This window comes from Sturnira hondurensis, unplaced genomic scaffold (assembly GCF_014824575.4).
Source record: "Sturnira hondurensis isolate 20B ecotype Veracruz unplaced genomic scaffold, ASM1482457v3 Scaffold0025395, whole genome shotgun sequence".
Taxonomy (NCBI): Eukaryota; Metazoa; Chordata; class Mammalia; order Chiroptera; family Phyllostomidae; genus Sturnira; species Sturnira hondurensis.
In genome coordinates, this window is record NW_028098026.1 from 872161 (window position 1) to 941247 (window position 69087).

The 69087-nt window shown below is 47.2% G+C and overlaps 3 protein-coding genes and 1 pseudogene across 10 annotated transcripts; 2 read left to right on the forward strand and 2 right to left on the reverse strand.

Moving 5' to 3' along the window:
- Positions 1–9863: 9863 nt before the first annotated feature.
- On the reverse strand, positions 9864–10465 carry LOC118982565 (translationally-controlled tumor protein-like; annotated as a pseudogene).
- A 5481-nt stretch (positions 10466–15946) lies between these two features.
- Positions 15947–37658, reverse strand: NPHS1 (NPHS1 adhesion molecule, nephrin). Of its 4 annotated transcripts, none has more exons than XM_037039687.1 (29): positions 37551–37658; positions 37226–37441; positions 37027–37149; positions 36732–36860; positions 36126–36207; positions 35638–35741; positions 35321–35448; positions 35061–35232; positions 34716–34873; positions 34338–34482; positions 34110–34234; positions 32502–32688; positions 32172–32301; positions 31829–32001; positions 31243–31383; positions 31023–31163; positions 30367–30488; positions 29361–29532; positions 29100–29256; positions 28861–29012; positions 27267–27378; positions 27002–27183; positions 25159–25215; positions 23347–23466; positions 23189–23213; positions 23017–23092; positions 22809–22902; positions 22657–22712; positions 15947–16522 (listed from the first exon to the last, which is right to left on the reverse strand). In XM_037039687.1, exons 1-29 carry the CDS (start codon positions 37567–37569, stop codon positions 16391–16393), a joined length of 3630 nt encoding a protein of 1209 aa, XP_036895582.1. In that variant the 5' UTR covers positions 37570–37658; the 3' UTR covers positions 15947–16390. The 4 variants fall into 4 exon arrangements, with proteins under 4 accessions (XP_036895582.1, XP_036895584.1, XP_036895583.1 ...); XM_037039686.1 differs by having other exon boundaries at positions 16442–16522; positions 22524–22712; XM_037039689.1 differs by lacking the exons at positions 37027–37149; positions 37226–37441 and having other exon boundaries at positions 22597–22712.
- Positions 37659–38238: 580 nt separating this feature from the next.
- KIRREL2 (kirre like nephrin family adhesion molecule 2) lies at positions 38239–48989 on the forward strand. 3 transcript variants are annotated; one of them, XM_037039690.1, is made up of 15 exons: positions 38239–38368; positions 41560–41709; positions 42248–42397; positions 42560–42720; positions 43336–43486; positions 43762–43867; positions 43971–44119; positions 44394–44521; positions 44614–44746; positions 44988–45088; positions 45246–45465; positions 45917–46024; positions 46375–46478; positions 46798–46863; positions 48030–48989. In XM_037039690.1, the coding sequence occupies exons 1-15, from the start codon at positions 38254–38256 to the stop codon at positions 48363–48365; spliced, it is 2178 nt and encodes a 725-aa protein (XP_036895585.1). In that variant the 5' UTR covers positions 38239–38253; the 3' UTR covers positions 48366–48989. The 3 variants fall into 3 exon arrangements, with proteins under 3 accessions (XP_036895585.1, XP_036895587.1, XP_036895586.1); XM_037039691.1 differs by lacking the exon at positions 38239–38368 and adding an exon at positions 39862–41317 and having other exon boundaries at positions 48030–48407; XM_037039692.1 differs by lacking the exon at positions 41560–41709 and having other exon boundaries at positions 48030–48407.
- Positions 48990–50377: 1388 nt separating this feature from the next.
- On the forward strand, positions 50378–59344 carry APLP1 (amyloid beta precursor like protein 1). Of its 3 annotated transcripts, none has more exons than XM_037039694.1 (17): positions 50378–50608; positions 51471–51614; positions 52442–52574; positions 52786–52898; positions 53134–53267; positions 53380–53564; positions 54006–54136; positions 54525–54599; positions 55483–55641; positions 55720–55848; positions 56683–56782; positions 57568–57675; positions 57883–57957; positions 58137–58207; positions 58444–58506; positions 58649–58792; positions 58908–59344. In XM_037039694.1, exons 1-17 carry the CDS (start codon positions 50462–50464, stop codon positions 59004–59006), a joined length of 2010 nt encoding a protein of 669 aa, XP_036895589.1. In that variant the 5' UTR covers positions 50378–50461; the 3' UTR covers positions 59007–59344. The 3 variants fall into 3 exon arrangements, with proteins under 3 accessions (XP_036895589.1, XP_036895590.1, XP_036895591.1); XM_037039695.1 differs by having other exon boundaries at positions 50379–50608; positions 57931–57957; XM_037039696.1 differs by having other exon boundaries at positions 50379–50608; positions 57934–57957.
- Positions 59345–69087: the final 9743 nt, after the last annotated feature.

Consider the following 69087-nt stretch of genomic DNA (forward strand, 5'->3'; position numbering starts at 1 on the left):
TGCCTTTTGCACGTGCCCCAACTGGGAACCAGGCCTGCAACCCAGGCATGTGCCCTGACTAGGAATCAAATTGGTAACAGTTGGCTTTGTGGGATGACACCCAACCCACTGAGCTACACCAATCAGGGCTGTCCTTGATTCTTAAGGTGGTGATGATTCACAATTGTATGCATAGTATTTTTAAAAGCCATACATCTATATTTTATACTCCTGACTATAAAATACATGTAACAATACAAAGTGAAAAATTAATTATAGGTAGGGAGTGGGAATAAAAATTGTTGGTTTCACAGCATTGTCATGAAGAATCAGTTGAGTTCATAGACACACAGTGGTACACGATATGAATTTAGTAAGTACTCGCTGTGATTATTACATATTGTGTATGCATAATCTCATTGGTGCCTGTGTCCTGGTGAGGTATATACCATTAATTACCCTTGTATCTGGAGATCCAAAAAAACACCTCAGGTTCAGTAATTCACTAGAGGGACTTGCAGAACTCAGAGAAGTTTTTTACTCACAGTTATGGTTTATTATACTGAATGGATACAGACTGAAGATATTAAAGGGAAGAGAAGCATAGGGTCCAAGAGATGCCAGGCGCAAGGGTCTAGTTGGCCTTTCCCAGTAGAATCAAGTGAATAACACCCAGTTCTCCCAGCAACAATGTGTGACAACATACAAAGAGTACTGCAGCCAGTGGTGTTAACATGAGCTTTGGTTTCCGGGCTTTTTATTAGAGGTCAATTACATAGGCAGGGATGACCTCCCACAGGACTGAACTTAGTCTGCAACCCCTCCAGAGTGCATGCTGATACCGTACGGATCAAGGCCACCAGGTAAACCAAAACGCTCTTACCGAGCAGGCCATTTCAAGGGCTTAGAGGTTACGTCCCAAGAGCTGGAAAAAATTAGCCTGACATTCACAGATGTTATAAGCAGAGGCCCAGAGAGGTAGAGATATTTTCCTGAAATCACACAACCAGTTGGTGGCCAAGTGTGGGTTCAACAATCTTGTCCCCTAGACCCCAGGCCTGATCATTTTAATCATCCTTTTCTACAGTTTTTTCTTTAGTACCCAGTTCACAGACCTGAATGACAAGACTCAGATTATAAATCCAGCAAAGCCTCAACTAAAAGTTCTTCAAACTTAAAAAAAACATCATCACAGTTCATATTTTAAAAATAAAGCAATACAAAAGGAAGCAAAGTAAAAAGTGTTTTTTCCTACTTCTAAATTTAAGTCCTTCGATTTCCTCCCTTTAAGATAATGAGGTATCCTTGCAAAGATAGTCTGTGCACAGAAATGAACCTATACATATCACTTAGTTATTATATACATAAGAAAATATGGGGAGGAGTGGTGGAGGGTAAATGCAAACAACTGTACTTGATCAACAATAAAATAATTAAAAAATACTACTCATCCTTTTGCACATTAATTTTTTTACTTAATAGTGCTTTTAAGGATAACTCCAATCTTACAATTTATATTTCTGTAACAAATTTGAAAAATTCTTTAGTATTTCTTCTTTTAATCATTGATAGAATTTACCAGTAAAGCCATTTGAAACTGGAGTTTTATTTGTGGGGAGGTATTTAACCATGAATTCAATATCTTTTTTAAAATTGTATTTTATTGATTATGCTGTTACAGTTGTCCTGATTGTCCCTCTGCTCTCCTACACCCAGTACCCCCGACTCCCTCAGGCAATCCCCAAAGCACTGTTCATGTCCATGGGTCATGTGTATAAGTTCTTTGGCTTCTCCACTTCTTACACTGCACTTTACATCCCCATGGCTATTCTGGGGGTGTTATCCCCATGGCTAACTAACTAACATGGGGATTTTATCCTATGGCTAACTAACTATAGGTAGTTATCTATCTGTACTTCTTAACCCCCTCCCCTCTTCACCCCTTCTCCCATACCTGCCCCCAATCTGGCAACCATCAAAATGCTCTCTGTATCCATGATTCTATCTCTGTTCTTGTTTGCTTAGTTTGCTTTTTAGATTCAAGTGTTGATACACATGTATTTTTTGCCATTTTATTGTTCATAGTTTTGATATTTTTCTTAAATAAGTCCTTTCACATTTAATATAATAATCATTTGGTGATGATGAACTCCTTTAGCTTTACCTTATCTAGGAAGCACTTTTATCTGTCCTTGGATGCTAAATGATAACTTTGCTAGATAGAGTAATCTAGGTTGTAGGTCCTTGCTTTTCATTACTTTGAATACTTCTTGCCTGCAAAGTATCTTTTGAGAAATCAGCTGGCAGCCTTAAGAGAATTCCTTTGTAAGTAACTGTCTGCTTTTCTCTTGCTGCTCTTAAGATTCTCTTTATCTTTAACCTTTGGAATTTTAATTATGATGTGACTTGATGTGTGTGGTCTTCTTTGGGTCCACCTTGTTTGGGACTTTCTGTGCTTCCTGGGTTTGCATGTCTATTTCCTTCACCAAATTAGGGAGTTTTTTCATTATTTTTTTAAAATATATTTTATTGATTATACCATTACAGTTGTTCTATTTCCCCCTTCATTCCCCTCCCCCCGCACACTCCCTCCCCCACCATTCTCCCCCCCTTAGTTTATAACCACATGTCTCAAGTTCTTTAGATTCTATATTTCCCCCACTATTCTCGCCCTCCCCCTATCTATTTTCTACCTACCATCTATGCTATTTTCTATACCTTCTCCCCCCTTCTCCTCCTCCCACTCCCCTGTTGCTAACCCTCCATGTGTTCTTCATTTCTATGGTTCCACTCCTGATCTAGCTGTCCTCTTGGTTTGCTTTTGTTTTAGGTGTGGTTGTTAATAACTGTGAGTTTGCTGTCCTTTCACTGTTCATATTTTTCATCTTCTTTTTCTTATATAAGTCCCTTTAGCATTTCATATAATAAGGGCTTGGTGATGATGAACTCCTTGAACTTGACCTTATCTGAGAAGCACTTTATCTGTCCTTCCATTCTAAATGAAAGTTTTGCTGGATAAAGCAATCTTGGCTGTAGGTCTTTGGATTTCATGACTTGGAATACTTCTTTCCAGCCCCTTCTTGCCTGTAAGGTCTCTTTTGAGAAATCCGCTGACAGTCTGATGGGTACTCCTTTGTAGGTGACTGTCCCCTTATCCCTTGCTGCTTCTAGGATTCTCTCCTTCATTTTAGTCTTGGCTAATGTAATTATGATGTGCCTTGGTGTGTTCCTTCTTGGGTCCAACTTCTTTGGCACTCTCTGAGCTTCCTGGATTTCCTGGAAGTCTATTTCCTTTGCCAGACTGGGGAAGTTCTCCTTTATTATTTGTTCAAATAAGTTTTCCACTCGTGGCTGTTTCTTTCCCCCTTCTGGTACCCCTATAATCCGGATGTTGGAACGTTTAAAGATGTCCTGGAGGTTCCTAAGCCTCTCCTCATTTTTTTGAATTCTCATTTCTTCATTCCTTTCTGGTGGGATGTTTTGTTCTTCCTTCTGGTCCATTCCATTGATTTGAGTCCCAGTTTCCTTTCCATCGCTATTGGTTTCCTGGACATCTCTCTTCATTTCAACTAGTTTAGCCTTCATATGTTCCTCTAATTTGTGATTATAATCTACCAGTTCTGTGAGCATCCTGATAAACAGTGTCTTGAACTGTGCTTCTGAGAGGCTGGCAATTTCTCAGTTGCTTAGAGTTATCGGCTCTGGGACTTCGAGTTTTTCTTGCGCCATCTTTTGGGCTGTTGGTGCCTGTTATGTAGCAGGATCGGAGCCCTAGGTGTTCACCAGAGCAGGCAACTCAGTCACTGGGTTGTGACGCTGTATGTGGGGGCGGGGTCAGAGAGGAGCAATGGTGTCCCGTCTGCTACCTCCTGCTGCAGCCCCCACAGGTGCGGCAGCTGCCACCGTCAACGGGGCCCGTGTGTTTCGTACCACTGCACGCAGGTGTGCCACCGCCGTCAGCCCTCGCGCCCTGGGGCCTGAGTGGTCCGTCTCACTGTGCGCGAATATTCGACCGCAGTCAGTCTACCCCACACCCCAACTGGGTCCAGGCCACTTGCGTGCCTAGGTCAGGGGATCTGTCCTGCCTGACCCTGCTCCACTGCTGGCTCCGCCCCTCTTACCGTCCCGGTTGAATGGTTAGTTGTTATCGGACTTCCATATAATTCAATTTTCTGTTCTTTGGCTGTATCTTTGTTCTCCAAACCTTTGTTGTATTCAAACTTGGTTGTGGGAGAAGGCACAGTGTTTCCACCTATGCCTCCATCTTGGCAGAAATCCGTTTTTTCATTAATTTTAAATAAGTTTTCAATTTCTTGCTCTTCCTTTTCTCCTTGTGGCATCCCTATGATTCGGATTTTGGCATGTTTGGAGATGTCCCAGAGGTGCCTTATACTATCCTCATTTTTTAAAATTCTTTTATTAAGTTTCAATGCATTTTATGTTTAGACAACCTAATGACACATTTTTTCTTTTTTACTTTTTTAAACATTTAAAAATTGTTATTCAAGTACAGTTTTCTGCCTTTCCCCCCACCCCTTCACACCACCCCAGCCCTCCTCACCTCCCTCCCTCCCCTTTCCACCCCCACCTTGTTATTGTCTGTGTGTCCTTTATAATTGTTCCTGTGAACCCTTCATCATTTTCCCCTATAATCCCCTCCCCTGTCCCCTCTAGTCACTGTCAGCCTATTCTTAATTTCAGTGTCTTTAGTTATATTTTGCCTGCTTGTTCATTTTGTTGATTAGGTTCCTGTTAAAGGCAAGATCATGGGGTATTTTTCTTTCACCACCTGGCCTATTTCACTTAGCATAATGCTCTCTAGTTCCATCCATGCTGTCATAAAGGGTAGGAGCACCTTCTTCCTTTCTGCTGCATAGAATTTCATTGTGGAAATGTACTATAGTTTTTTTTTGATCCATTCATTTACTGATGGGCATTTAGCTTGCTTCCAGCATTTTGCTATTGTAAATAGTGCTGCTATGAACATTGGGGTGCATAGGTTCTCTTCTATTGTATTTCAGGGTTCTTAGGATATAATCCTAGCAATGGAATTGCTGGGTCAAAAGGCAGTTTCATTTTTAGTTTTTTGAGGAAATTCCACACTGTTTTCCATAGTGGTTGCACCAGTCTGTGATCCCACCAACAGTGCACTATGGTTCCCTTTTCTCCACAACCTCTCCAACACTTGTTGTTTGTTGCTTTGTTTATGATGGTCATTCTGAATGGTGTGAGGTGGTATCTCATTGTGGTTTTAATTTGCATCTTTCTGATACTAGGAATATCAAGCATCTTTTCATGTGTCTATGGACCCTCTGTTTGTCCTCCTTGGAGAATTGTCTGTTCAAGTCCTTTGTCCCTGTTTTAATGGGTTCCTTGTCTTCTTAGAGTGGAGTTGTGTGAGTTCTTTATATATTTTGAAGATCAAACCCTTGTCTGGGGTATCATTGGCAAATATGTTTTCATGTATGGTTGGTCCCCTTATCATTTTAATGCTGTTTTCTCTAGCCATGCAGAAGCTTTTAATTTTGATGAGATCCCATTTGTTTATTCTTTTCTTTTTAAAGATTTTATTTATTTATCTTAGAGGAGAAGGGAAGGAGAGAGAGAGAGAAATATCGATGTATGGTTGCCTCTCGTGTGTCTCCTGCCGAGAACCGGGAACTGGCCTGCAACCCAGGCATGTGTCCTGACTGGGAATCGAACCGCAATAGTGCAGTTTGCAGGCCTGTGCTCAGTCCACTGAGCTACACCAGCCAGGGCCCCATTTGTTTATTCTTTCTTTTATGTCTCTTGCTCTAGGAGACATATCATTGAAAATATTGCTGCATGGAATGTCTAAGATTTTCCTGCAAATGTTCTCCTCTAGGACTTCAATGGTGTCACAACTTGTATTTAAATCTTCCATCCACCTTGAATTTATTTTTGTGTATGGTGTAAGTTGGTGCTCAAGTTTCATTTTTTTGCATATAGCTGTCCAAAGTTGGGTTTGTTTCTGGACTCTCTATTCTGTTCCATTGGCCTATGTGTCTCTTTTTATGCCAGTTCCAGGCTGTTTTGATTACAGCAGCCTTGTAATACAGTTTGTTATCTGGTATTGTGATCCCTCCTACTTTGTTCTTCTTTCTCAAAATTGCTGCAGCTATTCATGGTTGTTTATGGTTCCATACAATTTTTTGAACTGTTTGTCTCTACCTGTGAAATAAGCCATTGTACTTTAATAAATATTGCACTGAATCTATAAATTGCTTTGGGTAGTATGGACATTTTGATGATGTTAATTCTTCTGATCCATGAACATGGCATATGTTTCCATTTGTTTGTGTCTTCCTTAATTCTTTTCTTCAGTGTTGTGTAGTTTTCTGAGTACAGGTGTTTTACCTTCTTGTTTAGGTTTATTCCTAGGTATTTTATTTTTCTTGTGTCTATATTAAATGGAATTCTTTCCTGATTTTTGCTTCTAATGTTTCATTGTTGTTATACAAAAATACCTTTGATTTTTGAATATTGACTTTGTATCCTGCTGTTTTGCCCAATTCATCTGTTAGGTTGAGCAGTTTTTTTTGTGGAGTCTATAGAATTTTTTATATATACTAGCATGTCATCTGCAAACAATGACAGTTTTGTTTCCTCTTTTCCAATTTGGATGCCTTTTATTTCCTTTTCTTGTCTTATCACTGTGGCTAGGACTTCCGAGACTATGTTGAATAGCAGTGGTGAAAGTGGATATTCTTGTCTTGTTCCTGATCTTACTGGGAGTATGATATCGGCTGCAGGCCTTTCATATATGGCCTTTATTATGTTGAGGAATTCTCCCTCTATTCCCACTTTGCTGAGTGTTTTTATCATAAATGAGTGTTGTATCATATCAAATGCTTTTTCCACATCTATTGATATGATCATATAATTTTTGTCTTTGTTTTTGTTTATATGATGTATTGCGTTTATTGGTTTGTGAATATTGTACTATCCTTGCATCCCTGGGATGAATCCTGTTTGGTCATGGTGTATGATCTTTTTGCTGTATTGCTGGATGTGGTTTGCCAATATTTTGTTAAGGATTTTAGCATCTATGTTCACCAGCAATACTGGCCTGAAGTTTTTTTTCTTTGTTATGTCTGTATCTGGTTTTGGAGTTAGGATGACGCTGGCTTCATAAAAAGAGTTTGGGAGTCTTCCATCTTCTCGGATTTTTTTTTTTGGAATAGTCTGTGAAGGATAGAGATTAGCTTTTTCTTAAATGCTTTGTAGAATTCTCCTGTGAAACCAACCAGTCCAGGGCTTTTGTGTGTTGAGAGTTTTTTAATTACTGCTTCAATTTCATCTACTGTTATTGGTCTGTTCAGGCTTCCTGCTTCTTCTTCATTGAGTTTCAGAAGATTATATTTTTCTAGAAATTTGAGCATTTCACCTAGGTTTTCAAATTTCTTGGCATATAGTTCTTTGTTTTAATTTCTTACAATCCTTTGTATTTCTGTGGTATCAGTTGTCATCTCTCCTCTTTCAGTCCTATTGTGTTTATTCGGGTTCTCTCTCTTTTGTTCTTAATGAGCCTGCTTAAAGGCTTGTCAATTTTATCTTTTCAAAGAACCAGCTCCTGGATTTATTGATGCTTAGAATTGTGCTTTTAGTCTTTATCTCATTTAATTCTGCTCTAATCTTGATTATTTTCTTTCTTCTACTTGCTCTGGAATGTCTTTGTTGTTGTTCTTTGAGTTCTTGTTGGTGTAGGGTTAGGTTGTTTATTTCAAATGTTTCCAGGGTTTTTGTTTTTGTTTTTGTTTTTTTAGGCAGGCTTGTATTGCTATGAACTTCTCTGTCAGGACTGCCTTTGCTGTGTACCATAAGTTTTGGGTTGTTGTGAGTTCATTTTCATTTGTTTCCAGAAACTTTTAAATTTCTTCCTTGATCTCATTCTTAACCCATTCATTGTTTAATAGCATGCTATTCAATCTCCATGAGTTTGAGTGTTTGGGGTTTTTATTTCCTTGATGTTAGTTTCTGGTTTCAGTCCCTTGTGGTCAGAGAAAATGCTTGATATGGTTTCAATTTCCTTGAATTTGTTGAAGCTTGTTTTGTGTCCTATCATGTTGTCTGTCTTTGAAAATGTTCCATGTGCATTTGAAAATAATTTGTATTCTGCTTCTTTGGGATGAAAGGCTTTTTATATATCAGTTAAGTTCACTTGATCTAGGTGGATCTAGGCTTGGTGGAGGTGTATTTTTTAGACTACTCGTGTTTGGGAAGCTCTTTATTTGGTCTTCCATCTTGATTGAGAGCCTTGCTGGGTAAAGTAGCCTTGGTTGTAGGCCTCTGGTTCTTATTACTAGGAATATTTCTTGCCGTTCACTTCTGGCTTGGTGAGTTTCCATTGAGAAGTCAGCTGCTAGCTTTATCAAGGCTCCCTTGTATGTTACTTCCTGTTTCCCCCTTGCTGCCTTTAAGATTCTGTCTTTGTCTTGGAATTTTGCCATTTTAATTATGATGTGTCTTGAAGTGGGTCTCTTTGGGTTTCTCTTGACTGGGACTCTGTGTTTCCTGAATTTGTGCGACTTTTTCTCCCATCAAATTAGGGAAATTTTCCATCATTACTTTTTCAAACAGGTTTTCTATCCCTTGCTCCTCTTCTTCTCCTTCTGGTATCCCTATTATACAGATATTATTACATTTCATCTTGTCCTGCATTTCCCTTAATGCCTCTTTGTTCTCTCTGAGCCTCTTTTCTTTTTCTTGCTCTCTCTGAGTGTTTTTTCTACCTTGTCCTCCAGCTCACTGATCAATACTTTGCTTCATCTAACCCGCTCTTGATTCCTTCTACTGTGTTCTTCAGTTCAGAAATTGTATTCTTCATTTTCTCTTGGCCTTTGTTGATAGTTTCTATTTTCTTTTTTATGTTGATATAGTTTGCAGTGAGTTCATTGTAGTTTCCCCATAGTTTTTGGTAAATCTCTGTGAGTTCATTGAACTTCCTGATAACCACTGCTTTGAACTCAATATCTGATAGCTGACTTGCCTTTATTTCATTTAGCATTCTTTCTGAGGCTTCCTCCTTTTCTTCCATTTGGGGATTGTTTCTTTGTCTTCCCATTGTTTGTGAGACTCTTCTTTTTAGCCTCTGCTTCTTAAATTGATCTCTTCTGACTCCCTGGGTTCCTGGTGTGAACTTCTATGGTAGAAGACCTGTGGGATTCAGTAGTGCAGTCTCGACCTCCTGAGCTCACTGGTCTTGGGCTGTCGTTTATGTTGGCTCTCTGTATGTCTTTGGGTTTTGATTATTGTTGGGATTTCCTCTGGTGGGTCCTTCCCTCCAGCTGTTTAACTGAGGGTCACTCCACCCACCACATCTTGTATTATGTTGTGCAGGTATGGAAAGGTTGTGTAGAAGCTGATTCTTCTGTGTATACAAGGTTTTGAGGCTTCTCTCTCACGCTTGTTCAGTTGTTTGTTTTGGATAATTTCTCCACCATTTAGTTGTATTTCTAGATCAGTCCTAAATTGAGGAGAGTGTGGCTTCCATTCCCTCCTTCACCTCCTTCTGTTGTTATCTGTTGGTGGTTCTTTTATTGGTGAATTTCCTCTTCCAGGATGTATACTGGTGCTCACAGCTCCTACTGTCTGATTTTTCAATGTCCTCTACAATTATTGGTCCCCAATTTATATATATGCTGGGATACTGTTGGCTGTTCACTCTGTTCCTCAGAAGATCAGCTAGGTGTTTCACCCATGCACAAGGGAAAGTGGACTCTGCTCCCACATATCTCGCCGCCATCTTCCAATTATCCATTTTTCTTAAAGCAATGCCTCTATTAAATATAAATCAAGGTCAAAATAGATGAAAAGGTCAAGATAACACCAGTCTCATTTGTCCTAGTCCCGGTGTTTGGATGAAAAGCAGCAGCCAGTTATGATGACAGGTGATAGGTCCAAACTGCCAAGTTTGTTAACATTTTTCCATTTCTAAACCATCCTTAGAGAAAATCATATATGGGGTCACATCATCTTCATGGTAGTCCAGCAGAGCAACCATGCCATCTGGGTTCATGTTTTCACCAATAAAGAACTGGTAGTTTTTAATATTAGCAAAGATGTACTTGATTTGTTGGTTTGTTCTGCAGTCCCTGTCATAAATGGCTTTTTATTCTATCTGGTCTCTCTTCAAGTTTCCCTTTGATTGGTTTCATGTAATCTTTGATGTGCTTCTTATAGGCCTTTTTTGTGAAGCTGGTTTCCTGCAAATGATGGTTCATGACAATATCAACACCAGTGATTACCATGCTTTCAGTTTCTTCACCCTCCGGGCCTTCAGCAGAGGAATTTCCACCAATAAGCGAGTCATCAATGTTACCTTCTATCCTACTGACCATCTTTTCCTCCACCTCCAAACACAGACCATCTGCGACCTCTGGATCTTGTAGATATCAGAGAACATCTCATCAAGACTGATGAGGTCCTGGTAGATGATCATGATGGCTGCTGGAAGAAAACAACCACCTCATTGGCTGAATGACAGCCCCACTAGCAAGTGTAGGGCAGACTGAGTGGGCACTCTAGGGTAGAGAGTAGTGGGGGTGGGGAGTGAATTCTTTTTTTAAAAAATTTTTTATTTATTTTTACATAGGGGGGAAAAGAGGGAGGAAGAGAAGGGGATAAACATCAATGTGCAGTTGCCTCTTGCATGCCCCCTACTGGGGAACTGGCCCACCACCCAATGCCCTGACTGGGAATTGAACCAGAGACCTCTTGGTTTGCAGGCCAGTGCTCAGTCTACTGAGCCACACCAGCCAGGGATGAACTCTTTTTTCTTCTTGCTGTTTTGGCCGAATGCTTATTTCTTTCTTATGTTTCAAATAGTTGGTGTGAATTCAGGCTTGATCCCCTCCACTGTTGACTTCCTGTAAATTTTTCTTTATTTCACTTAGTGTAACTTTCCTTTCTTCCTGGGTCTTTTTTATTTTGTTGCCAAACTCAGTGAGTTCTTTGAGCACCCTGGCCACCAGTATTTTGAACTCTGCATATGATATGTGAGTTATCTCTGTTTTGTTTAGTTCTTTTTCCATTTTTTCCCTGTTCTTTCATTTGGACCGTATTTCTTTGACTCCTCAGTTTGCCACTGTAGGGTAAGTGGAAGCAGTCTTACTTCCTCACCCAGATGCCTGGGTAACTAAAGGAAACAGTGTTCCCATAGCCTTGGAATGGTCTGATAAATAGTGTTCTCATAGCCTTGAGACTGAGTCCGATAAACTGTTCCCATAACACGAAGTAGGCTCGCATGCACAGAATTATTCTGTTATAGACTTTTCTGGCTTTTTGCCAGCTTTGTTTGTTCTAGTGCTTAAAAGAAGCTAGGGAGTCCCTGCTGAGTGCCATGATAGGCGCCACACCGGGGAACAAGGGCCACAACATGTGCCATGCAGAGACATGCAAGGGGATACATGGCTTCCAGTGCGTGTGGCTCATCCACCCCAGATAAAAGCATGCCACACTCCCCAATGGCTCTGTGACTATTCTTCCACCTGTGCAAATACCATGAACCTCTCAGGCCTCGAACAGTAGCAACATAGGCAGCCTCCCTGTGTTTGTTTCTGTGTGTTAGGTAGAGTTGTTTTGACTCCCTGTCTTATTAGTGTGGCCTCTTATAGAAAAGATACCTGTAAATTGTGTGGAGTGGAGCCTTAGGTAGTCACCAGGGTGGGACAACCCACTTCACCACTTTATGGCTTTGTGTGTGTGGTGGGGGGAGGCTCAGAGGGAGGACAATGCCACTTCCTGGCTTCTGGAGGTTTGTCCTGTGCAACTGGCACCCTTCTAGCTGTTGCTCTGGTGCTGAATCCAAGAGTGGGTGGGCCTGCATGTATTTTAAGTTCTTGGGGACCCTTTAAGTGGAGTCTCCTGAAAATGTGGCAGTTTCTTCCACTGCCCCAACTCCCACTGGCTTTTATAATCAGAAGTTATGGGGATTTATCTCCCTGGCACTGGAACCCTGGGCCGTGTGTGGTCTGGCCTGGGGTTGACATCCCTTGCTTCCAAGATATCCCTTCCCATTTTTATCCACCGCACATGTATGTATGACTGCCCATTCAGCCTCTGCTTCTCCAGGCCACACTGCATCTCTGTGGCTCTCTGCCCCTTCTGCATCTCTGCCCCTCCTATCCAACTGGATGAAAGCGGCTTATTGAAATCCTTGGTTATCTGATTTCCATACAGCATGATTTTCTGATGGTTCTGGGTGTTATTTGTTCTGAGGTCTGATTGTAATTCTTTCTGTGGTTGCATGAGGAGGCAAAGCATGTTTACCTATGCCTCCATCTTGACCGGAAGTCTGAAAATATACTTTTTTAAGAAAAAAGGAAACTATGATACACATGGAATAAAAACTATTTGTTGTTCCACACAGTATCAAAGGCTGCTCATCATCACATTTGAAAATGATAATTAAATGCCATCTCAAGACACAATGTAAAGTTTTAATGATGGATAACACATAAAGAAATGTACCCATACCACAAGTGTTCAGTTAGACAAATTTTCAGAAAGTGACATCACCTTTTGAAACTAGCACCCAAGTCAAGAAACAACATTACTGGCCCTCTAGCAGCCTTGTATCCCATTGTAATCACTCTCCCTCTCTCCATGCCAAAGATGGCCACTCTCCACTTCTACTGCCACAGATTATTTTTGACTGTTTTTGACTTTAAGCCAATGAAATCATACAGAATGCTCCCTCTTGTGTCTGACTTCTTAGATTCAATATTATGTATGTGACCGAAACAAACTCATAGATACAGAGAACAAACTGATAGCTGCCAGGTGGGAAGAGGATTGGGGGGCTAGGTGAAGAGATTAAGAAATATAGAGTGGTAGTTACAGAATAGTCATGGAGATGTTAGGTACGGAGTATAGAATAGAGTCCATAATATCATAATAACTATTTGTGGTGTTAGGAGATATCAGATTTATCAGGGGATCAATTTATAAGTTATATAAATGTTTAATCACTATGTTGTACTAATATAATGTTTAAACTACTGTAATGTTGAATGTCATCTGTAGTTGAAAAATAATAATGGGCATCTGCCAAGGTAAATAAACATAATTCACAAGTCCATTTTAATTAATTAATTTACTAGATTATTACTGCATTGATGGATATTTGGGTTGTTTTAAGTTGTATGATATTACAAATATTTCAGGGGTTAGCGTACTTCCACATATGTCTGCACACCTGTCTTACCTTAGGTTTAGCCATGGAAATTTAGGGAAGTCTAGGACAGGGTTACTATTTTATACACCTGCAACAATGGCCTCTTTTGCTACCTTATTAAAAACACCTCGTCCTTTTTTCAAAAATAAAGATTTGCCCTGGCTGGTGTAGCTCAGTGGATTGAGCGCGGGCCTGCGAACCACACGATCGAGGTTCGATTCCCAGTCAGGGCACATGCCTGGGTTGCAGGCCAGTTCCCAGCAGGGGACTCACAAGAGGCAACCATACATTGATATTTCTCTCCTTCTCTCCTTCCCTTCCCCTCTAAAGATAAATAAATAAATAAAATCTTTTTAAAAAAGATTTTATTTATTTATTTATTTTAAGATTTTATTTTAAATAGGCAGGAAGGAGGGAGAAAGAAAGAGAGAGAAATATTGGTGGTAGGAGAGACACTGACTGGTTGCTTCTCGCACACCTCCAACCAGGGACCTGGCCCACAATCAGGCATGTTCCCTGACCAGGAATCAAACCAGTGACTCTTTGGTTCACAGGCTGGTGCTGAATCCACTGAGCCACACCAGCCAGGGCTTATTCAACAATATGTATGTAAATTAAGAGAAACTAGATTCTGGGCAGACAGAAACAATAGATATCTGCTACATCGATTTAGACAATGTCAAAGAGGAAGTAAGAAGTACAGAAAGAGATCCACTCACAGCCTAAAGTTCCCTTCGAGAACATTGCTCAAATGGTTTATGAGGTAGAGCAACCCAGGACCTAAGTTATGAGCATATTTGTTCCTTGGCCACAATGATTGGTCCTGGGATGGACATGAGACACTAGCTGGGAGGATGAAAGGCCCATAATTTTCCGGAACTATTGGCATAAGAGGCTCTCTGGCTACTGAGCTTGTGGAATACCAGCCTAGAATTGTAAATGGTCATTTTTGTCTACCAAATGAAGAGTCTACCTGAGAATGAAATCAACACAGAAAAACACAGGGCCAGGAAATATGGAGAAATTGACTCTTCATGGCTTTTTCAAACACTGGGTCCAGCACTGTTTGGAGATGAAAAACCCAGAGAATGTCAGCTAGAAAAGCCAATAAATTAATCTTTCCTGCAAAACCAATGTGAAAAGAAAATGTTGAAGATTTCTTCTTAGAAAAGGAAAAATGCACAATGAGAAAAATTCTACTCTTGGAAATGAAATAATTTTTAAAATATTTTATTTATTTATTAATTTTTAGAGGAGGAGGGGGAGAGAGAGAGAGAGGAAGAGGAACATCAGTGTGTGTTTGTGGTTGCTTCTCATGTCCTCTACTGGGGACTTGGCCTGCAACCGCAGCATGTGCCCTGACAGGGAACTGAACCAGCAACTCTTGATTTGTAGGCCCACGCTCAGTCCCCTGAGCTACACCAGCCAGGGAAGAAATGGAATAATTTTTTAAAAGATTCTATTTATTTATTTTTAGAGAGGGGAAGGGAGGGGAAAAGAGAGGGAGAGAAACATCAGTGTGTGGTTGACTCTCACAAACCTCCTACTGGGGACCTGGCCTGCAACCCAGGCATGTGCCCTGAGTGGGAATCAAACCAGCAACCCTTTGGTCTGCAGGCCAGCACTCATTCCACTGAGCCACACCAGCCAGAGCAGAATGGAATCACTTTTCTAAATTAAATGGAAATTATTTGATTCAAGTGCTATGGTGTAAATCTATTTTAAGTTTGTAGTGATGAAAATAATACATGGACAAGCATTTGAACAAAGAGTTTTGCTATTTATTATTTTTATTATTACTACTATTTTTATCATTATTATTCTTCACTTGACGACATTTTCTTATTGCTTTTTAGAGAGAGACGGGAAGGGAGATAGAGAAACATTAATGCAAGAGAGAAGCATCAATTGGTTGCCTTCGGTATGCACCTGGACAGGGGACCAAACCCACAACCTGATCCGGAATCAAATCCACAATTCTTCAGTTAAGGGATGACACTCCAACCGAGCCACACTGGCCAGGGCAGTTTTGATGATATTATTAATAAAGTAGGAGTGGAGACCCCCTAAAGAAAGATTTTATCTGTCCTCCATGGAAACAGATATCTCAGTTATCTTTTTCTGCTATTCAATATAAAGAGTAAAATTTATGTTCCTGTGCTGCTTTACTGTGGAGCCTGTTTATAAAGTCACCTTTATTGAAGTACTGAGGTATTGAGGTATGTACCACAAATGCGGTCATCTTAATTGTATAGTTTAATGAACTTTGACAAATCTATACACACTTGTAACTACCACCACACTTATGCTATGGAACGTCTTTTTTTTTTTTTAGATTTTATTTATTTATTTATTTTTAGAGGGGAAGGAAAGAGGGAGAGAAACATCAATGTATGGTTGCCTTTTGTGCGTCCCCTGCTGGTAGTTAGCCTGCAAGGAACCGTCCTGCAACCCAGGCATGTGCCCTGACTGGGAATCGAACCGCGATCGTCTGGTTCACAGGCCCGTGCTCAATCCACTGAGCTACGCCAGCCAGGGCTATGGAACGTCTTTATGACCCCATCAAAAAGCATTCCCCCATTGCCTTTTACAGTCAATTTCCTTTTCACCGCCCCAGACAACCACTGATCTGCTCACCATAGATTAACTTCTCCTATTTTAGAATTTCTGTAAGTGAAATCACACAATATGTATTCTTTTGTGTTTAACTTGTTGTGATAGTCTATTTTATTTTATAGTGTCTATGTTCACATGTGTGTCATAGTTTATACATAATATTTTAGATAACTGGAAAATAATAATAAAACAAGTAGGATACAACAACAGTCCACAAATTTCACTTATTACTAGCTATTTCAGATGTAGTTAAACTCTAAATGAGCTAAGTTCTTAATATATCTTTTCTTATTTCTGAAAAAGCATTAAAACCCTCAGAATAACTTTTTATTGTTAAAATGTCTTTTACAATTTGTTGTGTCCCTTTGGAGAAGTTTAGTTTCTAAAGCTGGCCCAAGGAGGAGGCTGGTTTATACTTTGACACCTGTTGAATCCTTTTTTGTCACTAACACACATATCCCCATGTCCTTTCCTGAAAAAGTCCAGTCCTTTTGTGTCTTTCAGAGCTCATTTAACAAGCTCATCCCAGACTGGAATGAAAAGGACCACCAAAACGTTATATCCTGCAGGTGTAGGAAAAGAGTGTTGAGAAGCCTGTTACACCAGATGTCCTCTCAGCTCAAAGGGTAGAGAATCCATTTCCATGGGGTCCAAGTCTCCTGCTACCTGATCATAGATTCCTTTTGTATTCTCATATTCATCCTCAGGCCAGCGGAGGTCACCGGGGTCCTGTCAGACAAAGGTGGAGTTAGAACCGTAAAGAGATGCCTTGTGAGTCATCTTCACAGCTATAGGGTATACATATTCATACTCATCTTTCCAAAGAAAAAAAGTTTCACCATCAGATTATGGGGATAAATTCCAATATATGAAAAGAATAGAGACTTCTGGCCAAGATGGAGGCATAGGTAGATACACTTTGCCTCCTCGAAAAACCAAAAGAAAGACAACACATTTAAAAACAAAAAAATGTTTTTGTTTTTGTTTCTAACACCTGCCAGAAAATCAAACTGTATAGAAGTCCAACAACCAAGGAGTTAAAGAAGAAATATTCACCCAGAGACTGGTAGGAGGGGTGGAGACAGGCAGCCAGGGCAGAGAGTACTCACAGCAAGTTAGTGACTGGAGAACTGGGCAGGTGAGGTGGTGGCTGGTGGATGGGGTGATTCCACATTTGTGTGCAAATAAACCAGGAAGAACAACTGGGGAGCAAGACAGACTGTGCAACCCAGGGTTCCAGTGCAGGAAAATAAAGCCTCAAAAATCTTTGACTGTTGACTGTAAAAACTATGGAGGTTGTGGCAGCAGGAGAAACTCCCAGTTTCACAGGAGGATTCATTGGAAAGACCCACAGGGTTCTAGAATATAAACAAACCCACCCACCCAGGAATCAGCACTTGATTCCCACGGAGAGCCCAACTTGCTTGTGGGTAGCAAGGGAAGTGACTAAAATCCAGCCAAGAGCCAAGCAAGTGGCATTGTTCCCTTTCAGAGCCCTTCCCCACATACTGCATCATAATGAAGCCAACATGGGTTGCCCCACCCTAGAAATTACCTAAGGCTTTGTCCCTTATAATGTAACAGGCACATCAAGACAAAAAATATAGCCCACATGAAAGAACAGATCAAAGTTCTAAAAATAGAACTAAGTGATGAAGAGATAGCTAACCTACCAGATGCATAGTTCAAAATACTGGTAATCAGGATGCTCATAGAAATGGTTGAGTATGGTCACAAAATAGAGGAAGAAGTGAAGGCTATGCAAAGTGGAATAAGGAAAATGTAAAGGGGACCAACAATGATGAGAAGGAAATTGGGACTCAAATCAATGATTTGGACCAGAAGGAAGAAATAAATAGTCAACCAGAACAGAATGAAGAATCGAGAATTCAAAAACAATGAGGAGAGGCTTAGGAACCCCCAGGACATCTTTAAACATTCCAACATCCTAATTATAGGGGTGCCAGAAGGGGAAGAGGAAGAGCAAGAAATGGAAAACTTATTTGAAAAAATAATGGAGGAGAACTTCCCCAATCTAGCAAAGGAAATAAACTTCCAGGAAGTCTAGGAAGCTTAGTGACTCCCAAAGAAGTTGGGCCCAAGGAAAAACACACCAAGGAACATCCCAATTTTTACCCAACACTACCCAAGATTAAAATAAGGAGAGAATCTTAAAAGCAGCAGGAGGAAAGGAGACAGTTACCTACAAAGGAGTTTCCATAAGACTGTCAGCTGATTTCTCAAAAGAAACCTTACAGTCAAGAAGGGGCTGGAAAGAAGTATTCCAAGCCATGAAAGGCAAGGACCTATATCCAAGATTACTCTATCCAGCAAAGCTGTCATTTAGAATGAAAGGGCAGGTAAAATGCTTCCAAGATAAGGTTAATTTAAAGGAGTTCATCATCACCAAGCCTTTATTATATGAAATGTTAAAGGGACTTATCTAAGAAAAAGAAGATAAAAATATGAACAGTAAAATTATAAACTCAAAACTATCAACATCTGAACTTAAAAAAAAAACATAAACAAAACCAAAAACAAACTAAGCAAACTACTAGAACAAGAACAGAATCAAAGAAATGGAGATCACATGAAGGGTTATCAGTGTGGAGGGGGAAGGAGGAGAATGGGAGAAAATGTACAGGGAATAAGAAGCATAAATGGTAGATACAAAATAGACAGGGGAAGGTTAAGAATGGTATGGGAAATGGAGAAGCCAAAGAAGTTGTATGTATGATCCATGGACATGAACTAATGTGGGGAGATGCTGGTGGAAGGGTGGGGTGCAAGGTGGAAGGAAATAAAGGAGAGGGAAAAGTGGGACAACTGTGATAAAACAATCAATAAAATATATTTTAAGAAAGAAGGGAGTGATTATAATGAACTCTTATCACAACCCCCATGTACCCATTACTTAGCTTCAATAATACCAACTCTCAGTCAGTCTTGATTTATCTAGCTTTATATTTCATCCTCTATCCCCACTAACAGGATTATTTTTAAGCAAGCTCAAGAAATCTCATGAATTTCTGTCAGAAAAAGTATTTAAATGTCAGATATATGAAACTTTTAAAAGTCCATGATGTCAGCTATGGAAATTGTGGAAGTGAGTCATGATTCTGTTAGTCCTATGAATAGCCAAAACATTTCCTTATCAAAAAAGATAATAGTCCTGGCTGGTGTAGCTCAATGGATTGAGCGCGGGCCTGTGAGCACCATGATCACGGTTCGATTCCCAGTCAGGGCACATGCCTGGGTTGCAGGCCAGTTCCCAGCAGGGGACTCACGAGAGGCAACCATACATTGATATTTCTCTCCTCTCCTTCTCTCCTTCCCTTCCCCTCTAAGGATAAATAAATAAAATCTTTTTAAAAAAGAAAGAGAAAAATCTGTGTAGGGTGGTCCTTACTGGGGACATGTCTTGCACTAAGTTTGGGAAAAAATAGTTGTTTCAGGTCAGGAAATTTTACAGCAGATTTACCATGGGCTAAATATGGCCTGCAGCTTGTTTTTGTACTGTCCAAAACATGATAATGTTTTCACATTTTTTTAATTGCAAGGAAAGTATCAAAAGAAGAATAATATTTGTAATATATGACATTCAAATTTCAGTGTTCAAAAAAAGTTTTATTAAAATTTAGCCACATTCATCTGCCTATGTATTGTCTATGGCTGCTTTTACATTACAGTGATAAAGTTTAGTAGTTTTGAAGACAGTATCTCCTGCAAAATATATACTAGAAAGCCCAAAATATCTACTACCTGGTTCTTTTTTTATTTTTAATATATTTTATTGATTACGCTATTACAGTTGTCCCATTCCCCCCTTCATTCCCCTCCACCGTGCACACCCTCTTCCACCCACATTCCCCCCTTTATGTCCACGTGTCTCAAGTTCCTTAGCTACTACATTTCCCATACTACTCTTGCCCTCCCCCTGTCTATTTTCTACCTACCATCTATGCTACTTATTCTCTGTACCTTTCCCCCCTCTCTCCTCCTCTCACTTCCCTGTTGCTAAGCCTCCATGTGATCTGCATTTCTGTGGTTCTGTTCCTGTTCTAGTTGTTCACTTAGTTTGTTTCTGTTTTTGTTTTAGGTGTAGCTGTTAGTAATTGTGAGATTGCTATCATTTTACTATACGTGTTTTTTATTTTCTTTTTCTTAGATAGTCCCTCTAACATTTCATAAAATAAGGGCTTGGTGATGATGAACTCCTTTAAATTAACCTTATCTGGGAAGCATTTTACCTGCCCTTCCATTCTAAATGACAGCTTTGCTGGATAGAGTAATCTTGGGTGTAGATCCTTGCCTTTCAAGACTTGGAATACTTCTTTCCAGCTCCTTCTTGCCTGCAAGCTCTCTTTTGAGAAATCAGCTGACAGTCTGATGGGAACTCCTTTGTAGGTGACTGTCCCCTTATCTCTTGCTGCTTCTAGGATTCTCTGCTTAATTTGTAATGTAATTACAAAATTACATTACATAATTACATTGGGTAATGTAATTATGATGTGCCTTGGTGTGTTTCTCCTTGGGTCCAACTTCTTTGGGACTCTCTGAGCTTCCTGGACTTCCTGGAAGTCTATTTCCTTTGCCAGATTGGGGAAGTTCTTCATTATTTGCTCAAATAACTTTTGCACTTGTTGCTCTTCCTCTTCCCCTTCTGGTACCCTTATAATTCAGACGATGGAATATTTAAAGATGTCCTGGAGGTTCCTAAGCCTCTCCTCGTGTTTTTGAATTATTGTTGTTTTGTTCCTTTCTGTTTGGTTGTTTCTCTTCCTTCTGGTCCAATCCATTGATTTGAGTTCCAGTTTTCTTTACATCACTATTGGTTCCCTGTGCATTTTCCTTTATTTCACTTAGTATAGCCTTCATTTTTCCATATAATTTGTGACCAAATTCAACCAATTCTGTGAGCATCCTGATCACTGATCACCAGTACTTTGAACTGTGCATCTGATAGGCTGACTATCTGTTCATCGCTTAGTTGTATTTACGTACTTGTAGAGCTTTGATGTGTTCTTTTGTTTGGGCCATTTTTTTGGTTTGGTCACACCTGATACATAGTAAGGGGCGGAGCCTTAGGTGCTCACCAGGGTGGGTCAACCCAGTCCCTGGGTATGGACACTGTGTGTGGGGGTGGGGTCCAAGAAGGAACAATGGCGCTTGCTCCACTCTCTGTAGGATCTCAGTCCCCTCTGCTGTTTCCCCCCAAGCAAACTGGGCCTTTCTGGTGCTGATTCCCGGGTAGGTGGGCTTGTGTACATTCTAGAACTCTGTGGGTCTCTCCAATGAACTCTCTTTGTGAGGCTGGGAGTTTCTTCTGCAGCCTCAACCCCCACAGGTGTTTTCAATAGGTGTTTTGAGGCTTTATTCCCATGTGCTAGGGTCCTGGGTTGCTCAGTTTGTCTGGATCCCCAATTTCATCTGGTTTATCATTCTGGATGAATGTGTGTATTTTATCTCCTTGGTTGTCTGACTTCCATACAGTTCAATTTTCTGTCAGTTCTGAGTGTTATTTTGTTTCTAAATAGTTTTGTCCTTATTTTGGTTGTGCGAGGTGGCACAGTGTGTCTACCTATGCCTCCATCTTGGCCGGAAGTCCAACCATTTGGTTCTTTACAGAAAAAATGTGCAGCATGTATCTCTGCTTTAAAGGGCACGTGTGGTTCAGCACCATGGACAACATTTTACACTCCTTATGTCCACCCTGATAGGGAGAACAGTGCCCCATCTGGCACAATGTTAGAGATGGAATTCTTTGGCCCAGGTGTGCCAGTGTTAGCCAAGGCTACACCAAAAGTCAGATAGTCTGCCTCCCTTTCCTTACTGTGGGGCAGTTGGTGGGGGTTAATTGATGATCAAAGTACTTGTCTATTGTTTTTACCTATCCTGCTACTATGTTCATTTCTCTCTGGGCTCTCTGACCCTCTCCCACTCTCAATCCAGTGGCTTGAGTGGGGCTGGTCCTTACTCCCTGATGCCATGAGTGGGCAGTAATCCAGACCTGTCTAATTAGCATATTCCATTCCCTGCCTCAGCAGTTTAGTGATGAGTATGTGACCTGAGCTAGATCAGTGTCAGCATTGGGACTTTGGAACTATTGGAAAAGAGGCATTCTCTTTCTTTGAAGCTTCCCAACTAATAGAATACAAACCTAGATTTTGGGGGGGCATCTTTAAGGAGGAAATTCTTCATCCAGTTGTGTGGATAAAGACAATTCTACACTTTGACTTTTCAATTGAACAAGACAAAAATATTTTCTCTGGGTAATGGAGATGGCTAACTATCTAATAAAATGCATATCTTTTTTCTTCCACAGTAATCTAACTGTAGTGAGGCATATAGCTCCCAACTAGACTACATTTCCCAGCCTCCTTTGCAGTTAGATGTGGCCATGTGACCATGTTTTTGCCAGGGAAATGAGTAGAGTGTGTCATTTCTGGGCCTGAACCACAAGGCAGGATTGTTCCTGCATTACTCTCTTTTTACCCCTTCCATTGGTTGAAACCCCAGTGAAATGGCCCATCCATGCAAACTTGGACAATGTGCTAGGGGATAGCAGAGAACTGCGATGGAAAAAATTGTATTCTGTAATAACCACCTATATTAGGGACACTCACCTCTGAATACTATGAGAGAAAAGTAAATAGACTGTGTTCTTTAGGTTACTGGTTTGTGGCCAGGTCTATAACAAATACCTGGTTTGTTATAGCAGCTAGCTCACCCTAATATACACAGTAGGATGTGGGTTTCTGGCACTGGCCAGGAAAGACTTCTGCAGATACAAATCTCCTCACCAACTGTACTTCATCGTAGAGGGGTCCCCAGGTTCCAGATGCGGTGTTCAGTCTTCCCACCTCATCATATAAGTGCCCAGGAAAGACCATATTCTCCTCTTCAAGACCTGTGAAACCTGAGGTTGGAGTGGAAAGGAGGGATGATCAGGGCACCCAGTCCAGATATCAGGGGTGTCTATGAGTTGGGGAGTTCTGATGTAGTCACAACTCACCTCTGGGACAGGATACCTCCTCCAGTGTTGACGGTAGCTGGGGGATGAAATCCTTCATGGAGTGATAATAGGGCTCCATATCTTTTGTGCTAACCTGTCAAAACCCCCACCCCCCCAGCGGAAAGGTCAATGATTAACCTGAAGCTAACAGAATTTTAATCATTGTCAGTTCCTTGTCAGTGAGACTGTCTGGAGTACCCTCACTCACCGTGGAGCTTCGGTTGTCCAGGTCTTCAGTCCACTGGCTTTCTTCATAGTCATTCCTGATTTGGTCCTCCTTTGAGCTTTGAGGATGGAGGTATTGAGGGCAGTTGGGTATTGATCCTCAGCCCCAAACCTCTTCCCTCAGAGCCTTTCTTATAGAAAATATACCCACTTACTCTGTCTTTGTCTTCTCTGAGATGCCTGGGGGAAGTGGGAAAAAAGGGGTCAGAGACTGCCCCAAGCCCACCTGGCCCTGGGAGACCTTCAACATACAGTGGCCACAGTGCTCCCCATCACCTCTGGACCTCAATCCCAGCAGAATAAGGCTCCTCACCCTCAGCAAGATGCTTCAGTCTCCGCTTCCAGAGGAATACCCCAACACAGGAGGCATTAGAAAGCAGCAGAAGACCCCCAACAGCGAATAGCATAGGCATCAGGGGCAGGTCCGAGAAGCCTGAGGATGAAAGGTAGCCCCCTCAGTAAGCTCAAAACAACTGGCTCTAGGCCCAGAGCAGGGTTCTCTCAGAAAGTCTATCCATGACCAGGGAAAACCCCTCTTCATAGGTCAGGGAAGAAAATTAACAGGGGATTTTATGTCCACCCCTTGCCACCTCAGGGCAGGTAGGCTCCTTTCTCAAGTCAAGCCACTGATAGAGGGTCCTACCTTTGCCTGAGACACATGTAGAAACTCAGGCATGAGTTTCAGCTCCTTAGCTGGGTATTCAGGACCTATGATCTGGCCTCTTCCAATGTCTCCAGCCTTGCCCATCAACCATAGACTTTGGTATTAGACCCTCCAGCCATACAAACTAACCACACTGTTTCCAGAATCACTGAGGCAAACCTACACCCTTAAGCCTTGAAATAGTCAAGTGTCTGTCCTTGAATGTCCTTTCTTCTTGAGTTGCATTCACCCTTCTAACTCCATCTCAAAAAATGACTTCTTTGCACAAACCTACATCCCAGACAACATCTTTGCTATATCCCTGAGACTAAGTGCCTCTAAGTATATGTCAGTTCAGTATTCATTCCCCATCTTTTGCTAACAGCACTCACTTTCCTTTGATAAAACAGCCACTTCCCCACTTTCAGTCTGTATGGCTCTGCAGGACTCATGGAGGACACATGGGCCCAGCCTAGCCAAAAACAGCATTTTCTCATAGTAATTGGTTTAGAGACCAGCGTTTGACCCAAGGTGGATTTTTGCTAGAACATTTTGGATATTCCTCTGCAGACTGCTAAGAAGTAGAATGAAAGCTAGAGGTATATGTGAGACTTCTTTGTACCCTTGATGAAAGAACCTGAGAAGGAAGCCATCACAGAAGAAAGCAAAGTTGAGAGAGGGTGAAAGATAGGTCCTTGGTGAAATTTTCAAGTACCTGAATCCAGCCATACTTAGAATTTTTAATTTCATGAGCCAGTCAATTCCCTTTCTTGCCGTGAACAGCCAAATTTCTGTCATTTGCAAACTTCTTAGGCTCTAAAAGGTGATTGTTTGCGAAATGGTCATAATTTTCTCTCTCTAGTCATACTCCTGAGTAGTCAGTCCCCTTCCACACTGACTTGGAGTTGAGATATGTCACTTGCCTTAGCCACAGAGACAATAGCAAATGTGACAGAATCATAAGCTTGAAAGATGCTTATAAATCATAGCTTGCCCTCTCTTGCTGCTCTTGGGACTCCTGTGACCACCTCCATATGAACAAGCCAAGGAGAGACATGTGGCCCAGCTATCTTCATTGTCCCAATCAAGAGCCATATTGTCAGACATGTGAAGAGGAGGTTATCTTGGACCAACCAGTCCTAGCTGAGATCCCAACTGACTGTAGCCCAGACTCAGAGTTATGAGAAATAATATTGCTATAAGTGCCAATGTTTAGGGTAGTTTGTTATGCAGCAAAAGCCAACTGATACAGGCTCTGCATGGAGCATGAAATCAGCTAATTCTTTCAGAATTAAACTATGTTAAAAAGAGAGGAAATGTGTCATATCCAGGCAATAGGAAGAATGAAGGAAATGGGTTAGGGCCTGCAGAACAGAGCTAAGTCTTCAGGGACTGGGTTCATGAGGCAGAGGAGACATGCTTAGAAACAAGAAAGTTCTAGTCTCAGGGGAGAAAGGGGTTTTCCGGGAATTGAGGACTTGCCTGCAGGCTGCTCTGTGGGCAGCTGGTAGTCAGGATCTTCAGGAGACTGGTCTAGATCTGGGGAGTGGATAAGAAATTGTGAATTAACATTAAAAATCTAGGACAAACCTTAAATACTTCTCAGTCTTTTATTAAGCTTTGCATCTCATTCTGAGACTCATGAAAACTAGTTTACGGCTTCTCAGACATAATTCAAGAAGAGCTGTAAATTGCTGATAAAAATGGAAATACTATTAATAGTCATTCTAATATCTATAATAATAATAATGACATGTTGATGAGTGCTTTATAGTATGCAAGTGTTTTTTAACCTGAATTGTCAATTTTTCAGGTTAACTTAAAAAGGTGCTTGCTCTCAGAATCCCTTCATGGAGGTATAAGTTCCAGAGCAAGGGAGGTGAGTGCAATATTTTATGCTTTAGTTCTTAAAGGGAAGGCTCAGATCCGGGGGGAGCAGGGAGAGAAGGGAATATTGTTGAGATGAGGAAGTGTCCTTACTTCCATGGGTAAAAGGCTGCTCTGCCAGAAAAGGAAAGACAAAAAGAGGGTGCTTTCATGGGACGAAGTTAATAAAAGTGAGCAGGGGGCATTTCTTAAAAATTAGTATTTACATAGCACTTACTTTGTACAGAGCTCTGTTCTGAGCACTTTAGATATATGAATTCATTTAATCCTCACAAATGCCTGAGCTAGACCTTACATTTACAAAAATAAGGCACACCTTATTTTTTAGAAACTGTGGCTCATGGAAGTTTAACTGAGGCTCAGAGAGGTAAAGTAATTGGCCTGAGGTCTCATGACTAGGATTCAGCAGAGCTGGAACTTCAACCCAGACTTGTCTGAAGGCTCTGTGTGATTATAGCCACTACACTATTGATTGGCCTGTCAGACGCAAAATGCTCTCAGTTGTATTTAAAGAACTTGTCCATTTCATCAAAGATGACAAATTTATTAGGCTAAATTTGTTCATAATACTTCCTTATTATCCCCTTAATGTAATGTCTCCTCCTTCACTCCTGATATTGTTTAACTTGTGTCTTCTCTCTTTTTTGCCTTAACTCTGTAAATGTTATTGATCCTTGAAAAGGAATGACTTTTTGTTTCCTTAATTTTTCCCTAGTTTTTCTGTTTCTGAATTCACCAATTTCTATTCTTACTTTTGTTATTTCCTTCCTCCTATTTCCTTTGTGTTTAACTTGCTCTTCTTTTTCCAGTTTCTTAAGCTGGAAACTCTCAGTGTCAATTTGAGGCCTTTTAAAGAAAAAAACCTAAGCTCTTACTGGTGTGGCCCAGTTGGCTGTTATTCTGCAAAGCAATGGTTGCTTGTTCCATTTTGGTCAGGGCACATGACTGGGTTGCAGGGTTGGTCTCTGGCTGGGGCACACACAAGACACAACCAATAGATGTTCCTCTCTTATGTTGCTGTTTATCTCTCTCTCTCTCTCTCTGTCTCTCTCTCTCTAAAATAAATAAAATCTCATTAAAAATCTAATGTGAGCATTTAATACTATAAATTTTCTGCTAAGCACTGCTTTAGCTGTCCCCATAATTTTTATGTTTTCATTTTTATTTAATTCAAACTCTTTTTTAAATTTCCTTGTATCGTTCATTGCATTCAGACGGTGTATTTTGGTGAATAAAACCTAGTCTCTGGAGATCATCTGCCTGGGTTTCGGTCTCATCTCTACCTCCTTCCAGCTGTGTGACCTTGGACAACATGTTCGGTCTCTGTGAGCCTCAGTTTCTTCATCTGTAAAAGGGGTATACTAGTACTGACTTCACTGTAGCACCTTTTAAGTCCTCTGAGGAACTCTGCAACCTGCCCAAGACTATCCCTTCCCACCTGGGGTGGTTACAGAGATATGGGATCCTTTGTCTGCTAGTCCACTGTCCCCCAGGGCATTACTGGCCAGCAGCCAGACCCTGTATCGTGTAGAAGGCTGCAGTCCAGTCAGTGTGAAGGTGGTGGCCTGGGGTGGTAGGACATCCATGTAGAGGAACCCCGGGGTCTCCAGAGCCTCATACCTGCATGAGAAGGAGCTCAGTCACTCAAGGGGGTGCCCCAGCCTTGTTGGCTGCCACCCTTTCCTGCCTTAATAGGGACCCACCTGATTCGGAATGTCTGTGGCAAACCCCCGTCAAAGCCAGGCTTCCACTCCAGCCCCACTGAGTATGGGGTCATGCTCACGACCTTTATCCCAGATGGAGGATCAGGGCGGCCTTTAAGGAAAAGGATGGGAAAAGTAGTCAGAGGATACAAAGGGGTTCTGGCAGATTCTTTCCAGATTGTTCCTGAGAATGATTTTAAATGTCAATTCTTTTTTTTAAAATGTCAATTCTTATTATTCATGGTGGTTATGTTCAATAAAGTTATTGTGAACACTGAATTAGCAAATACCAAACCATTGCTTCTAGGGGAAATGCAGAGTTAGGTTTCTAAGATTCTAGTCACAACATTTGTATGACATTACCACTACATGATCTTGTTTCATGTGCTTTTCTGTCGAAAAACTCCTTATTTAGTATATCTTGTTGATTTACTAACATTTAAGTCATAGTCAACAGCTCTAACTCATGTCTGGATGAAGCTTTTCCAACAGAGGCATTTTCTCCATATGGCACATCACAGCCTTCCTGCACTTAGGAACACCAGACAGCATTTCAGCACTATGCTTGGAGGCCATTTAAAATAACAAAACCACACGCCCTGGCTGGTGTAGCTCAGTGGATTGAGCACGGGCCTGCGAACCACACGATCGCGGTTCGATTCCCAGTCAGGGCACATGCCAGGGTTGCAGGCCAGTTCCCAGCAGGGGACTCACGAGAGAAGCAACCCTACATTGATATTTCTCTCCTTCTCTCCTTCCCTTCCCCTCTAAAGATAAAGAAATAAAATCTTTTAAAAAATAACAAAACCACAGACAAACAGCACAAAATATATGTACAAAATAGACCTCAAAAAGGACACTTATTTACACATAAGAGCTGAAACAAGAAGGAAGAATGTGGTTTTCTTCCTGGGCTGAGAATGTGCTCATCCGGTGACTCACACTTCTCACCCATTCTGTACATGTGCCTGAATGACTAGATCATCAACCATACTTCACATATGTATTCATTCTTGAAGTATATTTTTGTGCTTATCTCACATCCATTTCATTAATTTCTTCTGGTTACAGAACTCTGAGTAGCCACTGGAGAAACATTTGCCCACATCTTCAGTCCACATGCTTCTTACAGAAGAGGCTCTGCTCTTTCCCTGACCACATGTTTGGTTCAGGGCTGGGAGCCAATAGAGCCAATAAATCTTAATTCTAGCACTTTCATACCACTGCTAGGAGGAGATAAAATTCAATTTTCCCCAGGAAGTCCAACAGCCCACTATGAGAAGCCTTAGAATAAAGCCAACACACAAAAAGCTAACCTGATAGACAGAGTTCTGATGACAACGAAACCTAGATTCAGTGACTCCTGAAATCTATTTTTAAGTTACTTGAGCCAGTAAGTTCCCCTTCCTTTTTTCATTTGTTGTGAGTTCCCCTGCAGCCTCCATTAGAATTTCTAGGCCAGGCAAAAACTCCATCCTTACTCATAAACACTTCTAAGGTTTCAGGAACACTGCCAGTAGGTAGCCAACTAGAGACTTGGGGCTTAAACCAGGGAACGCCCTCCCCAAACCCTCCAAGCCCCCTCCCACCATACTGATGCTGACGAGTTGAATGTTGGTATGGTCTGAGCCAAGGAGGTTCGTGGCTATGCATGTGAAGAGGGCATAATCCTGGGCTGCAGAAACGTTGGCAATTGTCAGAAGACTGCTATGGACTCCACCCTGGTGGTATGTGTGCTCTGTGTACCTGGAAAAGAGGTGTGGCAATGATTCAGGGAGGGGGACTGGGACTCGGGGAACAGAGGTGGTGACTGGTGGCTGGGCCTGGGCTCACCTGGGATCCTGGAGATCCAGAGGGACCCCATTTTTAGTCCAAGTGAAGACAACGTTGGGTACCCCTCGAGCACGACAGTGGAGTGTGGCAGAAGTGGTGCTGTCTCCAGCAGCAGCCACCTTAGTTAGAGGAGTGGGGTGTTCTACCTGGGGAGCAACTGGGAGGGCACTAGGAGGTCAGCATGAGGTATTTGGAAGAACATGAGAATTGTAGATTTACTGGCAAGACTCCAACCCAGGGGTATGTATGTGTGTTACTCACATCTGACGACAAGACGGACCAGCCCTCGGGCTGGAGGTGCCACCCCATTGTCTACGATGCACTGGTAAGCACCTGCCTGAGCCAGCTGGGCATGGTGAATCCGAAGACGCCCTGTGGATCCCTTTGACAGCTGCTCCATGTCATCCAGGCTCCAGTCGTCCTTTTCTTCTCCCTGGGTGTCCAAGGCTCAGGGCGATGGCCCTCAGTCTTGCCCCAGTTCCATTATCCCCCGAAATGGGTCCCTTATGTAGCCTCATTCTCCTAGCCACAATCACCCCTTATAGAGCTAGCAAAACCAAAATTCTCCCTGTCATCCATCCATCCACTTATCCAACCATTCTTTCATGAAGCCATTTATTGACATATCTGTTCATCTATTTAACCATCCACCTATTAATCTACTTATCTACCCATCCATCTACCTCTCTCTCCATCCATCCATTCATTCATTCATTCATCCATTTATTCAACCAACCATTTTTCTTTCTTATACCCATTCATCTATTTGCCCTTTCATCCTTCTATCCTTCTGCCCTAACCATTCATACATGCACACATTCATGAGTACGTGCATCTGTTTATTGATTCATCCATCTTTTTATCTCTCCATCCATTCATCCATAATCCATCCGTTTACTTTCTAATCTAATTAATTTATCTACTCATTTCTCTCATTCAATCACCCATCTAGCCATTCATGGCTATTTATCTTCATTCACTTGTCCATTTGTTTATCTAATAATTATTCCATCTACTCATTCATTCATCTACCTATTCATCTACCCATTTACCTATCAATCTGCACATCTATCCACCGGCCCACCTACTCACCTGGTTATCTATCCATTCATCCATCCATTCATCTGCCATTCAACAGTTAGTTCTTGGGGAATGCCCTGACAAGTATATAGAGTCATATAGATGTGACCCTCTGTCTCAAAGAGTTGATAGGTAGGAAACCACATTGCCCAGCCCCACCTCCACTTATCCAATGTTGTATCCTCACCAGTCTCTCCCAGTTGAACATCCCTGGAAGGATGGGCTTGGCATCAACAGTACAGACTATGTCTACAGAACCCCCAATATTCACCTCAGTTGGGTCCTGGAGAGCTCGGATGGTGGGAGCATCTGGGGGAAGAGACAGGGGCTTGAGAAAGGCACTTGGACCAGACAGGCCATGGTGGGAGAGGATCCCAGGCGGGTGAGATATCTTAGAGGTGTCCAGGGAAGTTATGGGCATGACCGTCTGCCCTTTATGGGGAACATATGGAGCACTTGGAGTAGTTCTCAGGCTTAGTGAGGCTGTCCCTATCCTTTACTCTGCTTCTGTGGTGACAAGGCCAGGTGGACTTCCAGAATTGTTTGGAGGTGGGACTTGCACAATGAACTCGATGGGAGTAACTCCCATGTAGGTGGGTCCCCTGTCTGGGCAGATTCCACATAGGAGCATCCTAGCAGGCAGTAGAGACAAAGTGGGTCGGGTTTCATTATAGCTGGGGCTCCCAGAGTGAGAGGCTTCCAGGACAGGTGAATATCGCTGGGTGGGCAGAGCTACCACAGTAAGGAGACTCCACAGCTGGCAAGGTTCCTGGGTGGATATGGTTTCCATGGTGGGTGGGGCTCCCAGAGCTGCCTAGTTTCCTAGGGTGATGAGGGGCTCACAGTGTACATCCAGCCGCACTAGAGCTTCAGCAGTGCCCTCTGAGTTCTGGCAGTGCAGCTGATAGAGGCCATCATCAGCACGGGTCACATTCCACAGCTGCAGAGCTCCACTGGATAGGATGCGATGCCGGGGCCCGCCAGCTAGGGGAGGTCAAGGTGAGGAGCTTACCAGACCTCCCTTTCCAAAGATCTGCACCCCTCTCCATGCCCTTTCCCGCACCTGGGCTGAGGCGGTAGCCACGGAAGGTCCAGTTGAAGGCCTCTGGGGCTGGGTTGGCGGACACCGAGACGGGCAGCAGTGCTTCACCCTGCTCCACTGCAGTCACCACAAGAACCTGCTCCCCGAGGAACTCTGGAGGGTCTGGGAAGGGGCGTCATTGGGAGTCAAGATTGGTGTTAAGGTTGGGAATGGGGACGAATTGGAGATCAGGCACAGGTACATCTAGAGTGAAAATCCAGGTTGCAACTAGATTCAAGGTTATGGGCAAGGAACAACTAAGTAAAGAATTGAGTTTGGAGGTTAAGTTCAGGATGGTGGTTAGGACCCAGTTTAGGAAAGGGGTAGAGGCCTGAGTCAGGTTAAGGATGGAGAGAGTGTTCAGAATGAGTCATGATCAGGGGTTAGGATAGAGGACAAAGGCAAGATGGGGTTTGGGCAAGATAGGAGTTGGTGCAAGGCTGGGTCAGGATAAAGTTCAGGAAAGTTTTAAGGTTTAGGATGGAGGTCAAGGACAGGGTCAAGGTGAAGACCCGAATGATACAGGGTCAGGAGGGAATCAAGAGGGGTTCCCGGCCACGGCACATACACAGCACGTGGAGTCGGTAGAAGGCGCTGACAGTTTCCCGGAGCCCGGTGCTGTGGGCACGACATGTCACACGGTGGCCGTGGTCCCCAGATGATATTCTCAGAAGGACACTTCTGGTGGCAGCAGAACCTTTGAATGGAGCGCTCCGGGGTGGCAAGGTTATGCCTTCCAGCCTGCGGACAGGGCAGGGGGTGGTGGGATCATGTCACAGCTGGCACTGGGGCAGGAGCAGAGCCAGAAGTGGGTTGGAAACTGGGCGGGACAGCAGGCAGGGTGGGGCGGGACTCAGAGGGTAAGTGGGCAAGGCCAGAACAAGGGTCGGGGGTGGCTACTCCACTCTCACTTCTCTCCTTCCTTGTCCCAGGACAAATTGACGGGAGGGTTGCTGCTAACGCTGACACAGGTCAAGTTCAAGGCATCCCCAGGGCGCAGTACTGACACGTTGGCCAAGATGGTCAAGTTCGTTGGGGGAACTTCGAGAACATGTCAGAAGAGTAAGGTTCGGAGGTGAAGAAGAGATCCACGCCTTGACCCCAGGCCCGGCCCAACCCCGGGTCCCCTGACTGCGCGCCCCTCCTGGTTCTGCAGCACCCACTGTTCCCGCCACCGGCACTGGCTCAGGTACCAGCCTCCGCCAAGCCCGCCCGCTCCCCCGGGTCATTCCAGCCCTCACACTGCACCACAAGCTGCATGGACGCGCTGAGATGGCCCGCCTTGCACGTGAATTTGGCTTGGTTGTCCGACGGACTCGTGACCAGCACCAGCTCACGCGAGACGATGCTGCCCGACTTCTCCAGATTTCCTAGCTGCACGCGCCGCGGCTCCTGAGGCAGCCGCGGCTCAGTCACCGGGCGCGAGTCCTGAGGGTCGAGACTGACTTGAGGACCGTGGGTAGCCTTGCCTTCCCCTCGATTGGGTTGGCAGCCACCAGCCCAAGATAAAGCCTTTGTGTGATGAGGAAAAGACGCCCCCTTCCGCGGGGACCTTGCTAGGGCGGAGGAAGAGGTTGGACTTGGCCATTATTCCCAACTCAGAATCTCTCCCGCCTAACCTGGACCCCCTCAACCCTGCTGGTTTGCTCTCGGATCCGTCTGTCCTCCAGTTCCACGCCTCCCCTCTGCTCTGCAGAGGCCTGAGATGGTTGGTGCCCTCTGCTGACCCCCAGGTCCATGTCTCAAAATCCATTCCAGTTACATTTACCGAATACCAAACTCCAGGAAACTCCCTCGGAATTCCCAAGGCTTCCCAAGAATTCCTTCGTTTTTTCCAATCCTTAGGGGTTTTTTTAAATTAAAATTCTCACTTGCCCCAAAGATTTCATTTGATCATTCCCTTAATTCACATGTGGCAAACACAAGGCCTGTGGGCCGAATCCTGCCCTCCACCTGGTTTTATCTAGCTCGGCACCTTGCTTCTACCCAGCTGCAGTGCCGAGCTCCTTGCCCCCAGTTAAGGAGCAGTTACATGTATACAGTCCTGAAATCACATTTGGCCCTTTGAAGGCAACCGTGAGGCTGATGTGGCCCCTGGTGAAAATGAGTTTGACACTCCTGCCTTAATTCAATTGTCTTTTCACAGATTTCTGAATCCTTTCCCAATATTTTCTCATTAATCTTTTACTAGAACCCTTTTTCAGGCTCAAAGTTTTGGCATTTTCCCAGAATTCCATCCAATTACAGTGGCTTCCATTTCATCTTGATAATTTCTACTTTCTCTCCCAGAATTTTCACTAGCTCCCCAACTTCCCAAGATCTGTCCAGAATTCTGTCAGAATTTCTTTGAATTTTACCGGAATTTTGTTTACTTACCTCCAAATCAATTTCAATAAGAAGTCAATTTAATACTAATTAATGAACTTTCAATGCTCTGTGTAATTACTAGTCTTTCCCCAAATTTCTAGTCTTTGCCTGTCATTGTCTTTGTTCCTGGAATTCTCAGTCTTTCCCTAAAATTTCCACTATTTCACCTGGATTCTAAGATTTCAGCAGAATTTCATTTAATGAAATTGTCTTTTCTCTAGAATTCCCAATTGTGATTTCCAGAATTTCTTTAATTTAAAGGAATTAAGCTAAGATTCTCACTGATTTTCCAGGATTTTCCTAGGATTCCACTTAATTCTTATGGCATTTGCGTCTTTTCCAATTCTTGGACAAAACTTGAAACCCTTAGTATTTTTTTTATTCAGGTTTTTCTAAGATTTCTGAAGACTCTGCAGGAGAGACAGGGCTTCAGCATTTCCCCCACATTCTTGGCCATTCTACAGCCCTTGCTTGGCACTGACCTTGTACCAGGTGAGGGAGGGGTCTGGGTTGCCTCCAATAGCCAAACACACCAGCCTCACCCGGGTCCCAGCCCGGAACAGCTGCCCTTCTGGGGGCCCCTCGATCCACAGTTTCTGGGCAGGATCTGTGGGGAGAGACAGAAAGAGTGACTCTCCTCTCTGGGTTGAAGACTGAGGGTGGGGTTATTAAGGCAGGGGATACCCCTCAGGGGGAGGACAGGGCCTCACATTTCACACTCAGGGTTAGTGACTTTTTGAAGGTCTCCTTGGTGAAGGCCTCACTAAAGGCCTCACAGGTGAGGGTCAAACCGTTGTCCTCCCGTCGTACCAGGAACGTCAGGTTGGACATGGAGACGTAGCCACCATGAAGGCCCTGGCAGGAGAGACCTTCAGGCTAGGGACTAGAGCACCCTCATCCATGGACCAGAGGCCACTTCATGCCCCAGCAGGGACGCATGAGGCCTTCCCACCCCCTCCTCTGTCAAAGCCAGGATGTCCAGGTCCCAGTCCATGACCCCCAACAACCAAGGCATTTTCTCTCAGATCTAAGAGCCATGCCTTCAACTCCCTCCTCCCTCACACCCAGGAGCCTGGCCCCTGCCTCACATCCATGACGGTGTCCTCTGTGGGCAGCAACTGCCGCCAGCCCAGCCACCATCGCAGCAGGACCCGTGGGCGACTGGACTTGGTAATGCAGGACAGCGTCACATTCTTGTTCTCAGATTGGGATGCAGATCCCAGGATAGTAATGGCACTGGGGGGAACTGAGAGATAACGGGCAGAGGAGAGACACTAAGCTGGGCTGGATGCCACACAGACCAGCCCAGATAGACGGGGAACCTGGGGACAGACGGTGAGGTATTTTGCATTAGACAGGCAGGATTTGGGGGCACAGACAGATGGCTCTCTGGTACATGGACTGACAGGTGGGCAGCTGGTACCAAGACTCACAGGTCACCTGTAGTGTGATCCCACGTTCCTGGATCCCTTCAGATACGCTGTTGTGGGCCTCACAGCTGAGCCTCGTCCCATGGTCTTCCGGCCGCACGATCATCACTAGCATGCTTCTGGCCACTGCCTGAGCATGCTCTGTGCCCCACGCTGTGGGCATGGGCTGGCCATTCTGGAGAGAGTAACAGGCCTGGACCATCTCAGGGCCAGCTCTCAGCCCCCACCCCTCTCCCCACCCTCATGTATGCTTCTGTCTTCACCTTCAGCCACTGCAGTGTGGCTGGTGGATTTCCTCCTCGGGCCGTGCACTGCAGCTCCAAGCTCTGCCCTGCCCGCACGTGCCCCTCGTCCAGGCCTGGCCACTCAATCACAGGGGGGCCTGGGGGGACTGGAGAGCAGGAGTCCCTCAGCGGGTCTGGGGAGCCCATCCATTCTTTTCAGGCTCTACAGTATGCCTTTGAACCCTCATGTTTCTTTTTGAGAACCAGAACCATTTATAATCCCTGTGCACCCCCAGGACCCCCAATTCCCCCATCCCTGTCCCCAGTGCCCACAGCTCCCTCAGTTTCCCACTTACACAGAACATTCATGGTGACTGAGGCCTTGATAGGGGTGTCCAAAGCTGGGCTGGACCCCTCACAGACCAGTAACTGCCCATTATCCGAGCTCTGTGGTGTTACTCTGGGTGGGAAGTTGGGGTTCTAGAGTCAGAGTTATTATTGGAAATTTGGAGAGTTAGGGAGAGGAAGTCCCCACCTCTGGTCTAAGTCTCCATGCTGATTTCTTCTAGGATCTGGAGTTCCATGGAAAGGATGCGGGGGATTAGGAATGAGAATTGTGGTCCCAGGGCCCCATGCATGGCCAAAATCTTCATACTTGATACTCTGGAACTGGGGTTCCCAGGAAGAAGTTTCGGATTGTCAGGGTGGAGACAATGTCAGAGTGAAGTCAGGGACCCTGATAGTCATACCTAACCGAAGTTTCATGCTTGAATCCCTGGAATATGGGGTGTTCATGAAGAAATTTGGGGGTCAGGCTGAAGTTAGGGCATCCCAACTCCCATACCTTGCTGTGGCCTCTGTGGTGAAGAGTTTCTCCCAGGACCCTTCGTTCACATTAGCGGTAATGTCGGAAATTATTTGTCCACCTTGGGGTAACAAGAGGACAGAAGGGATGCCAGGTTTTCCCCAAGGTAGAACCTGGGGATCGTGGCCTAGAAGTCATCAGGATGGGTATACTGCCCCCTCCCGCCTGGCTCTGGGAGGAAAGTACTAGCCCTGTTCCCTCCACACATTCCGGTTCCCCCGAATCCCAGAGCACTCAGAGCTGGTTCCTGGGCTTCTCGCCTCCCCTCCCATCCTTGCTAGGTATATCGCCCACACTCCTTGCTCAGTTTCTCATTTTTGCACTGACGATGACACACATCTCTTTCTGGAGCCGCAGCCCACATGACTGAGCCCCAGACCAGTGCTCCTGTGATCTCCTTGGTGCATCTCCCTGGATGCTTCGCCATCCACCAGACCCCTTGCTGGCATCAACATCTCCCCAAGCCTGTGTCTTCATCTCAGGAATGTCATATTTTCTGAGGCCCCTAGGAGGGCATGGGGCAAGGATACCCCCCTACCAACGCCAGGGGTCTCACGCTGCTCCCAGCAGTTCGTCCACACTCACTTTGAAGGAAGGTGATGTCCGGTGCTGGCTTGGCATCCCCAGATATACAGCTGACCTCGTACTTCTGCCCAGCTACCCATGTGACTGTGCTCCCTGCCTCAGGGGTCATCTGAAGCATCTTGGGGGGCACTGGTGAGAAAGGGTCTGGAGTAAGTGGTCACTACTGACAAGGATATGAGGACTTCATTGCTTACGAAATGAGTTCTGCACCCTAGATCTTAGGAAGGAGAGGCTAGCAGCTTGGATTCCTAGGTCCTGTGGTAGGTAGGAGAGGGCCAGACGGATAGACTCATACCCAGAATGGAGAGGATAACTCTGGGGGACACGAGCTCCAGCCCTGTCTCTGAGCGGCTGACCTGGCACTCATACTCTGCATCGTCACTGAGGTCACATGCTTCAATGTGCAGGTGGAATTCACCTGCAGATAGGACTGAAGGTCAGGGCCACTGTCAGCTTCTCCTGGTGGCTCAGGGGCTCAGGGTCTGACACCTTACCTTTATTAGGGTCTCCTGCCAGGTGGTACCGTGGGAAGCCAGGGATCCTAGGATCAGGGCCTAGGAGTAGTCCATCTTTGGCCCATTGCACTGTGCTGCCAGGGGCACTGACCCCACACAGAAGCTCGGCAGCAGCCCCCTCCACCACTGTCAAGTTTTCAGGCAGAGCCCAGAAACCTCTGGAGGTTGAGGCAGGAATCTGCAACTGGGCCAGGCCTGGGGATACAGAAAAGTCAGCAGGAGAGGGCAGAGGGTCTGTCTGGAGAATGTGAGTGGGAAATGAGGGTCTCTTAACACTAGGTCACAAAGCCACAATCCCACTCACCTGTGGTCAGCAACCCCATGAAGAGCAGGGGAGCCCGGACGAGGATCCGCGGGGTCGTTCCATGTCGTCTGTCTCTGGCTTCTACAACCCCCACTGCGTGTCTCCTGCATCTGCCTGTGGCTTTCTCTCTATGGGGGTCCTTCTCCCCATGTTTCTGTCTCTTGCTTTTTTCTTTGTCTCTCTTTTGCCATCTGTCTCTGATTTTTTCTCCTCCCATGAGTCTGTGTTTCCCTCTCTCTTTCCCTTTCTGTCTTTCTTTCTCCCTCCCTGCCCCAAGTCCCTGCCACTCTCCCTCCTCCTGTCTTTCTATCTCTTTCTCCCTAAGGCAGAAGCTCTTTCTCTGAGTTTCTCTCTCCCTCCCCATAAGTCTCTATTTGTCTTTCTTCTCTCCCGCCACCCTAACCCCTACTTTCCTCTCACCACTCACAGGCCCCTCAGAGTCCCTGAGGCCCCATGAGCCAAGGAGAGGCGATGAAGTCAATGAAGTCAGTGGCAGAGCTGAGTCTCATTCGGGGACCTAGTCTGATCTTGTCTTTCCACTACTACCTCCCTAGTCTGCCTCTAGAATCTCCAGCTGCAGGCATCTGTCCAGCAGGCTCCTCCAGGCCCCGCTGGAGCATAAAAATCCCCTGTCAGCACATGCCAGGCATATTCTTTGGTGCCTCCCAGCCCCTACGACCCCAAGGGCCTGGCTTGGGCCAGGATGAGGAGGTTCAGGTCAGACCCAGGCAGTCCCAGTTCAGCAAGGGGAGGAGAGAGCTGGGCCTGCCATGGGGCTAGGACTCCCCAGCTCTTCCCTGCCCTGGTATACAAACTTGGTAAGCCCTTTCCTGCCTTGAGCAGGCATTACCTCCCAAGTGGCATCAGGGATGTCTTCTGGAGAGTGTGCAAGAATGTGTATGAGAGACTGGGAGATGTCTTTGTGTATGTGTGTGTGAAGTGCATGTGAGTGAGTGTGAGTGTGAGTGTGGAGAAGGTGGGAGTGAATTGTGATCTGTGAAAGTACGTGCAGAGTGTATGAAGGTCTATAAGTGAGTAGGGTGTAAGTGTGCAGGGGACAGGGCAATCAGAGTGGGTGGGCATGTAAATAGAGTCTAAGACCACGAGCACTAAGTGTGGGTATAACAATGAGCCCAGGTGGGAGCCCCTTGTCAAAGGTCTTGCGAGTTCTCAGTCACATAGCTTCCCCCTCTCTCCCTGTCTCTTCTGTCTGTCTCTCTCCCGTCCTCCATCCACCTTGATTTATCTTTTTGTTTTTCTCTGTCTCTTTGAGTCTCTCCTCTCGGTCTCAGTGCCTTTCTTCCTCTCTCATTAGGTGGTTACATCTCAGTCAACCTTTAACTATGTCATTGCCTCTCCCTCTCGATACACACACACACACATATATATATTCCTTTATATAGATATACAGATATAGTTCTGTTTTTCTGTCTTTTTGTCTCCATTCTCATCTCTATCTTCCCACCCCATCCCGTGCTCTCTCTCACACACCAGGAGCCCAGTAAGTATTTGTTCGCAGTCGCCCTTTGACTACATCTCTTTCTTTTCTTTATTCCTCCTGATTGTTGCATCTTTGAATTTTATAACCACATGCTGGTTGACCTGCCCTCCCCACCCCAGTGTGTTCATACACGCTCACATAGGATAAGCTTCTTCTGCCTGCTTATCTCCTGCAGGAACTGGTCTCCTCTGCCATGATGCCCTTTCTGGCCCTCCTCTAGGAACAAAATGAGGCATCTGGCCTGAGCCCCAACAGCTCCATCTCTGACACTCCTTCTAATCTTTCTTCTCTCCCATTATTGACTCCTTGCACTCCTCCCACATTTTCTCTTCCAACTGCCCCCACGGCCCTTGGGGAACGGGCTGGAAGCCGAGCTGGAGGTTCTGTCATAGGGGCCCTCACCAGATGGTGTCCATGTGGGCCAGAGTGTAGCGCTGTCGGTTGCTGGGGACTTTATTTAGCACAAACCTTCCATCTTCCTCTTTAGTTGTTTTCCTTCTCTGGATGCTCCGGGGACTTCAGGCTCTCCATCTTTCCATGCCTGTGTCCCCAAAGAGGCAGGAAAGGAAAGTGATATCAGGTGTCCAGAAAAACAGTCTTACTACCTGACTTCCTCCCCAAGCCTCGGGAGTGCTGGCCCCAAGCTCACCTTATTTCGAAATCCAGGTGTCGGATCCACAAAAGAGAAGCCAGGAGTTCAGGCACCCAGACCCCAAATTCTGGGCCGACAAGGAGCCATCCCTCTCAGGCTCGTGAGGCCAGGCCTGCAGCCCTTTCTTCCAAAATTCCCAAGAATTCAGGTCTCCATTACCTCCTCACCGCCCCCCCCTCCCAAACTTAGGGCAGATGTTCACTGTTGACTTTCAAATCCTCCTCCTGGGTCTGTGTGGGGGTTGAAAGAGAGATTGGTGCTTAAATCCACTGACTCTAAGACTTAAGACCAGATCTTCTGCCCCCTGTCAGACTCTCCCAACTGCATCCTGCTGCGGGCAGAGAACTTAGTTGGGCCCCCAGCTTCTCGGAGATTCGGAGCTTCTCAGTCAGCAGAGGTCGTCCAAGTCGCTGCCACTTAGGAAGGAATGCAAGACTCTGAGCTCAGGAACAATGGGAAACCTGAGTGAGGATCCCAGTCCCGGCGGATTCAGGTATGTCACACCCACTGTCGCCCCTCAGCCTGCTCGAGGTCCCGCCCACCTGCCGGAGCAGCTGCACAGCGTGCCCGCGGGCCTGTAGCGTGGGAACGCCTCAGCTGGGCCACATGCAGCAGTCAGGACAAGCTGCGAGGTTCCCAGCCTCCCACCCTGACCAGCCCGGGCACCGCCGCCTCCCAGCTGTCGCCCGGCAACCACAGCCAAGGGGGGCCAGGGACTGAGCCCTTACTGCCGGATCTAAAGAAAGGAGGGGCTGGGGGCCTGGATTCCTGGATCTTAGGACTTGCTGTGGTTTGCAGCGGTAACTAGGAATGCAGGGGGATATTTTGAGGAGGTGTTTTGAGAGGGAAGAGCAGAACCCTCCTCTTCTCGGGGGTCCCAGCTGCCCCGAGCCAGGCACCCCGGCGCCCTCTTCCTGACCCCCAGGCCCTGGGGAGCCCCAGGCCCCGCCTCCCCCAGGTGCGGAAACTAGCAAGGCCCTGGGGGTTCCCATTTATAGCTGGGTTTCCACTCAGCGCGGTCCCTCCAGGACTTGGGCTGAGCAAGTTTCTTCCACTCCCCGCCTTTTAACCCCGTAGCCCCGCAACCCCGGCAGGGTGCAGGTGTCCAACCGAGCCTAGACCCCTTCCTTCGATCCAGGTGTTCCGGCTCCCAGATCCCGGCTGGGCTGGGGCTCCCGCCCAAGGAGAGAACCCCGCCCTACTTTCTCGGGTTCGTGGGGGTCTCGACCGTGGGAATTTCTTCCCGTAAAGGGGGCGGGTCCCGGGGGGGCACGGGGTGCGCCGGGGCGGGGCGGGGCGAGGCGAATGGGATCAGACCCCGCCGGAGTCTCTCCGAGACTCGGCGCGCGGGCCTCGCCGGCGCTTCAGAATCCGAGCCAGCGGCCGAGCAGACTTAGGAACTCCAGGCCGGGGACAGAGGGGAGGTCCTAGCCTGGGGTGAAGAGTCGGTCGCGAAGGGGTCCCCAGGCCGGAGTGGCTGGAGGTGTGCTTTCGAGGAAGCAGTTGGCGGGGAAGCCAGTGCGACAGCAAGTCAACTGGATCCTGGGGGACGCACAGTCAGGATGCTGGTTCCCGCCCTCTTCGTCCTGTTCTTCTGCTTCAGAGGGCGTGCAGGTACCGCGAGGGGCGGGGGAGGCGGTAAATATGGGAGAGGATTGTTTGCTAGTTGCTGCTTTACTGGGGTGAATCGCGCTGAGGACTCGGTCGGTCTTCTGGGTCTGAGGGAGGAGAAATCTGGGAGCCTGAGCTTCTGGGTCTGAGGGAAGCAGGGTTTGGGGACTGAAGCCCCGGGTTCTGAATGAGGGAGCTCTTGAATATGTTAAACTCAGCTTTGTTCCCCCCTCTTATTCTCCTAGGCCTGTCGCCCCACTTCCTGCAACAGCCAGAGGACTTGGTGGTACTGCTGGGGGATGAGGCCCGGTTGCCCTGTGTCCTGGGCACATACTCGGGGCTGGTTCAGTGGACTAAGGATGGGCTGGCTCTAGGGGGTGAAAGGGACCTGCCAGGTGAGAGGGAAGAGGGAATGGAGACTGTTCTCTCCATTCAGGAAGGGGCTGGCTCTTGGCTCCAGGGTGGAAATGCTGGGTTTAGGCTATAATTGAAGCATCTATTTTGACATTTTCAGGTTTGGGAAATTAATGGTCTCAGGGAAACATTTGGGCGTCCTGAATTTTTAGTTTATACTTTGAGGGTGACCCATAGGGTTTGGGGATTTTAATTTTTTATTGTAAAACATTACAAACATGCAGAAAAGAACATAAAACATGAATGGAAGATTTGCCCAACAACCATAAACCCAAGTAACCACTACCCAGGTCCGGAAGCCCTTCTCATTCCTTTCCCCTACTATTCTCACTCCCTCTTTTCCCCAGGGGTAGCATCTAATCTGCCTCTTATGGTGATTGTTTTCTGGCTTTTTTCTAAATTTATCATCCCCCAATTTAAGGGGCTCTGGATTGGGAAAGGCTTAGTGTCTCCCTGTCCCAGCACCCACTGTTGGTGTGATTCAGAACCATGGTGTGACGGCCTCTTCCTTAATGCCAGGGTGGTCCAGGTACTGGATATCGGGGAATGCAGCCAGTGGCCAGCACGACCTCCACATTAGGCCTGTGGAGCTAGAGGATCAAGCATCCTACGAATGTCAGGCGACACAGGCAGGCCTCCGCTCTCGACCAGCCCAACTGCATGTGCTGGGTGAGGATCCAGCCCACTCTTCTCCCTAGGGGTGCCCAGAGGGACAGCCAGCCCTAGCTGGGATTATCAGAGTCCATGGAACACAGAGGAGTGGTTGGCTAGAGCTGGGAAGATCAGGGTCTCTGGCCCAGGATTCAGCTCTGACCCCAGATCTGCCCACAGTGCCCCCAGAAGCCCCTCATGTGTTGGGTGGCCCCTCTGTGTCTCTGGTTGCTGGGGTTCCTGCAAATCTGACCTGTCGGAGCCGTGGGGATGCCCACCCCACCCCTGAGCTGCTGTGGTTTCGAGACGGGGTCCAGCTGGATGGGGCCACCTTCAAACAGGTCAGATGCAAGCCCCTGTGCCAGCCCTTGCCCATTCGGAGAAATGTGGGGATTCACTCAGACCACTGGCTCATCCAGAGGAGAAAAGGGCATGGGAGGGCGGGGGCTCAAAGTTGGGACCCTTGGTGTATAATTAAGGGTGACGACTCTAGGTCCAGATAACCTGGCTCAGTCACTCATTAGTTGATTGATCTTGGGTAGGTAACTTAACCTCTCTGTCCCTTAGTGTTCTTATCTGTACAATGAGGATAATAGTAGTGTGCACCTGAGCCCTGGCTGGTGTGGCTCAGTGGACTGAGCCACAGTGGACTGTGAAGCAAAGGGGTTGCCTTTTCCATTCCCAGTCTGGGCACACGCCTGGGTTACCAGCCAGGTCCCCAGTAGGGGGCGTGTGAGAGGCAACCGCACCTTGGTGTTTCTCTCCCTTTCTTCCCCTCTCTCTAAACATAAATAAATAAAATAAAAAACAAAAATAAAAATAGCAGTATGCACCTCATAGGGTAATTCACTGTATTGAACAAAGCAATGCTTCTAATTACCTAGAAGAGAGCCTGACATACAGTAAGCACTATATAAGGGGTTGATGAAACCATTGTTATTATTCATAACCTCTAGACCCTACTGAAGGAAGGGACAACGGGGTCCGTGGAGAGCATCTTATCCTTGACACCTTCCAGCCACGATGAAGGAGCCACCTTGGTCTGCCGGGCCCGAAGCCAGGCCCTGCCTGCAGGAAAGGACACAGCCATCACACTGAGCCTGCAATGTAAGTGTAGTTGGACACTGGGCCCTGAGCCTGAGGTCCTTAGTGAAATAAGGGGCTGGGATCTCAGCTTCAGGGTATGAGGAAGGTGGGAGCTGGGACCTCTGGTTTCTGAGGGAATATGAAACTGGAGACCTGCCTGGACTGCCAGCTCAAAGGGAAGAGAGAACTGGGGATCCACACTTCTAGGGTGGAGAGGCTGGGAACTGGACTCCCAGGTCATCAATGGAGATGTTCCAGGTCCTGGACCACAGCTGATTATTGACCCACCTCCACAGATCCCCCAGTGGTGACTCTGTCTGCAGAACCACAGACTGTACAGGAGGGAGAGAAGGTTACTTTCCTATGCCAGGCCAGGGCTCAGCCTCCTGTCACCGGCTATCGGTGAGGATGAAGATTACTTTGTGCTGGGGAGGGGCTGGGGCTGGGACGTGAATAGGTGTGCCTGGGGAGCAGAGATCGCACTAACAGCCCCACCCCCCCACAGGTGGGCAAAGGGGGGTTCCCCAGTGCTGGGGGCCCGAGGGCCAATGTTGGAGGTGGTGGCAGATGCTTCATTCCTAACGGTGCCGGTGTCATGCGAAGTCAGCAACACTGTGGGTAGTGCCAACCGCAGCACCGCACTGGATGTACAGTGTGAGCCTGGGCGTGCCGTGGATGTGGGCAGTAGGACCTGCTGGAAAGGGCTGAGGGCTAGACTGGGGAGTGGCTGCCACGGGCTGAAGAAGGAGGTGGGGAGGGCATAGGATGTAGGCAGAGTTTAGCTATGCTGGGTCAATACCATAGTGGAGGGAGGGCGTTGTGGAACGGAGGCCTATACGTGGGTCCTTGAGGGTGCCATTTCTGAGTGGCTGATCCCAGGTCAGAAGTTGCAGCCCTACCCGGGCATGTGACCTTTCCTTTCCTCCAGTTGGGCCTATTCTGCTGGCAAAGCCGGAGCCCGCATCTGTAGACCTGGGGGAAGATGCTTTGTTTAGCTGTTCTTGGCGTGGGAACCCGCTCCCACGAGTAACCTGGACCCGCCGTGGGGGCACACAGGTAACAACGTATCGGGGGGGCTGGTGGTGGTGGCAGGCAGTGAATGGGGCTTTCTCCCACATTTCTGCCCCCGGCGCCCCTTCATATCCTAGGTACTGGGCTCCGGGCCCACACTGCGCATTCCTTCCGTGCGCCCGGAGGATGCAGGCGACTATGTGTGCAGGGCGGAGCCAGGGCTCTCCGGTCTAGGGGGAGGCGTTGCGGAGGCTAGGCTGACTGTGAACGGTGAGAAACCAGTGCTTCCCGAGAGGACTAGGCAGGTCCCGGGACAAGGATGGGCAAAGGGGGCTAAGTCTAATAGAGTGGGCGGAGGTTTGGGCCTGGGGGTACTAGTGGGACCTAGTAAAGCAAGCCTCCGGGGATCGAGTTTGTGGGGGCCTGGCCTGGTTGGTTTGGGTTAGTGAGGAGTCGCCTTTGAGTGGGAGGATGGCCCTCTCTTCTAATGGGTCCACAATCTCCAAACCAGCGCCCCCTGTAGTGACCGCCTTGCACTCAGCGCCAGCCTTCCTGGGGGGCTCTGCCTACCTCCGGTGTCTAGTCTTCGCCTCCCCTGCCCCAGAAGCCGTGGTAAGAAAACATCCTTGCTTTCATGACCCACCCAGCCGTGGTCCCTGATCTCCCAGCCAGACTTCCAAAACTGTGTAACTACCTCTGACTTTCCAGAATCTCTGCTCCTTTCTCTCCCTCCCCAGTCTCCTCTGACCTCTTTCTTTTGTACCCCAAGGTCTGGTCTTGGGATGAGGGCTTCCTGGAGAAGGGGTCACAGGGTCGGTTCCTGGTGGAGACGTTTCCAGCCCCAGAGGGCCGAGTTGGACAGGGTCCAGGCCTGATCTCTGTGCTACACATTTCGGGAACTCAGGAGTCTGACTTTAGCAAGGGCTTCAACTGCAGTGCCCATAACCGGTTGGGTGAGGGAAGTACCCTGGTCACCCTGAGCCGTAGAGGTAAGACCTGGAGCCTGAAGACCTCCCAAAATTGAGGACCTCAAAACCCTAAAATGCCACAGTCTGCAAAAAATGCCCTCCAAATGCAGAGACCCCCAAACCTTAGGAGCCTCAAAACTATGAGTCCCTTGAATCCTGAGACCCCCCCAAAATAGTTCCCTCAAATACAGAATGCTAAACTGAGATATCTCACATTCAGGTGAGAAGGGAATGTTAAAACCCTTCAACTTCTGAGACTACCTAAAGCCAAAGAGTTTACTGTGAAACCCCAATTTCATGAGCCCTTAAGCCCAGAGACCCCAAGCTTGGGCATTACAAACCTTGGGTTCCCCCATACTTGAAGACTTTTTGAATCCAGAGACCCCCAACTCAAGCGCCGAGTCCCCCGTTCCCCAGCTCCTCCCTGGTCTTCTGCTCAGCCTCCTCAAACCATCCCCTCTTCTCCTTGCAGACTTGCCGCTGCCTACTATGCAGATTGTGACTGGAGTGGCCTCCTTGGCCATGACTCTCCTTATGGTCATCACTGGGGTGGCCCTCTGCTGCTGGTGCCAAGGCAAGGGTCAGTACCCAAGCCCTATCCCAGCACCACCCACCATGCACACACACACAGACACACACCTTCACCCTCACCCTGCTCACTGACAGGCCTGGCCTTGGGACCTGGCACCAGTACTGCCTCTGGGGCTTGACTCATGTTCAGGCCCTGGTTCCTCCTTGAAGCCCTAACTCTACTTCTTCAAGGTCACACTTGTGCCCTCCCAGACCAGGGCTCTCATTGGTTCCTGGTCTCCTAACCTGATCCCCCCAGTCCTCTCTTTCCTGCTCATTAGTCTCCACAAACTGTGACCCTGCCCCTTCACTTACCTCTGCCTCCTTCCCTCCACCCCCACTCCCTGTCCTTGGCCTCAGCCTCTTTCTCCAAGCGAAAGAACCTGGTGCGAATCCCAGGCAGCAGCCATGGTTCCAGTTTACAGGGCCCTGAGGAAGAGGGGACAGGCAGCAGTGAGGACCAGGTAAGAAGCTGGGGTCCCCAGACCGAACCATGCCTCTAGACCCAAATAGTAACCCAGTCCCAAATCCGGCACCTAAACTCAAGATGGGCCCTATTCCCAACATTGACCCCAGACCCAAAAGTCCCCCAAGTCCAAATATGCCCCTGACCAACTTACTCCCTGGGGACCTAATATGTCCCCAGGGCCCTTTCTTTCCCTGAGTCTAGACCCCAGCTCCGTCCTGCATGACTTCTACTTTCCAGTTGAGGGTCCTTGGGGTCAGGCACTGGGGCAGGGGGATCCTTTGAGCACCCCCATCTCACTGAGCACCCTTCCCCAGGGCTCCATCATGCACACAGACCACACTGACCTGGTTCTGGATGAAGAGGGAGCTTTGGAGACCAAGGTGAGTATTGAAAGGGGCAGGGCTCCCTTCTCTGTGCCTACAGTTCTCCCGCTGCCTCTGTCCTCTCCTTTTTAACTCTTGTAGCTGAAGAGCAGGGACAGAGCCCCCTCAGCTTTCTTCCTCCCGCCTCCTGTCCTGTTTTACCCTCCTTCACAGCCTCAGTTTGGGTATTTGCTGACTCTGTCCACATGCCTGTTCCAGCCTTGGCCTCCATCTTGAGCCCCAGATCAGGGTTCACTTTTGCTGTGCTTTCTCCATCATAGTCATGTTTCAGGCCTCCTGCATGCCCCCCCCTGGTTGCCTCCCCCAGGCCCCTTCCACTTAGGTCCCACATTTGCCTTACGTCTCTGCAGACCTGCCCCACCTTTAGGGTCCCTTCTCTCTCTCTGCTGTACCTAGAACACACTATTCTATTTTCTTGGCTTGAAACACTCCTACCTTTTTCCCCATACCTACCTAATTCTCTCGGTCAATTCCCCTTGTCTTAGCTCAGATATGTCTTGTTCTAGAAAACCCATGCTTCCCTCCTCACATCCCTGATCATTCTGTCCATGTTTCACCTGTCACAGCCAGGGACACTCTAATCCGGGCTTCTCCATCACAGCCCCGAAACTGTGCTGAAAGGTCCCCCATCAAAGCCACAATAATCTTGCCTGTGCTTCCCCATAGAGCCCCATCATCACAGTCCCAGCTACTCTGCCTGTACTTGTCCCAATACAGCCCTGACCCCTCTGGGTTCTGTCTGGTAATCTGTCATTTCCCCATTGGCCTGGTATCTCCATGAGGACAAGTCCAGGTCTGTCCAGCAGTAACATAGGGCAGGACACAAAATCAAAGCCATGGGGCTCTTGGGCAAATGTATGAGTACATATCTTGGTCTTAATCTCTCTCTCTCTCTTGCTCCTTCTGCATCTCTTTCCACACCACCACCTCTTGGGAGGGCTAGATCCCTGTCTCTGCCTTTTTCTGCCCATTTCCTTCTGTCCCTTTGTCTTTTGTCACTGTTTTTCTGCCTTTGTCTTCCTACCAGTCTACCGATCTGTCTCTTTGTCTCTGTCTACTCCTGTTTCTGTCATTTGCCTTTCCCTAGGTCTGGCTTGATCTCCATCAGAGGCCTTCACCCCTTTATACCCTCATGTACTCACAGACCTCATTTGTCCCCTCAGGACCCAACCAACAGTTACTACAAGGTCCAAGGAGTCAGTGTGAGCCTGAGCCTTGATAAAGCCCCTGGAGGAGGCCTCTTCCTGCCACCACCATCCCCCCTTGGACCTCTGGGTACACCTCCCTTCTATGACTTCAATTCACACCTGGACATGCCTCCCCCCTGCAAACTGTATAGAGCCCAGGCAGGTTACTTCACCACACCCCGTTCTCAAGCTTCTACCAGCTACATCAAACCCTCATCCTTTGGGGCCCCAGATCTGGCCCCCGGGACCCCTCCTTTCCCCTATGCTGCCTTCCCCACACCTAGCCACTTGCGTCTCCAGACTCACGTGTGACATCTCTCCAATTGAAATGTTGGGATATTCAACTTGCCATAATGGATTGTCCTGATTTCTGAAGAACCAGAACAAGTTAGTGACCTTACTCCTCCAGAACTAAACTTGAGGGGAGGGATAGATCATTACTATTGCCTGGGTCATTGAGGATAGTTTGCTCAGCCAGAGGGGATGCCCTAAGTGGGGCCAGATGGCCACTATGCCCACCTATTCCCCTGTGTAAAAGAGATTCAAGATGCCAAATGACCCCTTTAAAGAGGAATAGAGACAGGGTATGATGGGAGTTAGAGGCGGATATGGAAGTTGTCAGGCAGACACTGAAAGAAGATATTTGCATAAGAAAAAAGGTAACATAGGGCAGATTAAGATGGAAGCCAGACCAGGCCCTGTCTTTCTCTGAGGTGCACTTTGCTTGGCCAATGGAAGTGAAGCCAAGATAGCAGTTCACTCCTTGGGAACCCAAGATAGACACCATCTTGATTCCTTCCACTTTCCTTAAAGGCCTTGGAAGAATTGGGTCCAAGGAGTAAGGACAGGGTGAGATCTGTCACTGGAAGGGGTAGGAATGGAATCTGGGGATAAGAAGATATGCTTACTTTTAAAAATTAAAATTTGTGTTCAGGATTCTCTTGGCGTTATTACCCTCTGTCAAGAAAGGGATCCAGCAGGCCTGTGAACCACACGATTGTGGTTTGATTCCCAGTCAGGGCACATGGCTGGGTTGCAGGCCAGTTCCCACCAGGGGACGCACGAGAGGCAACCGTACATTGATGTTTCTCTCCCTCTCTCCTTCCCTTCCCCTCTAAAGACAAATAAATAAAATCTTTAAAAAAAAAAGAAAGAAAGGGATCCATCGAGCTTCCCCAAGGCCCTTCCTCTATCCTAGGCTATGAAGTGGCTGTAGGAGCAAAACCAGGGGCTCCCCCAAGCCCGCAGTGATGCATTTAGCACTCCAGGCTATTTTGATATGTATCGACACATACATGCATAGATACACACACATGACAGAGGATGGGGTGGGAAAATAGAAATTCTCTGGCCCTTAGAGCAAAGATGGAGGTCTAGACCTTTGTCCTGAGGTGCTGGGTACCTGACTTGGGTCATCATTTAAAAAGGGGTCTGGGAGGGAGAGGGTGGGTAGAGGTGGAACAGGGTCTAAGGGGGATAAACGGTCATGGAAAATATAATAAAAATGAAATGTTAAAAAAGAGAGAGGGAGGCCTGGGATCCCTAATAGGTAGTTCTGGGGTCAAGAGTGTTGTCTGGGATCTCCAAGGTTGTGGGTGTGATCCACAGTCAGGGCACATACAGGGATCGACCAATAAATGCGCACGTAAGTGGAGCAGCAAATCAATGTTTCTCTCTCTCCTCCTCCTCGCTCTCTAAAATCAATAAATTTAAAAATTTTTAAAGAAAAGTGGGGAAGGGGCTGGGCACTTTGTATCATGGATCCTTGAGCTAGGAATACAAGTTCCAGACACCCGAGACCTTTGGGAAGCAGAGCAGGAGGCCTGGGACTCTTGGGGTCTTAGGCGGAAAGGGCTAGGAGCTTTGTCTCTGGTCTTGAGAGTCTGGGCCCAGACTTCCCGGATCTGAGGAAGAAGACTGGGTCGAAATTGCTGTGTTCTTGATTGGGGAAATTTTGGAGGCCTGTATTCTTGGACACTCAAGAGAAGAATTTGTTTGGGCGGGGGAGTGGGAGATGGTTCTCCAATGCTGACAATCCCTGGAAGAGAAGGAAGTGGATCTGTGAGTTGTCTGGGTCCGAGGGAGGACAAAAAATCCATAACCGCGGGGCCGTGATCCACACTCCCGGGTAGGTCCTTGCATGGGGTGGGACACCTGGAACCTTAGGAAGGCGGGGCTTGATGCTCTCTCCCGAGAGCGAGCTCCGGAGCTGCTAGACAGAGCGCTGAGCTGCCAAGCTATTGTCCTGGCCGGGAAGGCGGGGCCGGCGCGGGGCGGGGCTGGCGGCGCCAGCGCAGCCCGGGGACGGTGGGAGGAGGCGGCGGCGGAGGTGGCGCTGGGAGCTTCTGTCACCGCTGGGGCAGGGCAGGGCGGGAGTGTAGGGGACCTGAGGGCGCGAGAACCCAGACATGGGGCACGTCGGCCCCGCCACTCGAAGTCTGGGTCGCTGCCGGGGCCTGCCGCCGCTGCTGCTGTTGCTGCCACTATTGCTGCTGCTTCTGCGCGCGCAGCTCGCCGTCGGGAGCCTGGCCGGTGGGAGCCAAGGCGCGGCCGAGGTGAGGCCCGGCAGGGTCCTAGGGGATGGGGGAAAGGGCGGGACCCGGCCTCCGGGCCCCGTTGCGGACATGTCCAGAGCAGAAAGCGCAGTCTTTCCATTCAGGCGGCAAGCTCCCAGGCGCCCCTAACAGAACGAGGCATTCACGGACCCAGGAGTCTAGGCCCCAGCTTCCCATCATGTGTCGTCCCAGCCTGCTCCTGCCGCCCTCAAACCCTCTTGACCTAAGTGACTCAGCCCCAGCCCCTTCCCCACCTGAACATAGGACCCACTAAGCAGTAAGACATTTAGATCCAAGAACGGGGGTCCCTTTGCATCCTCTGAACCCATATGAAGGCCCTGCAGCCTCCTATGACCCAGGAGTCTAGACTTCCAGCCACCGCTCCCCTGACTCGGGAGGTGGTTCTCCAGCCCTCAAGGGCCTTAGTGTCTAGGTCTGCAGAGCCCTGAAGCCAGGCCATGTCTGTCATCTTTGCATCCAAGAATGGGAGCCAAAGCTGGAGATGGAGGGAGGAGGGGCCAGAACGCTAAGGTTCTGACCTCCTCCCCAGCGATTCAGGTTTAACCCCTTCTGGCTCAAGTGCGGCTGCGCCAGGGTGCAGGGGGCGCTTCTCTCCGCCACAAAAAGGCTGCGAGAATCCTGGGGGACTCAAGTCGCTATAGCAACAGGGGCGCTGGGGCACCTAGCCCAGTAGGGGCTGTATCCCAGGAAACCGTACCTCTACCGAGGCGGGTGCGCTGTGCTTGGTGGAGGGGGGGGCGGTTCTAGGGTTTAACATCTGGGTCCTAGGGAGCATAGCACCAAGGGGTCAGCCTACCAACGTTCCTAGGGCCCTCACTGACCCTTTCGCCCACACACGCAGGCCCCCGGGTCGGCACAGGTGGCTGGACTGTGCGGGCACCTAACCCTTCATCGCGACCTGCGCACTGGCCGCTGGGAACCAGACGCACAGCGCTCGCGACGCTGTCTCCCGGACCAGCAACGCGTGCTCGAGTACTGCAGACAGGTGGGCGGGACCTACTGAGAGGGTCGGGGCAGCTGGTCCAAAATGGGGGGGAGTGGCCCGAGGGAAGCTAGACTTTCGAAAGGTCGGGAAACCAGGGGTCTAAGAAGGCTGGGAAGCTGGGGTCGTGGCCCGAAGGGAAGTTAGAATAGGGCAGGACCTGTTATCGACAATCTAGGTCACGAAACAAAGCAGAAAAGAACAAAAACGAAAAGAAAAAAAAGAGAGAAACTAGGTCAGGAAAGAGGAGAACTTTGCACAAAAACCGTCTAAGGAAGGTATCCACCCAGCGAAATGGTGGGTAGGCGTATGGGTGGGCGTGGCCAAAGGGGGGTCTTTGACAAAAAGACCTAAAGGGCCAGTAAGATAGGAAAAGCGGCGGAGCCCAATGAGAGTGGAAAGCTAGGAGATGTGGCTATGAAAAGGAAGGGAAGGGGCACTGACTGAGAAGCAAAACAGGGAGAGAGGCGAGGCTTAGGAGTTGGTAGAATCCTTGGAGAAATGAACCTGATTGCGGAAGGGGGCCGGGGTGACTAGAAGAGCGGTGGGCTTGGCAGAATTGAGTTTATGGGCATCATGGAGGGACCTTTGTAAAGAAACTGGCCAGACAAAGCGGAGGGGCCTAAGGAAGGCGGGGCTTTTAAGGGAGAGTTACTAGGGGGTGTGGCCAGTGGTCATACTGGTCTTAGATTTCTAAGACCAGTTCTATGAAGAAGCGGGACCTGAAGAGGAGAATTCCTTATGAACACATGTAAAGGGACATGGCCAATAGAGAAGCGCGGCTGATAGGGGCGGGGCAGTGGGTTGATCGCTCCACCTGGTGTCCCCAGATGTACCCGGAGCTGCAGATTGCACGTGTGGAACGGGCACCACAGGCCATCCCCATGGAGCGCTGGTGCGGGGGTGCCCGGGGTGGCCGCTGTGCCCACTCTCACCACCAGGTTGTGCCTTTCCGCTGCCTGCGTGAGTCACAGGCTGGGGGAGGGAAATGAGGGTGGGGTTCCCTGAGGGGGGGGAGAGATTCTGCGCCCTGGTCTAAAGGGTCACATTAGGGAGTTAGGTGCCTGGGTCCTGAGTGGTGCAGAGAATCCTCTGAAGTTAAAGAGTCTGGATTCTGAGGAGGGTGAGGTTAGTGGCTGTGGAAGGGTCTCACTCTGGTTTCCCCATTCCCCAGCGGGTGAATTCGTGAGTGAGGCCCTGTTGGTACCTGAAGGCTGCCGGTTCTTGCACCAGGAGCGCATGGACCAGTGTGAGAGTTCAACCCAGAGGCATCAGGAAGCACAGGAGGTCGGGACCCTGGCCCATCCATTCTCACCCCTCAAAACCCAGTCCAGTCCCCTAATACCCCCCTCTTTCAGAACCCAAGAGTCTGGATCTCAGCCCCCCTCTTCCAATCAGGACAGAACCAGAAAACCAGGCTCCCAGCCCCATCAGCCTTCAAGACTCAGACATCCAGGCCCCTCCTTTACCCTCTCTTACCCGCCCCCAATTCTGTATCTGGACCCACTCACTCTTCCCACAGGCCTGCAGCTCCCAGGGCCTCATCCTGCATGGCTCGGGCATGCTTTTGCCCTGTGGCATGGATCGGTTCCGAGGCGTGGAGTATGTGTGCTGCCCCCCTCCAGTGACCCCTGACCCATCTGGGACAGAAATTGGGTGAGTGGGAGGGAATCTTCTAATGCCCATCCCAAGGCTTCTGAGGCCGGAAGTGGAAGCCTAGGGGCCTGGGCCCCGTGTTCTCATTGCCTTGGGTCTTCTAATTCCTCAGTGACCCCTCCACCCGGTCCTGGCCCCTGGGGGGCAGAGTAGAGGGGGATGAGGACAAGAAAGAGGAGGAATCCTTCCTACAGCCGGTAGATGATTACTTTGTGGAGCCCCTACAGGCTGAAGAGGAAGGCGAGGAGGAAAGAGTCCCGCCTTCAAGCTCCCATCCCTCTGCAGTGGTCAGCAAAGGTGAGGCCATTTCTGAATCCTTAGTTTCCTCCACCCTAGAGAGAGGATGATTTGGGGAGCCTTAGGATAGGAACATCTTTGGGAGGGACCTATGGGGGAGAGATCTGACTGGGGGGAATGCAAGGGGTGAGAGCAGTTTGGGATAAAGTAGAGGTGGAAGATCTGGCCTGTGGAGAATGAAAAGGGTGGTTTGGGGATACCTGGAAGGAGCCATTTGGTAGGTCCTAAGGATTATTTCATATTGGAGGATGGCATAATGGATTTCTAAGCTTTTCAGGGATAGGCCCAGTCCAGAACTACATTTCCCATAAAGTTAGGCAGCAGTTATGACTAAACCACATATGGTGGTTTCCAGTGCACTCTAGCAAATGTAGTTCTCTGGGTAGAAAAGGTGACCTGGAGATGGCCTTCAGGCTGATCCCCTGATTCCTGGCATGGCAGTGACTCCTACCCCAAGGCCCACAGATGGCGTGGATGTGTACTTTGGTATGCCTGGAGAAACCAGTGAGCACGAGAGTTTCCTGCGGGCCAAGATGGACCTGGAGGAGCGAAGGATGCGCCAGATTAATGAGGTGATGACACCGAGGGTCCTAGGATTCCCCCACAAAGTAGAGCTCCATAAATACCAGGAAATTTCACAGGGACAAGCGGGACTATCTCCAAAGGCTCTCCAAAGTCTCCCCAGGCTCCTATCAATCCCCAGCTCTCAACTGCGTCACCCCTACAATAACCAGGGATTTCTAACCCATAGAATCCCATTGAGATGCCACCAGATTCTAAGGAAATTCCAGTGCATGGTACTCTTCCATCTTAAATTTCTTCTGAGTATTCTCTCTTGGGAATCCAAGAACCAGTGGGACTTAAGGGATCTGGAGCCTCCAAAGTCTTGAAGAAGGATTGGGGACCTCTCTGGCTGGAGCAGAATGGATTCTAGAATCCTGAAATTGTCCCTGCCCCCAGGTGATGCGTGAATGGGCCATGGCAGACAACCAGTCCAAGAATTTGCCTAAAGCTGACAGACAGGCCCTGAATGAGGTAGGACAACCTGCAGCTGGCCCTACTCACTCATGCCTGTCCACTACCCGGGGCACATCCAGTCTTAGCCCGGCTCAGGCCTTGTCCCAGTCTCATCCAGTTCCACCCCTTCCCACTTACATCAGCCTCTCTCGGCCCCACCCCCACATTTAGCTCCTCTCCTCTTGGCCCAACTCAGACCTGACGTTGTTGTTCTCCTCAAATTGGCCATGTTTTGCCCTAACTTGTCTTAACTTGATTCTTACCCCTGAGAACTGGCTCTGGAGTCCTCTCCCACCTGGCCCCCTGCAGATACAGTGAGGCCCTTCTCAGTCTCTCTTTGATGCGTTCCTGTCCGTTAGGCCACACCCCTGACTTTGGTCCTTCCCGCCTACTCTCACTTTCACTCAGTCTGTCCTCAGTAGGCCCAGCCTCATGTTTTTCCATCCCACCTCTCTCAACCTCACTTAGTGCAGCCCTACCCTCTATAATCACCACTCAAGTTAGCCATTCCCCGAGTTTTGCTTCCTCCTCATCCCCACCTGCCTTAGTCTCATTTGGGCACAGTCTGTCTCCAGTTTGCCCTTCCCAGGCCCAGAGCTCCAGCTTTACTTCAACACTTCCTTTCACCTAAACACAGGCCAACTCTGTTCCTAGATTGTTCCTACAGAATACAGTGTATGCCGCTAGCTTGGCTCCTAGTAGGTCTGGGGTCTGCCCTGTATCCCCACCCCTTCCAGTCAGGGTCCTATGATCTACTCACACCCCCAAGCTGACCCTGCCCAGACCTAGACCCACTGCGCCCGCCCTGTTTGGCCCCGCAGCCCTGCCTTTCCAGAATGCCATGGACCCTGGCTTTCACCCATCTTCACCTCTCCTGATCTTGTGTCCACCCCCTTGCTAGCACTTCCAGTCCATTCTGCAGACGCTGGAGGAACAGGTGTCCGGTGAGCGACAGCGCCTGGTGGAGACCCATGCCACCCGAGTCGTTGCCCTTATCAACGACCAGCGCCGGGCTGCCTTGGAAGGTTTCCTGGCAGCACTGCAGGGAGATCCGCCTCAGGTGTGGGAGCTGCGGGGGCAGAGGGCAGAGGATGAAAAGGGCTGGGGCAGGCCTAGGCAGCCTTCATTCCTTCCACAGCCAGAGCGCGTCCTGCTGGCCCTGCGGCGCTACCTGCGTGCGGAGCAGAAGGAGCAAAGGCACACTCTGCGCCATTACCAGCACGTGGCTGCCGTGGAGCCTGAGAAGGCCCAGCAGATGAGCTTCCAGGTGCTCAGATTCTTCCAGATCTCAAATGCCATTTGCTGTCCCTCAGACTCTAGTCTCTTGGACCCCATACCTCAGACTCTTTGGTCTCTCATACCCTCTTTCTGTCTCTTGAACCGCCTTCCTCTCTTTTGTGCCTCGGACCCTGTTCACTCCCTTGGGTTCCTACTTCCTGAGCCTGGAACACTGCCCCCGCCTCACCTCCTTGGGTGTCTTTGACATCCTCGTTGTTTCTCAGAACCCCCCTCCTGTGCCTTGAACTCTGTTTCTGTCCTTCAATTCTTCTTTCTCCCTAACCCTGCTTGTTTTCCCTGGAATCCTTGTGCTAGGCCTTCAGATCCTAATTCCTATTTCTTGGGTGTTCTCTTCCTGGGCTCCAAGTCTTGCCCTTGGGCCGTATCATCTCTACATGACACTCCAATCCCACTTCCTCTTCTGGAACCCCTGCAAACCTCACTTTCTATTCCTCGGATCCTGTTTTTGCCCCTGCTAACACTTGTCTCCATTTCCTATCTTCTGTACCATATTCCTTGCACTCTGTATTTACCGTGTCTCTTCTGCTGCACTTTCCTAGTAACTACCTGTTTCCCCATGCCTTCCTTTCCCAAGCCTCTCACTTCCTATCTTCTGCACATCTTTTCCTTTTCTTTGTATTCTGTTTCTTCTCCTCCGATTTCCTTCTTCCTGTAGCCCAATTCCTGGCCCTTGTACCTTCCTTCCTGTCAGTTCCATGTGCTAATTTCCATTGACCCCTATTGTCCTTCCTTCACCCTGCCTCAGTTTCCCTATCTCTAGCCTACATTGCCCAGTTCCTCCCTCATCCTCACTCCCCCACAGGTACAGACCCACCTTCAAGTAATTGAGGAAAGGATGAATCAGAGCCTGGGGCTGCTGGACCAGAACCCACGCCTGGCTCAAGAGCTACGGCCCCAGATCCGTGAGTACATGTGCCCCTGCTTCCCGTTCCAGGTCTCTAAGGGTAGATCCTAACTCCCAACCTTTGACTGCTCCCCCCCGCCCCCCCTCACACTTTAGTTACCTATTTCTGTGGGACAAACACCAGAACTTACTGATTTGTTCCAAATCGACCATCTTCTTTGCTCATGATCCTGGCCTGGATTCTGCTGGGTGCTTTTTCTGCTGATCTTGCCAGTAGCCACACATGCAGCTGGCAGATCAGAGAGGGGCTGGGACTTTGGCACGACTGGGCCTCACCACCTCTCCATGTAGACTCGGGCCTCTCCTCTCCAGGGAGTCCCTTCATGTTGTTTCTCCAGCAAGATGCCTGGACGTCCTACACTGTGGTTCAGCCTCCCCCAAAATGAAAGTGGAAGCTGCCAAGTCTTAAGACATGGGTGGCCCACATTCTATTGATTAAAGCAAGTCACAAACCCAGTTCAAATCCAAGGGGAGGAGCCTACACAAAAGCACACGACTACCAGAGGGTGTGACTGATCCCAGCCCCAGATCGATCGTGACTTCCTCTGCGTCGCCCACATTGAACCCTGATTCACCTGCTCTACGAAGAGGCCATTCTCTTGCAACTTCAGCCTCTATCCTCCCTTCCAGGGGTGCCTCCCATTAGCTCCCCTTTCCCAGATCATCCTTATGACCACCCCCAGTCACTTTACTGTTTCGATGTCATCCATTCATCCGGTGTGGGGGGTTTTGTGGAGTCCCTAAGCTCAGGACCTCAGCTACCTTTCTGCATGTCCCCCTCAGAGGAACTCCTCCACTCTGAACACCTGAGTCCCAGTGAACTGGAGGTCCCTGCTCCTGGGAGCAGCAGTGAGGACAACAGAGGGCTGCAGCCTCTGGATTCCAAGGATGGTGAGTTAACCCAAGTACGCTTAACCTCAGATTTTGGGAGACAGGCCCCCATCCTAGTTTCTACTGCCCCAAAGTCCAGGGGCGCCTCAGCTACCACAGCGTGTGGGAGAGGCTGGGGAGGAGTGTCTAAGTTTACAGAGTCCTCTGTAGGATCCTTGATCCTTCTGCCTTGGACCCTGGGAGGGTGTCCCTCCCCTTTTCCTTCAGTGAAGCTCTCCTCTCTTCCCTGTTCCCCATGCCTCTTCTGGCTGCCAGCAGACGCCCCCATGGCCCTACCAAAAGGTAAGTATCTCACAGAGTAGACCACCACGAAATCCCAATGAGTCTCCAAGCCCAAAATGGAATTGAGAACCCCAAGCCTCCTGGGGTGGAGTCTGGTGCCCCTCTGACCCCTTCCTCAGGCAGGGGCAGCACCACTCTGGACTCTCAGGAATGAGCTAGGATTTTGGGGGGTGGGGTAGGGTCCACAGAACAAGATGCTGCACCCCCTGGGAAAGAGAAGCTGTCCCCACTGGAACAGTATGAGCAGAAGGTAAGTCAGTCAGCCCTGCCGGCTCCTGAGGGAGCCCTGGGGACGGGGCTCAACTTGAAGGTCTGAAGGAGGGGGGTGCTAGGGGTTTGGATTCCTTGACTAAGGGAAGAGGTACTGAGAACATGGGCTTCAGGATCCTAGGGAAGATGAGGGCTGGGAGTTGACCTCTCTGACACTAGGGGAGAAGGCGGCTGGGGCCCAGATGCCTGGCTCTCTGACACCTCCTGCTCCCACAGGTGAATGTATCTGTTCCAAGGGGTTTTCCTTCCCATTCATCGGAGATTCAGAGAGATGAGCTGGTAAGAGGAGGAATGTTTTGGGTACCAGAAGAGGAATGGGGGGGAGAGGTCAGAGGTCAGTGCCTAGGCCATGACTTCCAAAGCCACCCTAGGCCCTGGCAAGCCTCAAAGATGACCCCTGCCTCGTCTTCTCTCTCTGCAGGCGCCAGCTGGGACAGGGGTGTCCCGAGAGGCCGTGTCCGGTTTGCTGATCATGGGAGCGGGTGGAGGCTCCCTCATCATTCTCTCAGTGCTGCTCCTGCGCAGGAAGAAACCCTATGGCGCTATCAGCCATGGAGTGGTAGAGGTGAGAGACATAAAGACGTAATATGGGCAGGGGTCCAGAGCCTGGGCATGAAGGGGCTGTAATATCTGTAGTCAGGTCCCTGCGCTCCACTGTCCCTCCCCTGTTCTTGTTGCAGGTGGACCCCATGCTGACCCTGGAGGAGCAGCAGCTGCGTGAACTGCAGCGTCACGGCTATGAGAATCCCACTTACCGCTTCCTGGAGGAACGACCCTGAACCGGCCCCCCTTTACCCCTTTGGCTGAATCCAGACCTTTCCCCTTCCTGGAAAGCCAGAGCCCCAAACTCCCAAACTGGGAAAGGGGTCTTGAAAAAGTTCATTTCACACCCTTATGAGAGGGCTAGAAATTCTTACTTCCCTTTTCCAATTCCAAATCCCATCCCTAAGATACCCCCAGGTATTCCCAGCTGCTTCCCTGCTTGGGACCTCCTCACCTTAATTTATTTTGTAAGTTAATTTATTGTTCTTTAATGTGACCACCAGCTTGGTCCCGGGAATTCACCTCCCGTGTGTTGCCCACTAACATCCCAATAAAGCCCTCTTTCCCACCAGGCCATCCTGCATATTTCCGGGGGAATCAGTGAGTAATTGTAGTTCCGCTGTTATGCGTCCCGACCAGGGATCTTTAAATCTGGGGTTGGGGAGGGGGGCTCAGAGCCCTAGGATAGGCTCTTTGTGCCCACTCTGGAGCTTCCCCTGATGCTCAACAGAATACTTACTGGGTCCCGGGGTAAACCCAGGAGGCTGGGCTCTGGCAAGTTTCCCCTGCCTCCTACTCTCTCATACATAATCACACACGCAATATTCACCTCCAACCTATGGGCCTGGTAAGGGCTTAGGAATCTTTTCTTTTAAAAAAAAAACGATTTAATTTTATTAATTTTTAATTTAATTTAATGTTAAATCTTTCCCGAAGATGCATTTATTGATTTGAGAGAGAGAAGAAGGGGGAAACAGAGAGGGAGAGAGGGAGAGTGAGAGAAACATTGATGTGAGAGAGTAACGTTGACTGGTTGCCTCCCACATGCGCCAGGGACAGAATCCAGAACCTAAGTACGTGCCTGACCATGAACTGAATCCACGACCTTTCAGGGCTCAGGATGACACTTCACCCGAAGGCTTAGGAAACTTGAAGCACTTTCCCTCTTTCCAAGTCTTCATAACTTCTTGGGGAGACTATAGGAATCCCCGTATGGTGTGGGAATTCCAGTCATATGTCCCAGAGAGGGTTACGTGATATCTCCAAGTGTCTATTGGAATTTATACCCTCACATGTCCCATTTTGTGATGTGTTGTAGCTATTCCTCTACATATGTTGTTTCCTCTCACAAGAGGGTTGATTAAGAGTTAGTATCTGCGGAGACATTAGAACTGTGCCTGCCACTTTGTAGGTACTTGTTAAATGAATTTTAAAATGGTATGGTAACAAACACTCATATGACACTCACTCTGTGCCAGGAATTGCCCTAAGGGCTTTATATGTGTTGCCACACTCATCATTACTTATACCCAATGAAGTAGCTACTATGACTACCCAGAAGTTATATCACTTTTCTAAGATCACCATTTAGGGAAGGTTGGAGCAACCTGGCTTCAACACCCATACTCTTGGCCATTTTGCTAACCTACTGTCTAATAATCTGTGGCTGTCTCACGTGGTATTCAGTATGTGCACTGCAAAATTCCAGTTGATACCGTTCACCTCTTATTCTAGATTTGCATTTTTACCACAACTTACCAGCAGGTGGCAGTAACGTGCCATGTTCCGAAGCAGCCTAACCCTTCTGATGGATGCCTTAGGGAGAGGGTACCCATTTCTAATCATCCCAAAGGGCCTATGAACTCAGAGTGGCTCTTCATTATATATAATGTATGCTATATAGCATTACATGCATTGTGTGTGTGTGTATGTGTGTGTGTAAATGCCAGTCCAGAATACTAAATGTAGACCTGGTAGGTACTGGAAGAAAGATAACTACATGATACAAATTGGATACAATGCCACAGCTTCATCAAAGAACCCATTATTCTGACATACTGGTTATGCCTTCAGTTATCCTTAGTCAACTCTAACAGGAATCTGTGACTAGCACCACAAGCAGGGGAAAAACCTGCCTTTGTGGATTGACAGCTAAAGGTGAGCAACCGGCAAAGCTCAGGTGAGGAGCTCCAGTTAGGTGGGATAGGAAATGAAAGCCCATTTTGCTCAGTATGCTCAGTGCCTGAATCCTTCGTTGTATTTACATTTTAATGGCAATTCTTAGAATAATTAATTTAAAAACACTGTTATTTTTGAAATGCCAGCAGGAAAAATAATTTTGCTATTGTTCATTTGATGCTCTCCTGCCCCTAAGCTATCCTTCTTTTCCCATTGAAAACGATTTGATAATTCTCTTTTTAGTAATGCAAAATTTCCTAGAGATATTTTATCACGTTAGTGGTGTGTGTGTTCATACCTGTCAGGATATACGTCCTATATATCAACAGAATCTGAGATGCCATCGGCAACAGGAAATACCATTATTTTATGTACCACAATGGGAAAAAATGCAGAGATTAAAATAGGCCACCTAATTGCTTGGAAGATGAATTCCAATTGAGTTCTTCTTCGAATCAATGAAATACAATATATTCTTAGGAATTCTTCATGGAGCAGTTGCCACTTTGTGAGAGCACTCAGAAGAGCACATGTGTGCTGGTACAGGACAGCCCCTGATAACCCCGCCTCCCAATATTCATGCCCCTGTGGAGTGCCCCTCATCCCTCTAATTCTGGGCTTGGTTACATGACTGGCTTTGATCGATAGCAAACATGATGCAAGCAGGCGCTTGTTCTCTTGGGACACTCCCTTTTGGAGCCGTCGTATAAAGAGATCCGCCGACCCTCCTGGAGAAAACATATGGAGAAAGATGTCTGGCCCACTCCCAGGCGTTGCAGCCATCTCAGCTGAGCTACCAGATATACACGGGGAGTTGTCCAGCACAGTCAGGCCTCTTCTTGACGGCAGCCACATGAATGACCAAAGCGAGATAGCAGAACTGCCCAGCTGAGCCCAGCCAAGATTGCAGCATCATGAACAAGTAAGTGGCATTTAGGTTAAGCCTCCCATTTGGGGGTAGGAACACTGACACATACCTGCTTGATTTGTTGTCCACAAGAGGCTCCAGCTCCAAGCAGTGGGGGGCCGCGGTGTATCCAGAGGCTTTCTGGGGAGTGATTGTCAGCAGCATGGCGGCACTCCAGGTGTCTCCTCTTGAAGTTACAAGTTGGACGACTATAATTCAACAAAGGAGTCCCTGCTGAACACACAAACACATCTGAGGGATCCGTGGGTGGAGGCATCTGAAGGCAGGCATTATGGGAGTAAACAGGGGAGACAGGATGGGGGGAGGACAGAGATGGGAGTTGTAAACAGCCCCAGCACTGTCTGCGGCCCCAGCAGATGAGATAGCAGTGAAGGATCGGGGTGCAACCCCCACTGGGAAACTGAAGGGGCAGAGAACAATCAGGCCTGGGTGGCCAGCATACATTGAGGCTGGGCTCAGGTTCAGAGGCAGAGAAGTGGTGCAAAGGGTGGGTGTGCTCCATAACCTACCATCACTGGACAAAGGACACTACAGACTTGGAAACACATCCATCCTCTTGTGGCCCACCTGGCAGTAAAATTCTCATGCAGCAGATGGTGAAGAGACAGAGACAAATTTCCAGCCTGGGTAGTCTGTACTATTGTGGTTAAACCCGTTGGAAAAACCAGAGCTGCAGACATGGGAACTGCTTTTCCCTGCCTGCCCTCCCCTACTAATCACTATGGTAGCCCCTACTAATCACTATGGTAGCCTGGTAGAAACCGCTGGGCCACCTCAGACACAGGCTCTGCAAGAGGCTTCTGACTACAGGAAGGCAGCTCCAGGAACACACAGGCCAGGGGATCCATAGCCAGCCACATCCCACCACAGGTGTGATACCCTGAAACATAGGTGATGCAGTTGTGAAAGAGATGCCCACCTTCTTGGGGAATATGAACGTTTGCCATCGCCCATCGCCCCGAGGCCACATCACCCCACAGATATACTAGAAACCCCACTGGTGTAGTTAAGAGTAAATAAAAACTTGTGCTTCAGCACCACCTACTGGAGAACAAAAGAAAGACTTTTACTTATGAACCTAAATAGTTGAGGGAAATATTTAAAGATTTTTTCTATTTTTTGAGGGTTATTTATTTTCTTACATAAAAATAGTCCAGCGGTTGGCAAGGCAGGGCTGTTATGGTATCTTTGAATCTAAGATCCTTTTTTTCTGTTTTTTCTATTATAATTTTCAATTAGGGCTGACATACAATATTATATTAGTTCCATGTGTACAACCCGGTGATAAGATATTATATAACTTACAAAGTGATCATGCCAATAAATCTCATACCCATCCAACACCATACATCATTATTATAATATTATTGACTACATCCCTATCCTATACTTTACATCCTTGTGACTATTTGGTAACTACCAATTCATACTTCTTAATCCCTTCACCTTTTTCACCCTGCCCTAAAACCCCTCCCATCTGGAAACCATGAAAATGCTCTGTGTGTTTATGAGTCTATTCCTTTCCTGTTTATTTTTAGAGTCGATTGGTGTTATTTATTTATTTATAAAAATATATTTTATTGATTATGTCATTACGATTGTCCCATTTCCCCCCTTTCATTCCCCTCCACCCTGCACACCCCCTCCCTCAACACTCCCCCCTTTAGTTTATGTCCATGTGTCATAGTTCTTTAGCTTCTACATTTCCCACACTACTCTTGCCCTCCCCCTATCTATTTTCTCCCCAGTATCTATGCTACTTATTCTCTGTACCTTCTCCTCCCTTCTCCTCCTCCCACTCCCCTGTTGCTAACCCTCCATGTGATCTCCATTTCTGTGGCTCTGCTCCTGATCCAGCTGTCCTCTTAGTTTGCTTTTGTTTTAGGTGTGGTTGTTAGTAACTGTGAGTTTGCTGTCCTTTCACTGTTCACATTTTTTAACTCCTTTTTTTTAGATAAGTCCCTTTAACATTTCATAAAATAAGGGCTTGGTGATGATGAACTCCTTGAACTTGAACTTATCTGAGAAGTACTTTATCTGCTCTTCCATTTTAAATGAAAGCTTTGCTGGATAGAGCAATCTTGGATGTAGGTCTTTGGATTTCATAACTTGGAATACTTCTTTCCAGCCCCTTCTTGCCTGTAAGGTCTCTTTTGAGAAATAAGCTGACAGTCTGATGGGTACTCCTTTGTAGGTGACTGTCTCCTTATCTCTTGCTGCTTCTAGGATCCTCTGCTTAATTTTAATTTTGGGTAATGTAGTTATGATGTGCCTTGATATGTTCCTTCTTGGGTCCAACTTCTTTGGGACTCTCTGAGCTTCCTGGATTTCCTGGAAGTCTATTTCCTTTGCCAGACTGGGGAAGTTCTCCTTCATTATTTGTTCAAATAACTTTTCCACTCGTTGCTGTTCTCTTCCCCTTCTGGTACCCCTATAATTCAGATGTTGGAACATTTAAAGATGTCCTGGAGGTTCCTAAGCCTCTCCTCATTTTTTGAATTCTTGTTTCTTCATTCTTTTCTGTTTGGTTGTTTCTTCCTTCCTTCTGGTCCACTCCATTGATTTAAGTCCTAGTTTTCTTTCCATCACTATTGGTTCCCTGAGCATTTCCCTTCATTTCACTTAGTGTAGTCTTCATTTTTTCATCTAATTTGTGACCAAAATCAACCAGTTCTGTGAGCATCCTTATCACCAGTGTTTTGAACTGTGCATCTGATAGGTTGGCTATCTCTTGGTCACTTAGATGTATTGGCTCTGGGGCTTTGATCTGTTCTTCTGTTTGAGCCATAATGTTTTGGTTGGTTAATGACTGTTACATATGAGGGGCAGAGCCTTAGGTGTTCACCAGGTGGATCAACCCAGTCTGGCTTGTGACACTATATGTGGGGGCGGGGTCAGAGAGGGAGCAATGGCACTTGCTCCCCTCTCTCTCAGATTTTGGTCCCCTCTGCTGCTTCCCCCAAGCAAACTGGGCCCTTCTGGTGCTGGTTCACGGGTGGGTAGGCTTGGGTATGTTCTAGAACCCTGTGGGTCTCTCCAACAAACTCTCCTGTGGGTCTGGGAGCCTCTCCTAGCACCTCAACCCCTGAAAGTTTTTCCAATCAGTGTTTTTAGGCTTTATTTCTCATCGCTGGGGCCCTGGGTTGTGCAGTCTGTCTCACTGTCCTTTTTTTTGCCTGGTTTATCTGTATGCGAATGTGTGTCCGCAGTCAGCCAACCACCTTGCGTGCCTCACTGGGTTTGCTCATTTCCTCCCTGCACCCAGTTCTGCTAACCACCACCTCTGCCTGCCAGGACCCCTCTTCACTAGCCGCCGACTCTGCCCCTCTTACCAGTCTGGATGAATGGTTCGTTGTTGTTGGACTTCGGTACAGTTCAATTTTCTGTCTGTTCTGGTTGTGGTTTTGTTTCTAAATCTTTGTTGTCCTTAAATTTGATTGTGCGAGGAGGTACAGTATTTCTACCTACACCTCCATCTTGGCCAGAAGTCCTCAAATATTAGATTCAGTTGTTGATTGATGTTTTGATTGTCATATTATTGTTTATATTTTTTATCTTCTTCCAAGATCAGTCGAGTTTGGGCGTGTTCAGGGTGGTATGGCCGTAGACATATTTTTATCTTCTTAAAGAAGACCCTTTAACATTTCATGTAATACCGGTTGGTGGAGGTGAACTCCTTTAGCTTTTTCTTGTTTGGGAAGCTCTTTATCTGTTCTTCAATTCTAAGTGATAACTTTGATGGGTAGAATAATCTTGGTTGTAGGTCTTTGATTTTCATCACTTTGAATACTTCTTGCCAATTTCTTTCTAGCCTGCAAAATTTCTTTTGAGAAATCAGATGGCAGTGTTATGAGAGCTCCCTAGTAGATAAATGTCTTTCTCTTGCTGCTTTTAAGATTCTCTCTATCTTTGACCTTTGCCATTTTAATTATGATGTGTCTTGGTGAGGTCCTCTTTGGTATTATCTTGTTTGGGATTTTCTGTACTTCCTGGACTTGTATGTCTATTTCCTTCATGGTTTTCTATCATCATCATCATCATTAAATATTATTATTATCATTATTTTATCCTCACTACAGGACTTTTTTTCCCCACTGATTTTAGAGAGGAAAGGAAGGAGGAAGAGAAACATCAATGTGAGAGAGAAATAATGATGGGTAGTCTGTCACACACACTCCAACCAGAGGGATTGAAACTGCAACCTAAGTATGTACCTTGACCAGAGATCAAGCCCACAACCTTTTGGTCCATGATGTGATGTTGCAACCAACTGAGCCACATGAGCCAGGGTCCATCTTTATTTTCTTACATAAGTTCTCAATTCCTTGTTCTCTCTTTTCTCCTTCTGACACCCCCATGATGTGAATGTTGGTACGCTTGAACTTGCCCCAGAGGCTTCTTATATTGTCCTTATCTGGGGGGTTCTTTCTTCTTTTTGCTGTTCTGATTGGGTGTTTTCTGTTTTCTTATATTCCAAGTCTCTGGTTTGATCTTCTGCTTCATCTATTCCATTGCTGATTCCTTGAAATATATTCTTCATTTCAGTTAACGCGTTCTTCATTTCTGACTGACTCTTTTTTTATGTTTTCTAGTTCCATTTTTATGTTTCATACCTCTTTGTTGAAGTTCTCATGGAGTTCATCTGCTCTTCCCCTAAGTTCATTATTTTTGTATCTAGTGTTTTGAACTCTGCATCTGGTAAATTGCTTGTTCCTATTTTGTTCAGTTCTTTTCTGGAGTTTTGTTGTTCTTTCATTTGTGACACACTTGTCTCATCATTTTGGCAGCCTCCCTGTGTTTTTTTCTATGAATTAGGTAGTGCTGCTATATCTCCTAGGCTTGGTAGAGTGGCCTTATGTAGTAGGTGTCCTGTTGGGTCCTGTTCACCTGAGTTGGGCATTTCAGGTACATCCCTATGTGGGTTGTATTCATACTCCTATTGTAGATGAGCCTTGATTGCTTTTGGCATGTCAATAGGAAGGATTTACCCCAGGCCAATTGTCTGGAAGGACTAGCTAGCTGCAATCACTGTGGAGGATCAGTGGTGCATGGCCCACCCCAGAGAGTAGGACTTAGTCTACCTCTTGAGTGTATTGCTTTTGGAGGTAGTTGGATGCTACTTCACTATGGTCTGAAGACGTCCATTGACTGTGCTCCAGGGAGTTGCAGGCCAAGAACCAGCCACTGCCTGTGTTCTACCTATGGCCACCCAGCATAAGCTACAAAGCAATCTGCAAATCATTGCTACTGGTGCTGGGCTTGGAGGTTGCCAGGAGAGGCCAACCTGCGAACCAAGGTTCACTGCCACTTATGCCATGCCTGGGGCCACTCGGCGAGAGGTACGGAACATGCTAAGACCAGGTGCTGCTTTTTTGACATATTTTAGGAAAGTCTGAAGTTTGGCCAAGACAGGCTATTTGTATGAAAAAGCCGCTGGAAACAGCTTCAGTAGGCCTGAAATTTGGGTGGGTTAGAATCTCAGGAAATCACCAGGGTGGGACAAACAGTTAGAGCCAGATTGATGGAGACTCAGATATTTGTGGGCTCTGTTGAGGGAGGGTTCAGAAAAGGAAAATGACCTATGCCAGCACTTCTGCCTGGGAGAAAGCTTCCCCTCCAGCTGTCACCCTGATGCTAGACAATTTAGATATTCCCTGTATGTCCCTGGTTCCTTTCCAGCTGCTGTTCCAGTGCTAGAACTCAGTGCAACTGAATCCAAGTAGATCCAGAAAATATAGACACAGACAACAGTATGGTGGTTATCAGAGAGAAAGGGGGGTGGGCGGAGGCGGAAGAGGGCAAAGGAGGTTTAAATGGTGATATTAGGAGACTTGGGGTGGTGAACACACAATAGAATATATGGATGATTTATGAGAATTATAGAATTGAACACCTTAAGCCTATATAACTTTATTAACCAATGCCACTTCAATAAATTCAATAAATAAAAAAATTAGAAGAAAAAGACAATCTCCAAATATAAACTTCAAGATATGAAAGACTGATTTAAATGACAGACGATTCAAGACTACAGTTCTGAAAAAAAACCAACGAGATACAAGAAAACTCAGAAAAGCAATTCAATGAGCTCAGAAATCAATGAACAAAAAGAGTACTTAACCAAAGAGATTGAAACTATAAAAAAGAACCAAACAGAAACTCTGAAGAGGAAGAATTCAATGAATGAGAGGAAAAACAAACTGGTAAGCTTAGGAAATAGACTAAACCAGATGGTGGCAAGAATTAGTGACATTGAAGACAGAAGTCCAGAAAAGACTCAGGTGAGAGAGAGAGAATTGAGCATAAAAATAAATAAAAGAACTGTATGAGAGCTATCTGACTCCATTGAAAATAGCAATATAAGAATAATGAGGCATAGGTAGACACATTTCATCTCCTTACACAACTATAAGAAGGATCACAACTAAACCTGAGACAAAAAACACCAAGAACTGGCAGAAAATCAAACTGTATGGAAGTCTGACACCAAAAATTTAAAGAAGCCATATTCATCTAGATGGGTAGGAGGAGTGATGACAGGGAGCTGGGGTGGAGAGGGTGTGTGCGGTGTAGTAGTAATGAGGTGGCGGTGGCAAGGAAGCCAGCAGAACGGGTGATTTCACACTCATGTGGTGGATAAAATCAGGAAGGATACCTTTGGAGCAAGTGATTCCAGCTCTAGGCCTGACTGTGCAGCCTAGGATTCCCACGTCAGGAAAACGAAGCCTCATAACTTCTCTCTGTAAAAACCAGTGGGGGGTTGGAGTGTCAGAAGAAAGTGCTGGTCTCCTGGGAGAGGCTGTTTAAAGGGCCTGCATGGTCCAGAATGAATGCAAACCCACCCACTCTGGGAACCACTCCCAGGACAGCAGCTAGAGGGGTGCCAGTTGCATACAAGAAGGGGGTGAAGTGACTGGAAATGAAGTGAGTGCTGAGCTAGTGTCAGTGGCATTGTCCCTTCTCTGACCCCTCCCCCACATACAGAACCACAAAGTAGTGAAACAGGTTGCCCCACCCAGCAAATACCTAAAGCTCCAATAAAATAACTTAATAGGTGCACTAAGCCAGGAAGTCAGCAGCTATACCTAGTACACAGAAACAAACACAGAGGGGCTGCCAAATTGAGGAGACACAGAAATATGGCCCAAATGAAAGAACAGTATGAAACCCTCAGAAAAGAAATAAGTGAAATGGAGATAGCAAACCTATCA

Excerpts from the sequence above, each read along its gene's own strand:
- NPHS1 (XM_037039687.1), bottom strand. Across the intron at positions 36,208-36,731 it reads GGACATCACCTTCCTTCAAA|GTGGACAAATAATTTCCGAC; the intron begins GTGAGTGTGGAC and ends TGTTACCCCAAG. Across the intron at positions 32,002-32,171 it reads TGGGACAAGGAAGGAGAGAA|GCTGGAAGGCATAACCTTGC; the intron begins GTGAGAGTGGAG and ends CCCTGTCCGCAG.
- KIRREL2 (XM_037039690.1), top strand. The coding sequence starts at position 38,254 with ATGAGGAGGTTCAGGTCAGACCCAGGCAGTCCCAGTTCAGCAAGGGGA. Across the intron at positions 45,466-45,916 it reads GGTCACCCTGAGCCGTAGAG|ACTTGCCGCTGCCTACTATG; the intron begins GTAAGACCTGGA and ends TTCTCCTTGCAG. Across the intron at positions 46,479-46,797 it reads CAGGCAGCAGTGAGGACCAG|GGCTCCATCATGCACACAGA; the intron begins GTAAGAAGCTGG and ends ACCCTTCCCCAG.
- APLP1 (XM_037039694.1), top strand. The coding sequence starts at position 50,462 with ATGGGGCACGTCGGCCCCGCCACTCGAAGTCTGGGTCGCTGCCGGGGC. Across the intron at positions 58,208-58,443 it reads TGGAACAGTATGAGCAGAAG|GTGAATGTATCTGTTCCAAG; the intron begins GTAAGTCAGTCA and ends CTGCTCCCACAG. Across the intron at positions 58,793-58,907 it reads TCAGCCATGGAGTGGTAGAG|GTGGACCCCATGCTGACCCT; the intron begins GTGAGAGACATA and ends TTCTTGTTGCAG.